The sequence below is a fragment of the Pituophis catenifer genome, unplaced genomic scaffold, assembly GCF_029215685.1.
Source record: "Pituophis catenifer annectens isolate HBS135680 unplaced genomic scaffold, rPitCat1.0.hap2 SCAF_2, whole genome shotgun sequence".
Classification (NCBI taxonomy): Eukaryota; Metazoa; Chordata; class Lepidosauria; order Squamata; family Colubridae; genus Pituophis; species Pituophis catenifer.
In genome coordinates this window covers 38,508,462-38,580,377 of record NW_027256882.1, presented here as the reverse complement: position 1 = coordinate 38,580,377, position 71,916 = coordinate 38,508,462, and the positions used below count along the sequence as shown (strand labels likewise).

Sequence of the window (71,916 nt, the reverse complement as noted above, 5' to 3'; positions counted from 1 at the left end):
GGCTCCTCTTGCTGTCTTACCTGATTTCCAGCTCTGCGTTTAAATATTTTCGGGGAGGGCTTATTTTTGGGGGGAGGCTTATTTTAGTGCATGCGCTCAAAAGCCCATCTAGTCTTATTATCGGGATGCCTTATTTTTGGGGAAACAGGGTACTAACTTATCACTTGCAGTGATTCATTTAATTATTGTGGCAAGAAAAATGGTAAAATGGAGCAAAACTCACTTAAAAAATGTCTCGCTTGGCAACAGAAAACTTGGTCTCAGTTGTGGTCATAAGTTGAGGACCACCTGTATCCATTTCAGGAAAGGAGGAGAAAATGATAACTATATATACATGGGTAATAGAAAATGTACACATGAATATTCACAATTAGCAAACCTCAAATTACTTTCCCATCCACCCACTTTTACTGTTCTCAGGAAAGAGTTATTGTCTTAATAATAAAAAGAAATGTATCAGTTGTCATAGAAGTTTTGATAAGGATATCGAAAAGCAAGGCCTAAATTAACACACTTTCCTCCTATGCTTCTATCTTGCTAAGATGTCCTAAGAATTTGTTTTCCTCAGAACCCTTAGGACTATGGAATTATTCTTCCGATTATCTTTTCATTCATCTGTCGATTCTTGCAAGAGATCCACACCAGACCAAAAACCTGAGCTCTGTGGTTGCTTAGGAAAGAACTGGGGATGCACAATAATTTGAACGATTTAATTCAGAATGATTTCTTTCTTATTTCAAAGTAAAAAAATGTTTCTTTAAAAAAAAGGGGGGGTGGGGCTTCATGGCCACTGAAATATTCTTCAAATGAAGAAGGCTGAAATAAACGTTTTTAAAAAGAGCTTTCCTGAAGATCGTGTCAACTGCCACCTTATGTTTGCTTGTACTTGGGGGACAGACTGCCATGAATTGTGGAGAGGGAGGAGGGAGGAAGGCAAGGGGGAAAGCGAAAGTTAAGTTTCAGAAGCAGGGAGGAAAGTAGGGAAACGAAAGTTAAGTTCTGCATCTCCTGCCTGCATATCTTCCTGTACACAACTGGCCATTACAAAAACATTTTACCTGAACTTGATTGGTCGCACGGGGTGGGTGATGGGAGGGGAAGATTAAATTTAGGGCTTTTGGCATGCGATGCTCAGTTCTGGCTACGCCTTTCCTGCAACGCCCTTCTCATAAAGCCCTGCTGTTCTCAACAGATGGAGCCGAGGATGGTTTTTATTTAGAGGTTTAAGTGGCGGCAGGTCTGACACATTGAGGGGTTTCTCCTTCCTGTAGCGGCCTGTGAGAATCACCTGGAGGAAGAGGAGGAAGAGACGCAGCCCAGACAACGGTGAGATAAGAAATTCCTGTGTGCAAAATAGAAATGCAATTGGAGAAAATGTCTCCAATTTTCTCCTTCCTGGTTTAGTTTAGGATGAAGGCAGGAAGCACCTTCAGACTCTGTTTCTGTAACCCTGTAAGAAAAGTAGTTTTAGTGTTTGTGACTTTGGTGTTCAAGGCGGATCTGTCCGGGATGGCAGACACCCCTTCGCCTCAGACTTCCAGTACTTGAAGGCAGTGGTGGGATTCAAGTAATTGAACAATCGATTCTCTGCACTAATGATTTCTTCCAACAACCAGTTTGCCAAACTGCTCAGAAAGTTAACAACCGGCTCTCCCGAAGTGGTGCGAACTGGCTGAATCCCACCACTGCTTGAGGGGCTGTACAAGAGAGGGTTGACTTATTCTCCAGAGCAGGACAAAAAGTAACAGATGGAAACTTGTCAAAGGAGAGATCCAACCTAGAATTACGGACAAAATTCCCGACAGTGAGAACAACTAACCAGTGTAATGCTTGCCTTTTCAAAAGTTGTGGGTGCTCCATCACTAGAGGTTTTAAAGAAGAAATTGGACAACCATTTGTCTGGAATGGTATAGGGCCGTGATGGCGAACCTGTGGAATGCAGAGCCATATCTGTGGGCGCGCAAGCGTTGCCTTAGCTCAGCTCCAGCATGCATGTGTGTGCTGGTCAGCAAATTTTCAGGGCTTCCGGGCCCACCGAAAATCGGGAAATGGGCTGTTTCCGGCCTCCGTAGGAGATCCTGGGGGTGGGAGAGGCCGTTTTCACCCTCCCCAGGCTCCAAGAAACCCTCTGGAGCCTGGGGAGGATGAAAAATGGGCCTTCCGGGCCAATAGTGAATCCTCCGCAGATCACCACCGGTTTGTTGCCAGCGCATGTGGCTGCATGCCAAACACGCGCTGCACATTCACATACACAATACATGCTAAATGCATGCTTCACACAGAAAAAGAGACTTCACTAGGTAAGTAGAACAGCGAGGGGCGGAACAGCTATGCCGCGCGACTTAGCTTCGCTAGAAAGCAGGATTTTTTTTTATTATTATGATTTTTGCTTTAATTTATATGCCGCCCTTCTCCGGAGACTCAGGGCGGCTTACAATGCGTTAAGCAATAGCCTTCATACTTTTGTATATTTATAAAAAGTCAGCTTATTGCCCCCACAATCTGGGTCCTCATTTCACCTACCTTAGAAAGGATGGAAGGCTGAGTCAACCTTGAGCCTGGTGAGATTCGAACTTGCAGTAATTGCAAGCAGCAGTTGTTAATAACAGTGCTTAGTCCACTGTACTACAGGCTCTTTCCTGCTTTGTAGCAAATATAAGCTGCACGGCACAGCTGATCATTGGAAATACCGGTTTGGCTGAACCCATAGCTTTTTTTAACTACTGGTTCCCCTGAACTGGTAGTTTTAATCACTTGCCTGAACCAGGACGAACTGCTAGCATTTTACCTCTGTTCCGGGCCCACCAGTAACCTTTTTGCCATCATGTGCTAAAAGGGGGGGAGCACTGGGGGGAGTCTCCGGGGGGGCTCACGTGCGCATGCATGGGGGGCAGGGCATGGGGGCATTAATTATGGATGTGGGCACAAGCGCACGTGACACACACACCCCACATTCCTCCCCCTGCGCTTTTGGCACGCAACAACAAAAAGGTTCGCCATCACTGGTATAGGGTCTTCTGTTTGGGCAGGGGGTTGGACTAGAACACCTCGAAGGTCCCTTCCAACCCTATTATACTATGTTCACTTCACAGGCAGAAATAGAAGCTGTTCTAACTTGGGAAACCTGTTAGGCTCTCTTTGATCAACCAACATGGCTTCAGTACGGGAAGTGTCCAATTTCACCGAAGACCTGCTGTGCCCCATTTGCCTCTCTTTCTTTCGCGAGCCCCACATACTGGAGTGCGGCCACAGCTTCTGCGCTCCCTGCCTGGAGCCCTGCATCCCCACAGGGGAAAGTAGCGGGCTCTGCCCCCAGTGCCGGCACCCCTTCACTTTGCGCCACATGAACCGAGCCCTCTGCAGCTTGGCCGATAAGGCCCGGCTTCTGAAGCTGGATGAAAGGGCTCAGCTGAGCGGCTCCGGCGTCTGGTTCTTCTGTGAGGAACACGAGGAGCCTCTCAAGCTCTTCTGCAGCCAAGATGAGGAGTGCGTTTGCGTCATCTGCCGGGACTTGCCTCAGCACCGGGGACACGACTTCCTGCCCATCAAAAATGCGGTTCAGACCTATCAGGTGAGAACTGGACCTGGGAGGAGAAAGAAGGTGGCCTCTGGTTGAAGAACAGTCACTCAGTCTCTCCCTCTCCCTCTCTCTGTCTCTTTTTCTCTCATCTCTCTTTCAATTTATGAAATTTATCTCACCGTGGGGCTACTCGAGACAGCTTATTTTGCATGCCAAGATAAAATACAAGTAGGGTTCATATCATATATGAATCATAATAAGTGTCATAATAAACAAGGACACTGAAACGAAGCTTTTGAAACCTCCCAAATATTTACCAGTAAACATAAGCTAGATTTCTACTCTGAAGCGCATGGAGAAACACTAATGTTATACTGAATCTGTATCTCGCATATATGCAATTCATTTCCCACTTCCTGAAGATTCACTATTTGATCTATGAACTACTAGGAGGCTGGAAAGGGCAAGAGTTTTGGGATCTGCTGCTGGCATCTCCTGTCATCTGGATTTGTTTACCTGCTAGATGACTTCTATTTGGAGGAAGGTTTAGTTCCCTAAGAAAAACATTAAATAAATACCGGGGAACATAAAAATTAATATATTGCTAACTAAATCTATCATTGTATAAAACACTCTTAACTGCTATTAATGCTAATTAGGGCTGGTTGGGGGACAGACGTCTGACGGAACCTGGCTGGAGGTATAAAATTGTCCTGGAGTCAGTCAAATGCTGGTGTTCATTTTATGTGGGATCTAAACTTTCTCTTCCTTCAGGACCGGCTGAAGGCATCTCTGGAGCCTCTTGAGGAAGGTCTCAGGCGGTTGAAAAGGAGCCAGTGCCACCAGCAGGAGAACATTATCGAATTAAAGGTGCAGCTGGGAAGTGGTGAGGGTTGGGACTTCCTGTTTAATGCTAAACCAAGTGTATCTTCTCTCTCTTCATCCCAGCAACTATTGCTTTCGATGCTACCATTTGCGGCTCATTAATTTAATATCAGGTGTTTCATAGTCAGCATTTAATCCAGGCTCCTGCAATTCAGTCCAAGGAAAAGAAAAGCTACCTGCTTATTTGATTTGCATTCAAATCAACAATAAATGAATAAATATGGTGTAGTGTGGCATTCAAGTCACCAAAGTTGTCAACCATGCATTTTTCAGGATATTCCATTCTGTTCCCTTTTCCCCCAGGATTCTCAAGTTAGTTTTAAACATTTAGAAGCACTGTGGTGCTCTAAGGTATGGACAGTCTTACAATTAGAACTTTGTGTACCGATAGAAGGGAATATTTGTAGCTCAAGTTTGAAGGGTGGGGTCCCTGGTGCTTTCTGAACTTGCTTGTTTTCTTGGAGATGTTTCGCTTCGCAACTAGCTAACATTATCTATTCTAGAAGGGAGTGGGATTTGCACTCCATTCTAGCACTGATGATATTACCTACTTTGGTAATGAAATGTCTACAAGAAAAACAATCAAGCTCGGAGAACAGCAGGGACCCCACAGAATTCTCTTTGTGTGCATGTATGTACATCTGTGTGTATATGTGTGCTATCACTACATTATAATAAAAAAGGCCAAAAAAAATGAATTTGCTGGTATTGCTTAGGTAATCATTATAGTGGCATCGATTGATTGATTGATTATGAGTTACCTGACAGTGAAATGGCACACAAGTATAAAAAATACATAAAATAAATTATATGCTATCAAGTAGTTCTCAAATCCGAGCAAAACGGAGTTTCTCCATGACGATTTATCCCTAACCTGGTTTTTCAGATCTTCTAATGGTGCCCCCATTGCCACTATGTCCACCATCTTTGCTTTTGTTCTTCCTCATCTTCTCTTTCTTTCCATCTTTCCTAGTATTAAGAGTCTCCTTCAGAAAGTTAAGTCTTTGCATCACATGCCCGAAGTAGGATGTTTTGAATCATTAGTGCTTCAAATAAGGACTCAAATGAGTTGATTTGTTTGATGGTCCACTTATTTATTTCTTTATCGCTATGCAAGGTATTCTCAGGAGTCTAACCCAAAACCAACACCATTGTGAACAGGTGATCATTTCTGTTTGACCAAAGCACAACCTTTTGCTGTGCCCCGTCTATGTTTTTCCAGACCTGCTCCAAATCCTTGTCTGATCATATCTCTGAAGAGTTTATGAAGATGCACCAGCTGCTGAACGACAGAGAGCTGGCTATAAAACAGGCCTTAGAAAACCAGAGAGAAAAGAACTTGGCTCAGATGGAAACCAAGTTAAAGGAACTGGACTGCAAGTTGGCTTCACATTCAGAAACTGTGTGCCGTGTACAGGCCAGCCTTGAATGCAAAGACCACATTAGTTTCCTTAAGGTAAGGAGGACCGGGGGCTGTGGGGTTTTCTTGGGAAGGAAAAAATTGCTGGGTGCATAGATTGCACCAAAACATTGTCAGAAGAATAATTCGGGGTTCCAACTTGAGCCGGGGCTGCACAAGGATAAATAAAAATGAGGGAAAAAGAAATATTTATTCCTAAAAACAAAACAATTTGCTTTTAGGGGCAGTCTGTAGAGAAATGGGGTACAGCAAACTTTATAGGAGATTATCCGGGATGTAGAAGTGTTTACGTGTTTATGTATGTGTGTGTGTGTATGTGTGAACATACAGTTCTGCTGGGAGACTTACTGTAATTTAATTATCCCTATTTGTGTATGCAGACCTTATCCTTTGATACATGGATTAGGCCTGGGTAATTTATTTCAGGGTTTTAGGAACTTTGCTAATTTAATTAAGTTGGAGACAATGATTCTCAGACCATTGTGGATTCTGTTAATATTTTTAAAGGAAACAGTATAAAGAATAAAATATATTTGAATATAAAACTTCTCGCCCCAAGATTTGTTCAATTAGGGTTTGTCACGACTGACAAAATCTCTGTGTGTTTTTTTTTAAATCTTTATAAACCACCTAGAATCACTGAGAGTAGTTGGGTGGTGGCCAAATCCATTTTCTTAAACAAATAAGTAAGAACTGATTTCCTGTAACAATTGCTAGATTCCACAGTGTTTGTTTATATAAAAGAGAGATCGATCAGTACAGTATATGCGCTTTATATCACCTTGGGTTTTCAGTGGCATCTCAAGCACTCTGACTCTACAATCCTCAATTTTTGTTTCTTCTATATTTGTTGTGATAGCATTTCACCGGGATTTTTTTTCTGATAATTTAAACTAGGACATGATCTACTGAGAGCAAAAATTTGTTGTGCACCATTAAAATGCAGAACGCTTTGGCAGGAAAGTGGGTGATAATCCACGGAAAGAATTATTTTCACTGTTATCTCACGTTTTCTTTCTTTCTTTCTTTCTTTCTTTCTTTCTTTCTTTCTTTCTTTCTTTCTTTCTTTCTTTCTTTCTTTCTTTCTTTCTTTTCCTTCCTTCCTTCCTTCCTTCCTTCCTTCCTTCCTTCCTTCCTTCCTTCCTTCCTTCCTTCCCCCTCCCACAGGAGGCAAAAGAGTTGCTAGAGAGGTAAGTAGTGTTTCTCTTTTCTTATATATCAAATTACAGCCAAAGTTAGGACCAACATTTCCTTTCATAAGCAAGGTGGTTGTTAAATGTTGCCCCCAACCTTTTTTTTGGCCACCGTTGTTAAGTGAATCATTGCAGTCGTTAAGCCAATCCAGCTTCTCCCATTGACTTTGCTTGCTCCAAGCCAGCTTGGAAAGTTGCAAATGGCCGTCACGTGACCCCCCCCCCAATGCGGCAACTATCGTAAATGCAGGCGGCTTGTCAAGCACCTGTATCTTGATCACGACCAACAGCTGTAACTGTGAGGACCGTTTGTAAATCACTCCTTTCAGCGTTGTTCTAACTTCAGTGTCTCATTGAAGTCCAAGACTATCTATATAATAAATACATGAAAGGAAGAAAAACATGAGCCAACAAGGAAGGCATCACGTTACATTAGTTTGCCTCCTCACTGTAGGCATAATGGGCTTGGTTCGTGTCAGGAGCACCTGTGGTGGCCCAGGCAGGGCTGGGGGGGATCCACTTTTGTTAGTAGTTTGTTTTGCTGCCAGCGAAAACGGAGCTTGGGGGGTCCCGCGCAGCCCTACGTGAAACGTATTGGACAATTATCTGAGGAACGACGCTGAGGCGATCTGCAGCTGGGTAGCGTTTAATATGAGGTAAAGTTTAATATGAGGAATCATCGTAACTAACAGGCAACGCTAACTCCAAAAGAACCGTGAACCTCGGCTTGACAGCTCTTATATACTAGCTGTCAAGCGGCTAGCCAATCTGTGAACAGAACATTAGTCTTTACCCGCTAGGGGGCCTGCTCCCTGGAGCAGACTCAATACACTACACCACGGGCTCCATTTTCGGCTGTGATGGCAGCCCCCTGCCAACGAAAAGGGTCACCATGCGCGGCCCTCCCAGTCCTTCGCTGTTTCTAGGGAAGCCCCATGGGCCAGATCTGAGCACCCCGCAGGCCGGTATATTACTTTGCCTCCTCACTATAGGCATGACTTCCTCTTCCACCTTTCAGAAGCTGCTGGATTTGCCAAAATGAGTAGGTGAAGCTCCTCCATGCAGTATACGGAAGGGAAGATGGCTCCTTGTTTACTTCCATTAAAATAAACCTCTGCTACAATTATAAAGTTGGCTCCTCTTCCTTCTTGGGAGTAGAGGCAAAGTAAGGTTGATTTGGCCATGAAAAGAGTTTAATTGGGAGGGGAAATGTTCTTCTGACCCTTTGGCTCCTACCCAAATTACTTCTAAAATCTCTGTAAAACTGCAAAAAGAAAAAGTGGAGATTTTCCTGAGTGAGTCTTCCCTTCTGATGATGAGGTGGGCATTTTCTTGGCAATAGTATGGCCATCGCCACCTCCTGGTTTTTGCAGCTTCCCTGGGAAGTATTCATCAGATCTGAATCTACTTTCCCCCAGTATTTTCCATATTTTTTCCCCTTAGTGCAAAAAATCCATTAAAGAGGCATAATAATAATAATAATAATAATAATAATAATAATAATAATAATAATAATAATAATGCAGCATCATTCTTTTTTGATCAGAAGTGCTCAGATACCTCTCTGTAGAAGGACCCGATCTGATTCCTCTATGCTTGATAGATAGAGCCATGGTGGCGCAGTGGTTAGAATGCAGTATTGCAGTCTACTTCTGCTGACTGCCGGCTGCCTGCAATTTGGAGTTCGAATCTCACCAGGCTCAAGGTTGACTCAGCCTTCCATCCTTTCGCGGTCGGTAAAATGAGGACCCAGATTATTTGGGGGCCATATGCTGACTCTGTAAACTGCTTAGAGAGGGCTGTAAAGCACTGTGAAGCGGTATATAAGTCTTAAGTGCTATTGCTATCGGGGCAGGTTTATTCTAAAATGGCTGATCCTTGGGATGCTCTTCTCCTACAGGGTCCGTAAGGAACAAGGAGCTCCGGATGAACGCGAACTAGATGCTGCACTGGTAGGAGAAGATGGGCTGGAGGCCAGCAGTGAAGACACAGGTGAGTGTGATAATGAGACTGATGAAGCTGTTTATGAGGAAGAAGAACAGGAAGAAGAGAAAAAGGAGGAGGAGGAGGAGGAAGAAGAAGAAGAGACAGCAAAGGAAGAAGAAGAGGAGAAGGAAGAGGAGGAGGAAGAAGAAGAGACAGCAGAGGAAGAAGAGGAGGAGGAAGAAGAAGAGACAGCAGAGGAAGAAGAAGAGGAGAAGGAAGAGGAGGAGGAAGATGGAGTGGTGGCTGTAGACTTGAACCTGGGCGAGTTTAAAGGACCTCTGCAATTCTACGCCTGGAAGGAGCTCCTGGGTGAGCTACATCCAGGTGAGTTGAGGTTTTAGACCAAATGTACAGGTTATTGGTTTATTACTTTTATACCCTATGTTTTGTGCAGAAGTTCAAGGCTATGTACTCCAGCAATAACCCTGTAATGTGATGATGAATATGATGATGATGGTGTTATCCATTCAGTCATGTCCAACCCTTGGTGATTTCTATGGGCCAGTTCTCTCCACACCTTCCAACCTTGCACTGCTTCTCTGAGTTCTTCTATGCTCTGGCTGTTGTCCAGCTTTTATGGTGTCAAGCCACCGTGTTCTTGATGGCCTGGTTTCCATTTACCACTAACTCTTCCAAATATAATTGCTTAACTGCTCTAATTAGTCTCCGGAGAAGGGCGGCATATAAATCAAAATTAAATAAAAAAAAAATTACCCCATTATATATAATGACACCATAATGTAGTTTGGGCTAAAAGAGAGAAAGGAATCTTCAGACATGTTGAGGATGGCTAATATTCACATTCATTTGTGTCTAATTTCTTTCTGGGCCACTTTATACTGGAATAGCCGGCTGCACAAGTCTGTTCTTGTTCATTCTGAATTCTTTCCATCTTCCCTCTCCAGTCCCTGCAAGCATCACTTTGGACTCCAACTCAGCTCATCCCAGCTTGGTCCTTGTGCAAAAAGCCACCGGGGTCGAGTTCAGTCCTGACCAAGAGATCTGGCAAGAAAAGCTGGAGACCTTCACCTCCACACCGTGTGTGGTGGGACGGAAGGGCATTACCACTGGCCGCTTCTACTGGGAGGTCGATGTCAAGGACAGCAACGATTGGATAGTGGGGATGGCCAAAAAGTCTGTGAAGCGTAAGAAGCAGCTGAACTTTCTGCCCAAGGAAGGGGTGTGGGCTATTGAGCTGAAGGCAGGAGAATACCAAGCTCTGAGTGAGCCCCGTACGCCCCTCTCGGTCTGCGGGAAGATGGAGAAAGTTGGGGTCTACCTGGACTTTGAAGGGGGGCAGCTCTCTTTTTACAACAGCAGCAGCATGACCCACCTCTACACCTTCCAAGCGTGCTTCCAACCTGCCCTTTCTAAGCGTGCTTCCATGCTGCCCTTTCTCAGCACTCAAAGCAACTGCACCCTCGGTGTGTGGGGTCTGGAGCTTTGAGATCTTAGCTCAGGGTGTAGCATTGCAGAGAACAGCCTGGTGGAAGTTGAAAACATCGAGGTGCGTTAGGATGGCTGTTTTAAGAGAAAGTCTATGCTATTCCCTCTGTGCAAGCAATCGCTCCAAGATTTGAAACTGGTCTGACCTGACTATTGTGGTCCATGATGGATGTTCTAGGTGCAGAGAGTAAGTGTAGCTTTCAAGTTGACTTTCTATTTCCCACATATTTAACTTCCTTGACCCATTGACCGTAGTGAGGATAGAGGTTGCCTCTGTCCACTGCAAGAATCTCTGCCTCTGCAAGATTTTTTACCTGCTTTCAATGCATTCCACTGCAGGCAAAAACAATGAAGGCAAGCCATATTTCCTGCCCTTGGTTGGGAAGGCCTTAGTAGAGATGTTCCAATATTCCAATACTGAGTTGTGTTTGTATTTGTAACAAATGATGGTTTTCCTCATCGCCCTATAATTCTATAGGGCATTGCACATCAAAACAACTAGAGACAAGGACAATTGTTTTCCTCCAATGCCATCATCATGCTAAACAACTAATTCCCACAACATTGTCTTATGCCCTGGGATGTCAAACCACCCAGTAGGACTGTATTACTATTATCCTTCTCATCTTTCCTATTTTCCTATTCCTTTAGCATCTTATGACTATAACTTTGTTGTTTGTATCTCATGGTTTATATTGACTTCAGGAAAGAAGTCCATGCTGAAAATGAAAATGATGGTTTGTATTGATTGCTTTTATTTAGTATCTTATTATGATTTATGTTGATTGCTTATTTTGTATGCTATGATGATCGCTCAGGGTTGTTATCTTATGATTTATGATGATTGTATTTTATGATTATAATCATGATTTATCACTTGTTGCTTATATGTACACTGAGAACTTATGCACTGGAGACAAATTCCTTGTGTGTCCAATCACACTTGGCCAATAAAGAATTCTATTCTATTCTATTCTATTCTATTCTATTCTATTCTATTCTATTCTATTCTATTCTATTCTAGTCTAGTCTAGTCTAGTCTAGTCTAGTCTAGTCTAGTCTAGTCTAGTCTAGTCTAGTCTAGTCTAGTCTAGTCTAGTCCAGTCCAGTCCAGTCCAGTCCTAGACTAAGCTAGGCTAGACTTATGTATAATTATGTATACATAACCTAGAAAATTGAAGTCAATCTTGGTATAGAATGAAAGATCTGGACAAATGGAAAAATATGGAGTGGGACTGAAAGGAACATAGAATTCCTACCAAGCTAATAACATCCTCTTGATTTTACTGCCTGAATATAAGTTGGTGAAAAACGAGGTCTTTGGGAGCAGAGAAATTAGGTCCTTTGGGTCAAAGCAAATAGCAACGTTGGAGCATCAGGGTTGCCTCCACCATGTGGGCCATCAGACTGATGAAAGCAGAGGTTTCCTGGGCAAGATCCTCCCCTTTTGCACATGCCTGTGATCTCCTGATGCTCGTAGAGAAAAGGACGGAGCTTCCTCACATCCTATCGTGTGTCCCAAGTTACCTCTGGGGGATCCTTCTGACTCTTACCAGTTCAGAATTGAAACATGGCAGCCTCTTGCTCTGCCTGATCTTCTGGATTAATGCTCCAGGCAGAGTCCCTGTTCAGCCTTGGCCCACCCAGCAAATCAATGAAGGCAAAGCCAACTACTCTTCACTCACCATCTCATTACTCTCACCTGCAAGGTAGAAGCTAAAAAGAATTGTGCACGGATGCTAGAAGAGGTGGAGCACTATGAAGGGTTTGAAGGACTTGTCCAGGGGTCTTCAACCTTGGCCACTGTAAGACTCGTGCACTTCAGTTCCCAGAATTCTCCATCCAGCATGGCGGAGCTGGAGGGCAATCAGCAGAGTGGCGGCCACATGGGAGACTAGAGAACAGGGGAATTGACCAGCGGAGCCAAGAGACAAAGAGCTGAGCGGCAGAGCCAAGAGTGGGACAACTAATTGACGGATCCAGAGGGCGTTCAGATTAGTGGCGGGTGGACTGGCAGGTCGCAAAGGCAACATAAGTGAATAGAATAATGAAGTCTGAGGGGTGCCGAACAGACCGGCAGTTAACAGAGGATGGGACTAAGACAGTGGAAGAGCTCAAGTGCTTGGGTGCAGAAGAGACCTGGACACTTGCAGCCCCATTAGGAGAACTCCACAAATTTTACAGTTGCCAGAGTTGGAGGACCCTTAACCAGACAATGCTTAGGTTTTGTTTAAAAAAAACAATTGAGTCTTCCAGTCCTAGAGGGGGTGTTTGAAAGCTGAACTCCATTCACACAAGAGGCCGTAGGGTTAAACTTTTAGGGGTGAAGACACACATAAGGCCTGCAGCTGAAGCTCTTGTTCTTCTTCCTTCCTTCCCTTCCCCTTTACAGTGAATGTAGTTCTGGGTGCAGACACAGTCCATCCTGACTGCCTTAAAATCTCCAAAGATCGAAAAAGCGTCAAAGGACTTAAGCCAGTTAAAGGAATAAACAATGTCCCAGACTGCAAGAGATTTGAATATAATCCTTATGTCCTTGGCTGTCAGAAGTTCTCATCAGGGCGACATTTCTGGGACATTTCTAGGAGATACAACAGGATGGGGTATAGCAGGGGTGAAATCCAGCAGGTTCTAACAGGTTCTGGAGAACCAGTAGCAGAAATATTGAGCAGTTCGGAGAACCTGTAGCAGAAATTTTGAGCAGTTCGGAGAACCGGTAGCGGAAATTTTGAGCAGTTCGGAGAACCGGTAGCGGAAATTTTGAGTAGTTCTAAGAACTGGCAAATACCACCTCTGGCTGGCCCCAGAGTGGGGTGGGAATGGAAATTTTGCAATATCCTTCCCCCAGGAGTGGGGAGAGAATGGGGATTTTGCAGTATCCTTCCCCTGCCACGCCCACCAAGCCACGCCCACAGAACTGATAGTAAAAAAAATTGGATTTCACCACTGGGGTGTAGGGGTTGCCAGCAAGCCAGTGAACTTAACAAATGTTGATGTGCAGACCAGACACAGGCAGATTGGGGAATGGAAAGAGAAATACATGGCCATTTCTCCATCAGAACGTTCTGACCTGGTCCTGATTGAGAGGCCCACGAGGATCTGCCTCTGTCTCAACTGCGAAGAGGGGCAAGTGAATTTTTTTTGATATCAGGACCGCAGCTCTGCTTCATATATTCTTAGATGCTTCCTTGGTTGGAGACACCCTTCTGCGCTATTTCTTTTGGCGTGATGGTGCCTAGATGATGCTCCCCTCAAAGAAGGGACCTCCATAGGCAAAACTTTGGAAAAATCCCTATTTGCCAAGCCTGAAAGCCTTTAAAGCAAAGGTTCCTTAGCTTTTTGCTACTACACCTTGCTTTATTGTGTATTCTATGCCACACCGAGTTGCTTGCAGTTGTGTAGACTTGGAAATAGAAGGAATGGGTCAGTCAATATGAGATTGCCTTTCTACTTTAGAGTGACATTAGTCTTATGCTGTTTGAAAGCAAACAAATCAGTGATTATTCAGTATAATACATAGAAAGAGAGGACGCACAGAAGACAGTAGACAAAAAAAACCCCATACCATTTGTTATCAAGATAGGAGATGTGACAAATTGAAAAAGGAACAAGACAGGGATGTCCGTTGTCCCCACTTTTATTTATTTTAACATTGGAAGTCTTGCTAAATACAATACGGGACTCTAAAATTTTGAAAGGCATAATGATAAGGCAAGAGGATTATAGAATAAAGGCATTTGCAGATGATCTGGTTGTTACCCTATCACAACCAATGGAATCAACAATCCTGATGAACGACATTATACAAGACTATGGTAGAGTTTCAGGTTTTAGACTGAATTCAAAAAAGACTAAAATGATAGTTAAAAATATGACACAAGATCGTAAACATGAGCTTGAAAGGAGGGCAGGTTTTGAAATTGTACCTAAGGTAAAATATCTTGGAGTTCAGGTTGCAGAATCAAACATGAAATTGTTTCAAAATAATTATGAGGTGTTGTGGCGAGAGGTTCAGAAGGATATGGAGACTTGGAAAAAGCTGCAACTGTCTCTACTTGAAAGAATAGCAGCAGTTAAGATGAACATTTTGCCAAGATTTCTGTTTTTGTTTCAAATGATTCCGGTGCTTAAAAGTGATAAACAACTGAAAGTTTGGCAGTCTGGTGTGAATAAGTTTGTCTGGAACGAGAAGAAGCCGAGAGTGAAATTGAAAATTATGCAAGATGTTCCAGAAAGAGGAGGTCTTAAACTCCCAAACCTACAGTTATATTATGATGCAGCAGCTTTAACTTTAACAAGTGATTGGTTTGGAAGTAAAAAGACTGGAATATTGAAAGCAGAAAGTTTTGACCTTGAACTTGGATGGCATGCCTACTTATTCTACGATGACAAAGTTGATAAAGTATTTAAAAGTCATATACTTAGAGACTCTTTGATGAGAGTTTGGAAGAAGCACCGACTCAAATGGGATTACAAAATACCGCTATGGCTGGATCTTGGTCATATTTTGTGGAATACAAATATAATGTCACTCGGGGGGTTTTTATACAAAGAGGTTCTTTTTACAGATGCGGGCAGATGGCAGCTGAAGACATTACAGACACTGTTGGATGAAGGGCTTAATCTAACTTGGTTACAATATAATCAATTACAATTGAGATGGAAAGAGGACCAAAAAACTGGTATTATGTTGCATGAGGAAGAATTGGTTAGACATATAAGAGAGAAAGGTCCAATGCATATCAAAAGGCTTTATAATGTTTTGCTAGAAAGAGATTCAGAAACTGAATTAGTTAAAGACTGTATGATTAAGTGGGCACAGAATTTTGAAGAACCAGTGATGCTGGAAACATGGGAAAAAATTTGGGTTCAGAATGTTAAATTTACACAGTCGCAAAACCTGAGAGAAAATTTTTATAAAATGTTTTATAGATGGCATTTAGATCCCAAAAAGTTGTCATGTATGTACCCTAATGTTCAGCCAAAATGTTGGAGATGTGAATGTTTAGATGCCACGTATTATCATGTTTGGTGGACCTGTAGGAAAGTTAAGGCTTTTTGGATAAAAATTTGGTGGGTCATGCAGAATGTTTTGAGGAAAAAAATTCAATTTTCTCCACAGTTGTTTTTATTGGGTATAGTTAAGGGTTTTACACGGGGTGAGATAAAACTGATATTGTATATGATAACAGCAGCAAGATTGTTGATAGGTAAATATTGGAAGAATGAAGCTTTACCCACTATCGAGGAATGGACTTTGAAGATGGCTAGTTTTGCTGAGATGGCGAAGATTTCAGCATATTTAAAAGACTGTTCACAAGAGACTTATGAATGGGAATGGAAAAGGTGGATAGAATATGTTCAGAACAAATACCAAACTAGAAAGTATCAAATAGCTTTTATTTGAAAATAATGTATTAGAAATATTTTAATGTATTAGAAATATTTTAATGTAAAGAGATAAAGAGGAAAAATTATACAGGGGGAGGGATGGGTTTAAGCTTGTTTACTAGTGTTACTAGTTATGAGTATATAATAGGGAAGTCTGGGGGGGGAGGGTTAGGGAGGGTTAGGGAGGGTTTGGGGAGGGAGGTGGGGGGGGGTGAAAAAAGGGGTGAAAATCTAATTGTAAAACTTTTGCAATTAAAAAAAAAAAGATAGGAGATGTGAGCACCTGTCTCAAGCCAAAAGTCCAATAGAATTGTTAATTGAATTGAAATGATAAAGAAATACATTATTAAATAAATACATTATTTGAGAAGATGCCCAATAACACTCTTTTTCCCTTTTTGCTTTGATCCCCTCTGCCTTTTATTGACTAACTGTAAAAGAAGAAGCCAATCTACTGTGGTGGTTAAGAAATCAAGCTAGAAACTCTGAGTTCTCATCCTGTGTAGGAAGAAATACCCTTCTGGGTTCAGCTCCAAGTGGGGAAAAAGACACTGGAAACATGGAGACTGCTTGGAAAGATGGTTTAATGGTGGACAGGATCACATGGCTTGAGTTCCTGAACAGAAAAGGGGGCAAGACGCAGTGAGTCCCCGGGTTTTATGCTCTCTCTGGCTTTGAACTTCCTGGGGCCTAGAAAGAGTATCCTGATTGGTTGTCAGACTCCCACGGGGTGGGGGTCTTAGCTAGCCTTGCTGGCTGATGTAATCTTCCCAGGTGCCATGTGGTGAGTTTCTGTTGCAAAATGCACTGCATTTTGGGCCTGGAAGCCTGTACCACCCTAGAAGGGAAAATGGGGTGGGGGGGCTGTGCGACATCCCCCGTGTCCCGTTTTGGGTCTGGAAGGCCTTCTGCACCACCGTGGAAGCCACCGGCCAGTTCGCTCTCACAGAGAGGGACTCTTCAGGGTGCCGTCGGTCAAATTATGTTGACTGGCAACTCCCAGGGGAAGAGCCTTCTCTGTGAGGGCTCCCGCCCTTTGGAATTAATTGCCCCCAGAGATACGTAGGATCTCCGACCTCCACACCTTTCGTCGTGCCCTCAAGACCCTGCTATTCCATCAGGCGGGGCTATTTAAATGAATTTTAATTAGGTATTTTAATTTTGGAGTTTTTAACTAAATTGGGCCAAATTGTTTAATATTTTTAAATTTTAAATTTATGGTGTTTTGTGTTTTTACTTAGGCTGTGCACTGCCCTGAGTCCTGCGGGAGAAGGGCGATATAAAAATATGATTAAATAAATAAAATAATAAATAAACGGGGCACGCGGGAGAACTCCTGGGAGTGGGAGGGTGGGGCGGGGCCAGCTAGAGGTGGGATTAGCTGGTTCTCCGAACTGGTAAAAAACTTAACCGGTTTGCCTGAATCGGTGTGAACCAGCTGCAGCCCACCTCTGCACGTGACGTATCATAACTTCCCCCCCTTTGCTAAACCAGGGATGGGCATGGCCAGCACGTTTGGCCTGTGGGCTGTGAGTTTGACACCTCTGTGTTATGGTGTCACATGATGCATGAAAGGAATGGCACTTGTGCGGCAACATCCTGAGGCTATTTTCTTCATTTTGACAAAAATGATGGATCTTGCAGGTGCATAGGCTGGTATTTATTGTGTGCATTTGATTTCCTTTCAATAAGATGTTGCTTGTCCCTCAAAATAAAACCAGCAATCCTAAGCATCTAATGCCCTTGTTGAAATAAAGAAAGCAAATACTGTAGTTTTTTTTTTAAAAAGGCACTATAAAATAGTAAAAAGTAACAAACCAAGATCAGTGAGAGAATAACTGGTCTTACTAAAAGACGCAATAGCCCAAATGTGATGAAACTATTAAACTGTGTTTAATTCTTTAACCGAATAACCAAGTGAGAATATCCATCGATAAATCAAACTACAATCAATGTTTTGTTCACTATTTCATTGAACATAAACATACACAGGTAGTCTTTGACTTATGGCCACAACTAAGCCCAAAATCTATATAGCTATGTGAAATATTTGTTAAGCGAGTTTTGCCCCATTTTATGACCATTCTTGCTACAGTTGTTAAGTGAATCACTGCAGTCACTAAGTTAATAAGATGGCTATTAAGAGAATCTGGCTTCCCCATTAACTTTGCTCGTCAGAAGATCACAAAAGCAGATCACATGAGCCCAGGACACTGTAACCGTCATAACTATGAACCAGTTGGCAAGCATCCAAATTTTGATCACGTGACCATAGGTTTACTACAAAGGTTGAAGTATGGGAAATGGTCATAAATCACTTTTTAAAAAGAAACTAGAAAACATATACAGGTAGTCCACCACTTACAACAGTTCGTTTAGTGACCAAAGTTACAACAACACTGAAAAAAGTGACTTATGATCATTTTTGACACTTACGACCAGGGCTAGGATTCAGCTGGTTCAGACCGGTTTGGGAAAACCGAATGTTAATTTTAATCTGGTTCGCTGAACCGGTTGTTCCAAAGACTGGCTGACCCCACCCACCCTGCCCCACCCCTCCCAGGAGTCTCCACGCAGCCCGTTTTGGATGCCAAGTAAGTGCAGGGTGTGGACAGAGGCTCTGGGAGGGCAAAAAATGGGCCTACCTGAAGTACCGGAAGTCTGGAAATGGGCCTGTTTCTGGCCTCCAGAGCCAAGGGGAGGTCGTTTTGGCCCTCATGGAGGCTCCAGAAAAGCCTCCAGAACCTGGGAAGGGCGAAAAACAGGCGTACCAGAAGTACCGGAAGTCCAGAAACGGGCCCTTTTCCGGCCTCTGTGGGAGACTGTTTTCGCCCTCCTGGAGGCTCAAGGGAAGCCTCCGGAGCTTGGGGAGGGCAAAAATGCCCCCCCTCAATGGTGCAGGAGGCTGAGTAGGCCACGCCCCCATGGCCACACCCACTCAGCAACCGGGCAGAGAACCGGTTGCTGAAATTTTTCAATTCCACCCCTGCTTATGACCATTGCAGCATCCCCAGGGTCACGTGATTTACATACGGATACTTGACAACTGACTCACATTTAGGATGGTTGCAATGTCCCGGAGTCTTGTGCAAAGACATTGAGGACATCAGATTCACTTAACAACATGTTACTATTTTAACAGCTGCAGTGATTCAGTAAACAAATGTGACAAGAAAGGTCGTAAAATGGGGCAAAACTCAAGAAATTTCTCACTTACCAACATAAATTTTGGGCTCAGTTATGATCAGACGTTGAGGATAATAGCCAAGTAATTATAACTCAGTGATCCATTTGTGGGGGTTATAATTGCCAGATTATATCGCCAGATTATAACTCAAATACTTTGGCCACCTAATGAGAAGGAAGGACTCACTGGAGAAGAGCCTAATGCTGGGAACGATTGAGGGCAAAAGAAGAAGGGGACGACAGAGAACGAGGTGGCTGGATGGAGTCACTGAAGCAGTCGGCGTGAGCTTAAATGGACTCCAGGAGATGGTTACAGGACAGGAAGGCCTGGAGGAACATTGTCCATGGGGTTGTGATGGGTCGGACATGACTTCGCAACTAACAACAACAACAACAAATAATTGCTAGAGCTGCCCTGTTCCTCCCTCCAAGATACTGGATTCATATGAACTTGCTTTCTTCTTCTGGGCCGACCGTTCTCAGGTGAGTCTCTGAAGCATCCCTGTTTGCAGGCAGAACGGCTCTCATCTCCTTTTCGATGGTCTCAGCTCTGGCCTCCAAACTTCTCTCAAACTCAGCTTTCTTCTGCAAGACCAGCTCCTTCACGGCGTTCCGCGCTGCGTCGCAGCCTTCAGCCAACGCAGCTCGTTCGGCAGCTAAACTTGGCTCCTCGGCTTCCATGGCAAGCAGGTGCCCTAAGTTGCTCACCCGCTCCATCAGGTACTTCTCCGACACCATGGTGTACGTCTCTGAAATCATGGCGACCAGCTGAGCCACACTGGAGGCATTGAAAATATGTCCGTAAACCAGATCAGCCATGAAAGCTTTGGATGAGTAGCTGGAGACCTTCTGGGCACCATCCACGGTGTCGGCAAATTCTTTCACGCTCCACACCAGGCAGGTCTCGATTAAGTTGGAGATCATTTGGAAAAACCTCACCATTTTTTCCCACTGCTCCTTTACCCGACTGAGGGCCTCTAAGCCCTTTATGAGCATTTTCCTGGCCGTGTCAAAATCCACTTCCTTAACCTGGTACCCTCTCATAGCGCAGAGGATCTCGGTCAATTCTTCATTCTGCTTCTTGAAATTTTCAAAGCTTCTTTGATACTCCTCTCTGGTGGCCTTCAGAGCCTCTCGGCTCTGCTGGACTTTAAGACGGGCATTTTCCACTCCCGGGTTTCTCACTTCCCCCATCTTGGACACGTTGGGGGGTTTGGGTGAAAACGCCGGAGACCGAGTGTATATTTTGCTGTAGGAGTCAAATTCTGAAGCCTTCTTATGGAGTTGATGTATACCATCCAGCAAACTCTTCCCCACTTTCCCAATGCTACCCACGGATACGGCTATTTGCTCCAACTGTTGACAAATATCCAGGGCAGCTTGGCAAATCTCCTGGGCCTTGACTTTGGGGTCACACTCGTCCTCTTTTGCAATAGAGTCTCTCAGCCTTTGCAAGTTCTTCTTCACCCACTCTGTTTTGATCTCCCCACTCTTTTCATCGAGAATCAAGGAGGTCTTAAGGCCTCCGTGGTCATCCAAGAGGTTCCTCAAGCTAGTAGCAAAAGTCAAAAGCTCGGCTGACTTTGAACATATGACGCTGGCTGAGATGAAAGGAATCATCCTTGTCAGTCCTTCACCTCCACCCATCTCGGCTGCTTCTCCGAGACTCTTCTGCTTCCCTGCTAGCATCCGGCTAAACTCAACTGAAAAAGTCCCCAGGGTCTGGGTGAGAGTAGTGACCAGTTCCATTCCTACCGCATCCCACCCTGTAGGGATGGAGTCCATGGCTTCTTTATACTGTTGAAAAGACTCTTCCACTTGCTCCTTCATCTGATGATGGTACCGTTCGGCCATCTCCTTGGCTTCCTTGGCTGACTTTTCTCGGATCTTGGCTTGTTCCAGAGCTATCTGCACTTCCTTCAGCTCCTTCTCGTAGCCCCGCTTGGCATTGAGACAAGCCTCCAGGAGTTCTTGGATGAGGTGGATCACTTCTGTGAATTTGGCCCTGACCGCCTTGGCCAGCCCGCCGCATTTCTCCGTCACTGCCTGGAGGTTTTTGAGCTGATTAGGAAGCAAAGCCGTGACAACCTCCGCCTCCTGGATGAGAGTCCGTACAATTGTTTTCATCTGTTCTGGGATGCTGCTCGCTAACAGTCTAATCTGATCCATGTTGACGTGGGCTTCATTGAAGGCGGTCCAGCCTCGGTTGCTGACTTGGCACAGGGAGGCTTTGAAGGATTCTGGATACTTGAGGTGCTGGAAGCCTCCCTCAGGAGGTAACAAGTTGATGGAGAAATCCCCCTGTCCTGTTGAGATGAAGATCAGCTCCCCTAGGATAGCAATGGAGATGGGTGCTGGCATGAGAAACTCCTCCCAGTTGGCATAAGGCTTCATGAGAAGCTCCGTTTCTCTCCGTACATCTTGCCCTCTGCTAAGGGTCTCTATGGCTTTGACCACCTCATCTGATTGTCCTGCTGACGCCATAGTGGATAGCCTGCAAAGAAAAATGGACACCACTCTTAACAAAGGTGTTTATAGGCAGTCCTCGGCTTACGATCGGTCACTTAACAAGTCTATGTTATGATGGAGCAGTGATCGCTATCCTTTTTGCCATCACATGACAGTAGCGGGGGGGGTCGCATGTGTGCATGCCCACACCCATAATTCTATGCCCCCCCCCGCCCCCACGCATGCACACACGACCTCCCCACTTCCCCCACTCCTGGTACGCAATGCCCTGGTAGGCCCGTTTTTCTCTCTCACCAGGCTCCACAGCCTTTCTAGGAGTCTGGAGAGGGCAGAAACAGCCTTCCTCACCTCCCCAGAGGCCCTCTGGAGGCCAGAAACGGCCTGTTTGCCAACTTCCGGTGGGACGGGAAGGCCTGTTTTTTGCTGTCCTCAGGCTCCAGAGCCTCTCTGGGAGTCTCGGGAGGGTGAAAACGGCCTTCCCCCCCCCGCCCCCCCCGGAGGCCCTCAATCCCACAGTCATTTTGGACACTTGGCAAGCAACCTTTATGGTTGTTTGAAGCTTCCTACAGTCACATGACCACAATTTGTGACGTTTCCCCCCCAGTTTCCAATGTTTACTTCTGGTTTCTGGCGAAAAAATTCTCATTAGGGAAATTTAATTTATTTAACAATCATGGTGTTTGGTTAATGACCGCTGTAAAAATATTTTTTAAAAAACCTGATCCAGTCACATACTGTCTCAATTTATGACCGCAACAACTTACCATTTATTTCCAGGCTTAATTATGGTTGTAAGTCGAGGATTACTTGTAAAAGAATGATCCAATTGCCCCAGGGAGATACACCCTAAATTTTGCAATCTTGAACCAGAATGGGCAATCTGAGGTTAGCAACAATAGGCTTAACAAATAGGGCTTGAAATTTCATATTGGTTTGATCATTCCTCCTAACATTTTGGTGCTATTGGCTGCTATCCCAAATGGTCACAGATGAAAGAGCTGTTCAGAACATTCATTCAAATGATTCTCACTTACTCCAAAGGGCAAAACTAGGAATAATGGGGTGAAACTTCAAGGAGATAGATACAGATCACACATCAGAATAATATCAGAATAACACAGTTGGAAGGGACCTTAGAGGTCTTCTGGTCTAACCTCCTACTCAAGCAGGAGACTCTATATCAGTGATGGCTAACCTTTTTGCCGTCACATGCCAAAAGCGGGGGGAGCGCGGGGGAGGTCGCACACATGTGCCTACACCCATAATTCAATGCGCCTCGCCCACCCACGCATGCGCGCATGACTCCCCAGTGCTCCCTCCACTTTTGGCACGCAATGGTACAGTGGGCCACGTAGGCCCGTTTTTTTCGCCCTCCCCAGGCTCCAGAAGCTTTCTAAGAGCCTGAGGAGGGCGAAAACGGCCTTCCCCACCCCTCCAGAGGGCGGAAATGGCCTGTTTCCTGACTTCCGGTGTGCCCAGAATGCCCGAAAATCAGCTGGCCAGCATGCGCATGCGCGCTGGAGCTGAGCTAGGGCAACGCTCGCGTGCCCACAGATATGGGTCCACGTGCCACCTGTGGCACGCGTGCCATAGGTTCGCCATCACGGCTCTATATCATTCCAGACAAGTGGCTGTCCAGTCTCTTTTTCTTAAGAAGAGAAGTTCAGAAGAAGAAGAGAAGTTTAATAAGCTCAGGAAGAATTACTTGACAGTAAGAGCTATCGATCAGCTCTTGGTTTTTATACAAAGTCTGGAAGTTCTCTCTTAGGGATGGTGTAGTGAATCCTGCAGTGTGCCAGGAGTTGGATCTGATGAATTCTGAAGTCCTTTCCAGTTAGAAGAAATCATTTATTCTCTTCTCACCAGCTCTTTCCCCGCTTTCCAAATTAAGGTTGATAGCACGTATTCTAGTCCCTTCTAACACCTTCTAATACACAACAAGTACTTCCCACATTCCTTGGGGTGGAAAGGTAAATATGGAAGCAGGTAGATGAAGAGAGAGAGAGAGAGAGAGAGAGAGAGAGAGAGAGAGAGAGATCTAGAACCCATTAGAATAGAATATGGTGAGATTCTGCAAAAAAAACAAACAAACTGTACTATTACAATATAATCTAAAGGGTGCAATTACCAAATTCTCTCTTGATGAATGGAACAAAGATAGAATCTAAATCTATATTTACAAGTAAATATAGTAGTAGAGGAAGAGTGGAAAGCCTGGCAATTGGCAGGTTTGGGATTTCTAAGAGATGATCTCCAAATAGCTTGTAGATTATCTGGCTATGTTTCTAAAAGACAGCAGACATAGAAGGAAAAATCCCTAATTTTTCACTGAGCAACTCAATCAGCTTAATCAAGAAGGAGCTGAGAACTAGAATAGCCAAGTTTTGTGAAATGAGAGGAAAATACGGTGATTCTTAAAAACAACTGATCTTTTTAAAACAAGTTCTCCATTTTGCTAGTTCCTAAACCAGGGTTCCCCATGCATGCTGAGGAATTCTGGGAGCTGAAGTCTACAAGTCTTAAGGTTGCAAAAATTTGGAGATCTCTGTCCTAAATCAATATACTGTTCTCTTGAGTTGTTAAGCCTATCTACAATTTGACTAATACAGGAGTCGGCAATTTTAAACACTCAAAGAGCCACAAAGCTCCTAATCGGAAGCCCCCGTTCAATTCTGGAGCTGACCGGAAGTCCGGTTCCCCCACCATAGAGTCTCCTCCTAGAACAGTGTCCTTTTTCCTATGCTGACCGGAAGTCTGGTTCCCACCCCACCATAGAGTCTCCTCCTAGCGTGGCGTCCTTTTTCCTCTACCTGTCCTAACCGAAAGCCCTATCAACTGTGGAGCCGACCAGTGACAAGGAGCTGCAGCAGAGGGATGAAAGAGCCACATGCGGCTCCAGAGCCGCGGGTTGCTGACCCCTGGACTAATGAATGGAAGGGATCAAACAGCCTAGGGCCATTATTACCTCATCATTTGCCATCTGATGTTTTTTTTTCTTTTTTAGTTTACTCTGGATCAAAGATTGACAGTCCTGTGGATTGCAGCAATGCAGGGACAATTACTCATCCTTTCTTGAGATGCATTAGGGCAGTAGATTGGAAAGAGGCCAACCATTAACTTTTTACACCTGGATGGGTTTATTAGTTCTTGCTTAATATGCCCTCATAAAAACTGAGCAAAAGAGGGCTGCTCCCTGTTTCTTAGCTATTAAAATGTTTTATGGTGATAGGGACGGTCATAAGAAGGGAATGCAATCAGTTAAGAACTACTCATACAAGTCGACATTGAGACAACACCTTAGTTAAGTGGTTTTAAATTCAATTGTAACAGTGATATAAAAGCATTGGCTGGGTTTCTCAGCAAATTCATATTGTGTTATAATAGCAATTTTATTTAGCGTGCACTTACAACTACAGTAAGGGCAGTACAAGTGAATGAAAAATATACGCAATACAGTGGTGGGTTTCAAATTTTTTTACTACCGGTTCTGTGGGCGTGGCTTGGTGGGCATGGCAGGGGAAGGATACTGCAAAATCTCCATTCCCTCCCCAATCCAGGGGAAGGTTACTGCAAAATCCCCATTTCCTTCCGATCAGCTGGGACTTGGGAGGCAGAGAATAGACAGGGGCGGGGCAAGTCAGAATTTTTATTACCGTCTCTCCGAACTAATCAAAATTTCCGCTACTGGTTCTCCAGAACTGGTCAGATCCTGCTGAAACCCACCTCTGACTCAATATAAGCAAACATCACAAGAAAACAATATAACAATCAATGTAAATAATTTTCTGACTGTAAAATTACTCTGATGATTAAAATGTACTTTTAATTTCTGATGTATTTCTGGGATCAATTCATGGAGCTGATTTTGACTGTTAAAAGTTTTAGGTGTAAGGAAATTACGATTAAAATATTGTCAGTTTCTACATGAATTGAAGAAAATCCTCCTAGAAGTGTCTGTAGCAGGAGAAGCATAATAAATAGCTATGAGGAAAGTGAGAAGTGGCCAGGGGTGGGCTTCAAAAATTTTAGCAAGGAGTGCTCTGCCCAGTTGCTGGGTGGGCGTAGCCATGGTGGGCGTGGTCTAGTCGGCCTCCTGCACCACTTTGGGGGAGGGGTGTTTTTGCCCTCCCCAGGCTCCGGAGGTTTTCTTCGAGCCTCCGGGAGGGCGAAAATGGCCTCCCCAGGCTCCGGAGGCCCTCTGGAGGCCTTCCCGAACTTCTGATAGGCCCATTTTTCACCCTCCCTGAGCCTTTGCACATGCCCTGCATTTACCTCCATCCAAAACGGGCCGCGTGGGGATTCCTGGGAGGGGAGGGGAGGGGAGGGGTGGGCGGGGCCAGTCAGGGGATTTGGGGGTTTTCTGAACTGAACAGAATCTTAGCTAGAGGTTCTCCTGAACCCTTGCGAACCCCCAGCAGCCCACCCCTGGAAGTGGTCCTTTAGCTACCAAAATGCCCATTCAAGCTGCAAGCTAAGGCTTTTTCCTCTAATGCTTTCCTGAGCAAAGTGTAGTGGTATGGATTAGATTTTCCAGTTTGCAGATCCATGTCGTCTACAATATAAGGAAGAGGAGGAGGAGGAGGAGAAGAAGGAGGAGGAGGAGGAGGAGGAGGCCACCTATGTGCCATATCACTCCTTTCCAACTAAGCTGTTAATTGTCAAAGAAATATCTAATTTAGGCTTCAAAAATGCTTACAATTTCTTACATGTTAATGGCTGACCAAAGCTTTTTCATGGCTCCAGAGTTTTAACTTTAGATGCTTTGTATTGCTTTTAGCATTTCTCCTCCCCACCCCGTATAATATAAACGCATGAAATGTTACATACTCTCCTCCTAAACTGATTTTCTCTATGAAAAATCATATTAATTGAAGCCACAGGGGGAGGGGAGGGGGAGGGGGGGTTAGGGAGGAGGGGGGGAAAGGGGGAAAAATTTGTATTTGAAAAACTTTTTCAATAAAAAAAATCATATTAATTGTGATGGAACTCAATTTCAAGATAGCTTGAGCTGTTTATGGAGGAATAAGTGGTTTCCTTAGGAAAATAACTAAATAAATAAATAATCAGAATGCCATTACATCTCCCTCCCTTTTTCAATTCCACCCTGTTCTTTTCTTCTTTTCTTTCTTTCTTTCTTTCTTTCTTTCTTTCTTTCTTTCTTTCTTTCTTTCTTTCTCTTTCTTTCTTTCTTTCTTTCTCTCTCTCTCTCTCTCTCTTTCTTTCTTTCTTTCCTTTCTCTCTCTCTCTCTTGTCTTTCTTTTTCTTTCTTTCTTTCTTTCTTTCTTTCTTTCTTTCTTTCTTTCTTTCTTTCTTTCTCCCTCCCCCTCCCTCCCTCCCGCTCTCTTTCTTTCTTTCTTTTTTAATATTTCAAAATTGTTTGTTCTTTTTTGCTTCGGTTTCCTTTAGAATCTTGGGGTCCTCATTCCTAGGTTCCCATAACCTTAGTGCATTCTTCCATCACCTCCCATTTTGCCAATTTTTTCTTCTTTTTGGGTAAGTCTTAGAACACATCATAGATTTGTATCACCCCACCTTGCCCAGCAGTCACTCACCTTTTATTGAAGCAAAAAGATAAGGATAAAATACGCTCAGGTCTCAGTGCAAAAGCCTATATATGCTCCAGGGCGTGTGCACACAAGCTTCCGAAATCTTTCAAAATAACATACATTTTAGTTCCTCCCAGGCTGAGATTTAAAGTATTTGTAAGGCTGGTGGGAGGTGGGAGGGAAAAGTTTCATAGCCAAGGAATTAGCAGAAATACCCAAGTTGTGGGAGATCCGATTGGTTGGTTGTCTCATCAATCACTGATTTTTATCATTATTCCTGGGGGGGGGGGGGAAATGTGGTATTGGAAGCAATAGTGAAATTGCAAGCGAGACGAGGGAACGCACTCAAGATTTTCAATTGGGTAAGTTTTACAGTACAATTCTAAGAGGTAGGTAGGCAATTGCATTTTGCTTCTGATACTAAGAATAAGTCTTAGGTTAAAGTTACTTTGGTTGAAGCAACTTAGTATATACATGAACAGGAGAGGAATCATATCTAGGGCACCCAGGGCCGGATTTAGATGAAAAGAGGCCCTAGGCTATTCCACTTACGAGGCCCTTTCATCTATAGTGAAAGTGTAATTTTAATTTTGCTAACAATTTGAATGTAGGCCCCTCTTGATCTTGAGGCCCTAGGCTGAAGCCTAGTTAGCCTATAGGAAAATCCGGCCCTGAGGGCACCGTACAAGCTTCTCGTGCAGAAAATAGCTTGCCAGGTCTGCTTCCAAAAAATAGCAGACAAGGGGGTGGGGGGGGTGTTTAAGTAGTAAAAAAAAATTTTTTTTCAAATTAAATTATATATTTTCTTACAAACATTTTAACACGTATTAAAATAATCACTTCAAAACTTTACTTAAAATTCAAAACATCAGATATATTATAATAATATGTAAAATATTAAATTACATTTTAATTTCATCATAAAGCTTTTGAATAAAAAAAATGTCCATTATTTTGTGAAAAAAAATAGTGAACATAATGTGAAAAAAACGGACTGTCCGCTCAAATAGTGGACACCTGGCAACATTAATAGCAATTTTTTTCTGATTAAAAAAAAAAAACTGAGAGAGATTAAATAGTAGGGGATGTGAATCTTTTTCCTTGTGTCGCCATCAATTGGTCGTCCAATTGATGAGTAAGAAATCTGACTTGATATAAAGTTTCCCTATGCCATTTTCATAGTTCTCAAGGCAGACTAAACATGCCTCAAATGTCTGTATGGCATGAATGACAAGGGAATTGAAAATTGTGACAGATGGGAAAATAGAAGTAAGTGGATGGAGATAGAGAATACGTTCACCGTTTGAAAAATATATTAAAAAGATGTTGTAAATGTTTGGTGTTTTTTTTTAATTTGGAAAATGCATATTAGGCTATAGAGAATGTGTGAAACACACTAAAAAGTACTCTGGTCATTCTGATTTTAGCACAAGTCCATTCCTAGTGTTTAATCATTCTTTCTGCTGTGTATAATGGAAGACCAAATCGATATGTTCTGCCAGTTTGAATGTTGTCAAATGCTTGCAAGTCACAGGTAATCTTCACGGTTCTTTTCTGCAGTACCAACTGTTAATTCAGGATCCGAGATCTTGCACTTGCTATGAGGCGCGTGTTCAAATATCTTGATAAATCTTTTCCCAAATCATGAAAACAGTCATGCCTGAGATTGTCATACTGTCAAATCATGTATTGTATCCAGTGATGAAATCCAAATTTTTTTACTACTGGTTCTGTGGGCGAGGCTTGGTGGGCGTGGCAGCGAAAGGATACTGCAAAATCTCCATTCCCACCCCACTCCAGGGAAAGGATACTGCAAAATCTCCATTCCCACCCCACTCCAGGGGAAGGATACTACAAAATCCCCATTCCCTCCCCACTCCTGGGGGAAGGATATTGCAAAATCTTCATTCCCACCCCACTCTGGGGCCAGCCAGAGGTGGTATTTGCCGGTTCTTCAAACTACTCAAAATTTCCGCTACCGGTTCTCCAGAACCTGTCAGAACCTGCTGGATTTCACCCCTGATTGTATCTCTTATCTGAATGCAGCATCTGCCTCTGAAAAAAGCAATACTACCCCGTTTCCCACAGATTGAAGAGAAGCAAAAATATTCTCTGGCAGAATCATAATTGTCTACTTTATATTAGTGGACTTATTGCACTTCTATGTATGCAGCATGCTATTATTTATTCACAACAATGGGTATGATGTATTGAAGAGACTGAGCAAGGCGTGATTCATCTTCACAAATCTGGAAAATGGTTTTGATGTTTAAAAATCACAATATTTCTTGTTACCTTTAAGAAGTGCAGAAATGTTTGCAAGACTTGTGTTTTTCATTTGTGTGGACACTGAGTCTGAGGAATATAATCCAAATTTACATAAATTGAATTCATTTTAAAATGTCCCGTGGCCTTCCCCTTTTAAGATTGACTTAGGTGATGCCCTAGAATCTTCTAATTTAATCTATAATCTACAGTTTATATTATAAATGTATAATCTCATTATAAATGAGATTATAATCTATAATCTCAACCACAGCTGAGCCCAAAATTTATGTTGCTAAGCAAGACATTTGTTAAGTGAGTTTTGCCCCATTTTATGACCTTTCTTGCTACAGTTGTTAAGTGAATCATTGCAGTTGTTTAGTGACCTGGTTGTTAAGTGAATCTGGTTTATCCATTGACTTTGCTTGTCAGAAGGTCACAAAAGGTGATCACCTAATCCTGGGATACTGCAACAATCATAAATGTGAGACAGTTTCCAACAGTCTGAGTTTTGATGATGTGACCATGGGGATGCTGCCACGGACATCAGTGTAAAAAGTGATCATAAATCACTTTTTCAGTGATGCTGTAACGTTGAACCGTCACTAAATGTTCTACGGGACTACTTGTACAAGGGGAGAAAGTATCTCACCTTCACACTGAAATAAAACATTTTGCTGGAGCCCTTGGTGCTCTCTGAGCTTGGTTAAGCTATGATAATAGAATAAGAAGAATAAGAGAGTTGGAAGGGACCTTGTAGGTCATCTAGTCCAACCCCCCACCCAAGCAGGAGACCCTACAGCATTTCTGACAAATGGCAGTCCAATCTCTTTTTGAAAGCCTCCAGTGATGAAGCTCCCACAACTTCTGAAGGCAACTTCTGTTCCATTGGTTGATTGTTCCCCCTGTCAGAAAATTTCTCCCTATTTCCAGGTTGAATCTCTCCTTGTTCAGTTTCCATCCATTATTCCTTGTCTGGCCTTCAGGTGATTTGGAAAATAGCTTGACTCCTTCCTCTCTGTGGCAGCCCCTCAGATATTGGAACACTGCTATCATGTCACCTCTAGTCCTTCTCTTCACTAGACTAGAAATACCCAATTCCAGCAATTGTTCTTTATACAGTATGTGTTAGCCTTCAGTACCCTAATCATCTTTGTTGCTCTTCTCTGCACTCTTTCTATTTTTTTATAGTGTGGTGACCAAAACTGGATGCAGTATTCTAGGTATGGTCTTATTAAGGTTTTATGGAGTAGTATTAGTACCTCACATGATCTTGATTGAATCCCTCTGTTAATGCAATTTAGGATTGCATTGGCTTTTTTGGCTGCCGCTGCACACTATTGGCTCATATTTAAACTAATATGTGTGTGTGTGTGTGTGTGTGTATGTGTGTGTGTGTGTGTGTGTGTGTGTGTGTGTGTGTGTGTGTATCAGTGGTGGGTTCCTCCTGGTTCGGCCCGGTTCTGCGGAGCGGGTAGCAGTGACGATATGATGTCACCGAACCGGTTCTCTTTGTTCGGGAGCTGGGCTGTCCCGCCCCCCCGCCCAGCCCCGCGTTATTCTTATCTTTGGCCCCACCCCCAATCTATTGCTGCCTCCTGAGTCCCAGCTGATCGGCTAGAAGGAAAAAAACTGTTTAAACTCTTGCCGCGGGGCTTCAAAGGGCCGCCCTACAGCTGATCAGCATTAAAAGGCAGTGTGGTGATAGACCGGTGCCTCCAAAAACAAATGAGTAGACTGGTGCCTGCAAAAATAAATGGGTAGACCAGTGCTTCCAAAAACAAATGAGTAGATGGGTACAACTCTGCAAGCAGTTAAAAGCCTGGTATACCAGTACCTCTGCTAAATCCTAATGAATTGTCACATGACCGTCAAGCCATGCCCACACAATAAGCCACGCCCACAGAACCGGTAGTAAAAAAATTTAGAACCCACCCCTGATGTATATGTATATGTACACTATAATGTGTGTGTGTGTGTGTGTGTGTGTATATATGTCCCTCCCACTGATGTTTGAGGGGTGATTGAAGGTCTGCAAGCAAACCACGAAGCTCAGAGAGCACCAAGGCCTCTACAATTGAACCCTGAGCTTCAGATATTCTCTTCTATTTGTTTTCTTGCCCTCCCAGAGCTGATTTAAGTTGTTCCTTATCAGTGTTATTACAGTTTTTATCTGTTAGGTGATAACCTCTGCCACAAACCTCTTAAAGTTAAAGGAATGCGAAGGCTGCCTCAGGGATGGAGGGCTGACACGTCTTAAAAACGCTGACCTCAGGGGAAATTCTTGTTCAGAAACCAGTACTTCCTTCCAGATCCTCCCGGAGGGAATTCCCCTCCTGTCAAAGAATAGGAACAGAAACAAGGCTTCTAGGGTTGATAGATTGGTGAGGTCTTCTCATGTGCTGCAGTTCAACTTCTATCATCCCCAGCTTTTTAGACATCACTGGGACTCTTGTGCATATAACCTTGGCCATCACTTTGAAAAGAGAGCCACACAGAACTGGAAACACTGCAGAAAAGGGCTCTGAATCCATCTGAAGTTGGAGCATTGAAGAGGGACTACAGTGGTTTAGGCTTTTCAGCTTGGAACAATGTTTCTCCACCTTGGGAAGACGTGTGGACTTCAACTCCCAGAATTCTCCAGCCAGCATAGGAGTTGAAGTCCACTCATCTGAAAGTTCCTAAGGCTGAAAAACACTGACTTAAGATAGATAGAATTCTTTATTGGCCAAGTGTGATTGGACACACAAGGAATTTATCTTTGGTTCATATGCTCTCAGTGTACATAAAGAAAAAATAAAATATATTTGTCAAGAATCATAAGATACAACACTTAGTGATAGTCATAGGATACTAATAAGCAATCAAATTATACTAGTGTAGGAAGAAATAGCCTTCTGGGTTCAGCTCCAAGTGGGGAAAAAGACACTGGAAACATGGAGACTACTTGGAAAGATGGTTTAATGGTGGACAGGATCACATGGCTTAAATTCCTGAACAGAAAAGGGCGAGATACAGCGACTCCCTGGGTTTTATGCTCTCTCTGGCTTTGAACTTCCTGGAGCCCCGAAAGAGTATCCTGATTGGTTGTCAGACTCCCAGGGGATGGGGGTCTTAGCTAGCCTTGCTGGCTGATGTAATCTTCCCATGTGGTGAGTTTCTGTTGCTAGATGGGCCCCATTGTGTTGCAGCTGTCCTTTGCCAAAGGATTGGGTTTCTGCCTCTGGCCCATTAACAAAGAGTGGGGGACAGGAAGGTGGGAGCTGCTTTGTCTTCAAAACATGCTTCTCCATTTCTCATCCAGGGAAACACAATATTCTGCCTTTTTAATATTTCCCAAAATATTTCATTCTTCTAGGAAAGGGGTGGGTGCTAACTTCCTACAATAGGAAACAATAAAAACAATATAAGTTGTAAAGATACAAACAACATGGTTATAGTCATAAGTGGGAAGAGATAGGTACTAGTAAGAATGAGAATAATAATAATAATAATAATAATAATAATAATAATAATAATACAGTCTTAGTAGTTAATTTGACAGTGTTGTGGGAATTAGTTGTTTAGCAGAGTGATGGCATTTGGGAAAAAATTGTCTTGTGTCTCGTTCTGGTGTGAATGAATGGCTGGACTAGGAATGACAGAAGTGCAGGAAATCTTATTTTAGGAGACCAAATGGGGAAGAGCGGTCTGTTTAAATCTGGTAAATGAAAAAACATTTACATCCCCGATTTACAGATTGAACAGATTAACAGAGTTGGAAGGGAATTTGAAGGTCATTTAGTCCATCTCCCTGCCCCACCCAAGCAGGAGATCCTATACCATTTCTGACAGATGGCAGCCCAGTCTTTTCTTGAAAGCTTCCAGTAATGAAGTTCCCACAACTTCTGAAGGCACAACTGACCTCAACTGAGTTCAAAATGCCTGTTGCTAAGTGAGACAGTTGTTAAGTGAGTTTTGCCTCATTTTATGGCTTTTCTTGCTGCAGCTGTTATGTGAATCACTGCAGTTGTTAAGTTATTAACACGGTTGTTAAGTGAATCTGGCTTCCCCATTGACTTTTTTACTACCTATTCTGTGGGCGTGGTTTATTTTGTGGGCGTGGTTTGATGGTCATGTGACAATTCTTTAGGATTTAGAAGAGATACTAGTCTACCAGGCTTTTAACTACTTGCAGAGCTATACCGGTCTACCCATTTATTTTTGCAGGCACCTGTCTACTCATGTATTTTTGCAGGCACCGGTCTATTGTGTATTTTTGCAGACACCAGTCTACTCATTTGTTTTTGGAGGCACCGGTCTACCACCAAACTGCCTTTTATCACTGATCAGCTGTAGGGCGGCCCTTTGAAGCCCCGCAGCAAGAGTTTAAACAGTTTTTTTCCTTCTAGCCCATCAGCTGGGACTCAGGAGGCAGCAATAGATTGGGGGTGGGGCCAAATAAAAGGTAAGAATAATGTGGGGGGTGAGGGCTGGGGGGGCGGGTACAGGGGGGCCAGAACCGGTTCCGTGATGTCATATCATCACTGCTATGGGCTCTGTGGAACCAGGCCGAACTGGGAGGAACCCACCACTGATGTGACCAAAGGGATGCTGCAGTGGTCATAAGTGTGAAAAACAGTCAGAAGTCACTTTTTCCAGTGCCTCTGGAACTTCGAACAGTCACTAAATGAATAATTGTAAGTCAAGGACTACATGTACTTCAAGAGTTCTAAGTATTGAAGTCTATGAATTCGAAAGTTTCCAAGGTTGAGAATTACTGCTCTGGTGAGAATGCAACAGTACTCAGAACTCAATGAGGGACTTCTAGATGCTGCTACTCACTGCACTACAACCCTTCCAAAGTTCAAACGAATACATTTTGAATACAAATAAACAAGTGTTCTTAATTTTAACCAATCTCTGTTGCTGTATTTTGCCTCCTAGCTCAGAATCCATCTCCACTTCTCATGGCTCCTTTGCAAAATGAGAGTTGTAACGAGTCCACCAAGGAACAGTTGGAGGCAGGAATGCAACAACTTGTGCTCCTTGCTGAGCTTCTACTCCTTCTACGGCCAGATGAAGATACCTGTGTTAAAATCCGTAACTGTGTTGACACGGCCCTTAGCTATTTTTCAGAGGCTGAAGAGAAAGTAGCATCTCAATTGCTGCTGGTTGATTCTCAATCTGAGGCCCTGATAACAGTGAAGAAACTCATGCAAGATGATCTGAGGGAGAAGCAGAAGAAGTTGGTGGATTTGAAAGCTCAGATCTTTGCCCTTCAAGAAGCAGAGAAGAAATCAGTGGGAATGTTGCAAACTGCTGAGCTGCACCTGAAAAACCCAAAGGAGAGGCTCAAATTAGCCCATGAGGAAATGGAGAAAAACCATGCAGGACGAGATATTGGTATGCAATTGATGATCCTTCCAGGACTTGGGACATTCATAGGTAGGTCAGTTAATCCCCAAACCAATAGGTTTTGAATCGGAAGGGATTCCTTCAAGACTGTACCTCTTTCTCTGTAGAGATTTATGGCACATCTGTTATCCCTCAAGTAAAATTGAGGTAATTTAAAGCCTGTCTTCATTACTGTTAGTTGAAGGCAACATTAGTTAGATGATAAAAAATATTGTAAATAATTAATTACTATATCCCATCAATTAAATGTTGATTGACTGGCAGCCTGTGCCCCGGAGATCATAGTTTCTGGAATTTTCTTAAGACCTGGTTTTGTTCCCAAGCCTGGGGTTAGAGTGTTACAGAGTCCCTGATTAATTTTCATGTATCAGGGAGTGTTGTTTTACTCTGGGCAATGATGTGTTGTTTTAAAATGTTTTTTTAATCTATGTACTGGACTTAAACAACACCCAGTCTTCTTGGAGTTGGGCAACCTTAACAAATCCAATACAAAAATTTGCACAGATGATTAAAGATTGATATAAAAAATAATAATATATAATACATATATATAGTATATAATAACAGGCTTTGGTATAGTGGTGAAGGTGCTGGCCTAGAAACCAGGAGACTGTGAGTTCTAGTCCCACTTTAGGTGTGAAAGTCAGCTGAGTATTTCTAAGTCAGTTACTCCCTCTCAGGATTGTTGTTATGGGGAAAATAGAAGGAAGAAGATGTATTGTGTATGTTTGGTTATTTATAAAGTAATACAATAAAGGTTGGATAAAAGCCTAATAATTATGTTATATATAGATGATCCAATTAGAGCAGATGGGGGGAAATCAGTGGTGGGTTTCAAATTTTTTTACTACCGGTTCTGTGGGTGTGGCTTGGTGGGCGTGGTATGGCTTGGTAGGCGTGGCTTCGTGGGTGTGGAAGGGAAAGGGTACTGTAAAATCTCCATTCCTACCCCACTCCAGGGGAAGGTTACTACAAAATCCCCATTTCCGCCCAATCAGCTGGGACTTGGGAGGCAGAGAATAGATGGGGGTGGGGCCAGTCAGAATTTTAACTACCGGTTCTCTGAACTACTCAAAATTTCTGAGTGAAACTTTGATTCAGATTATTTGATTCAGAATACAATTATTTATTTGATTCGGAATACAATTATTTCAGCAAATTCAAAACAATTTTTTAAAAAAACCCTTTTAATTCCTCTAGTAGCATGGCCACCTATAGAGACTTGGACACAACACAATCGCTAAAGCACACTATAAAACAGAGTCCCTAACAATCAATTGATTATTAATGTGATCATTGGTGATTTATTCTAACCAGTTTTAGTACTGACACCATGCCTGCAGTCCTTTCAGACAAAACTCCCTCTAAAATTTAGTTCAGTAGCTGAATTTGGAGGGATTTTTTTATTGTTGTTCTTGCTGTTGGAAAACAATTGGGAGTTAATAGCTATATCACTAATTTATCTTTGCTTCTAGGTGCTAGTGTGTTAATTGGTTATCAAATAGCCCTGGAGTCAGCTGAAAATCTAGTCGCAGAAGCTCAACAAGCAGTAGAAGAATATACAGCAGAAGTGGCTGGTTACCACGATAAGTTCATACACTTCTCCCAAAAGGAACAGGAATTACAAGATGGGATAAATGCCATGAATCAGAAGATCATCCAGACACAAGTTCAATCCGATGAGCTGCTTGCTTTCCAAGGGGATGTTCTAATAAAGCAATCCTGGATCAGAAAATGCCTTGCGCTGCTGGACGTACTGGCAGGCAAGGTTCATGTAGCCGCAGTCATATCTCGCCATGCTTGTTTCCCTGAGCTGCTGGTGGACATCTTAGGGGACATTGCACAAGTGATGGATGAGAAGGGTGGGGAAGCATTTCTTGAGAATCAGAAAATCCAGGATTTAGTTCTGGAAATAAAGAAAGCAGTGAAGACTCTGAAAAGCAGAGTAGGAAAGAGCATGTTGCAAGATTATTAATGTTTCCATGGCCTCCTCCATGTTTCATTAACATGTCTGTGTACTGGTAGTCCTTGATTTATGACCAGTTGCTTAACAGCCAAAGTCATGACCAATCCCCCCAACAGCTAGTTACGACCCAGATTCGAAGTTTTGATGGCTGCCTCTCCCCTCAGTCAAATGATTCCATTTTAAGCGCTCAGCAATCCGCCCACATTTATGGCCATTTGCAACATCCTGCGATCACATGAACATGTTTTACAGCAATTTTACCAGAAACCGGCATTTACTTCTGATTTTCAGCAAAATTGGCCCATAGTAAACCACTGGGCAGGTTCCATTATAGCAATAGCAGTAGCACTTAGACTTATATACCGCCTCACAGTGATTTACAGTCCTCTCTAAGCAGTTTACAGAGTCAGCATATTGCCCCCAACAATCTGGGTCCTCATTTTATCAAACCTGGAAGGATGGAAGGCTGAGTCAACCCTGAGTCCCGTCAGGATCAAACTGCTGTCAGTCGGCAGAATTAACCTTCAATACTGCATTCTAACTGTGCCACCACGGCTCTGATTGGACATAACTCAAGGACTGTGTTCATTCTATTTACCAGTTCCTTATAGGGTGCCAACATGGAATTAAAACACTGAAATGACCTACCAATTTTGTATGCATTCCGCTGGCACAGCTTTTCCCACCTTTTTGCTTTCTTGCCATGTTGAAATACAACTTCCAGATAGGTTATCCAGGTCCTATTGCAGTTCAGAATGTATTTTTCTAACAGATGCTTCTAAGATGAGAGTTTTATTATGCAAGTGTCCTGCCTCTTTGTCCAGAAGGTAGATGCTACAGTCCTCAATTTGGAAAGCTCTTGTTTTTTCTAGCCACTTATGCCTTTTTTTCTTCCAAGAAAAGACTACTTTTCAGGCAAGAAACGTAGAATGAGTGCAGAGTGTTTTTGTAGTCATAACCCAAAGAGCCATCCATGTTCTAATTCACTTTCCCCAGCCTTCTCCTTTCTGAATGAGCACTTTTAGAAACGCAAGTCCAACACTTCTGGACTCCCAGATGGGGAAGCCCATTCTAATAAAAAATATTATAGTGTGTACTTTTGATAACCCAAATGTGACTGAATGCTTGCGTTTACTTGTTTATTTGCATTCCTCTGGACACTGAAAAGCGGTCTTTGTGTATTTGTTGAAGCCTGTTTGTACAACAATAAATGTATTGGTTTTGAAGATGTCAAAGCTACTTGATGGAAATACTGAGGCTTTGAAAAATAACAGATTTTCAGTGACAAGTTCTCTCTTGCTTCATGAACATATATATCCCTCTGCCACACCTGTAACCTATCGACCCAAGTATCTTTACATGCAACTTTAACATTCCTTCAAGAGAGGAACAGTCCCACATTTGGAAAAATTATGATATAAGCAGTAATTTGACACATGACTAAAGGTGCTATCCCAGGCTCCTTTCACTAAGTCCCAACACCCATAAAAGTATTTTCCCCCCTCAGCAGACAAAACAGTACCTGCTAGCAAGGAAGAGAAAAAGAGGTTCTCCATCAATAGCTTTAACTCGGTGTCTTTCAAACTTGGCAACTTTAAAATGTGTAGCCCTCAGCTCGAAGAATTCCCTGGCCTTAAAGCTGCCAAGTTTGAAAAACATTATTTGTCCTTCTCTGAATGAATAGCTTCCAGGAAAGGTGACTGCAGTGGGGCATGGTTTGGAAATAAAGATAATTCAGGTTGTTCATTCAGTTTATTACATAAAGTGCTTGATCGTCCATGCAATGCTAGATGACACAAATCATTTAAGAAAGAAAAAATATATTAAATTTGGCTGGCATACTTCTCTTCTAGCTGAAGGACAGGAGGAAGGTATATAGAATAGAATAGAATTCTTTATTGGCCAAGTGTGATTGGACACACAAGGAATCTGTCTTTGGTGCATATGCTCTCAGTGTACATAAAGACAAGATACATTCATCAAGAATCATAAGATACAACATTTAATGGTAGTCATAGAGTACAAATAAGCAATCAAATACTAGGAAACAATATAAATAGTAAGGATACAAACAAAGTTACAGTCATGCAGTCGTAAGTGGGAGGAGATGGGTGATAGGAACGATGAGAAGATTAATAGTAGTGCAGACTTAGTAACTAATTTGACAGTGTTGAGGGAATTATTTGTTTAGCAGAGTGATAGCGTTCAGGAAAAAACTGTTCTTGTGTCTTGTTGTTCAGGTGTGCAGTGCTCTTTGGCATCGTTTTGAGGGTAGGAGTTGAAACAATTTATGTCCAGGGCAAGGGGTCTGTAAATTTTTTCACAGCCCTCTTTTTGACTCGTGCAGTATACAGGTCCTCAATGGAAGGCAGGTTGGTAATAATTGTTTTTTCTCCAGTTCTTCATATTACAGACACCTGGCTGTATTTAAAGTGAAAAAAGAGGCATTCTAGATTATATGAGTTGTTTGACCTCCTCAAATACCAAAGATGATCTTAGTTACAAAATTATAATGAATCCGTTTTATCAAACTTCACATTGCTTTCATCAAATGATACTGAACAAAACTGAACAAATGTTAAATGCCATAATGGATGAATAACTCAGATTCTTAGCCACAGAACTGTAATATTGCATCACGTGCTGTTTCTTGCAATGCAACAATATGCCCGCTGGACCAATGCATGCCAGGTGATAGGAGGCAGAATTACAACACAAGGTCAAAGAAGAATTACAAAGAAGGTCAAAGAGCCTTGGTAGTACAGTGGTCTAAGGCACCCTGTTATTAAGCTGGTTATTAAGACCAGATGCCTGCAATTACTGCAGGTTCGAATCTCGCCAAGGCTCAAGGTTGACTCAGCCTTCCATCCTTTCTAAGGTAGGTAAATTGAGGACCCAGTTTGTGGGGGCAATAAGCTGACTTTGTATAAATATACAAAAGAATGAAGGCTATTGCTTAGCGCATTGTAAACCGCCCTGAGTCTCCGGAGAAGGGCGGCATATAAATCAAATTAAAAAAAAAAAAGTGATAAAATGCATTTCAGGAATGATATTTTCTCCCTTGGCAAAACTCTTCCACCTACAGCTGAGCTTCTTCCTAACTTAGATTGCAAATAGATTACAGCCAGACAAACTATATTTGGAATCCTCGCATTCCCGGATTAATTTCTGTTTAGTTAAAAAAAAAAGAAAGAGCATTGTTTCTCAAGCTTGGCAACTTTAAGACTTATGGACTTCAACTCCCAGAATTCCCCACAGAGCCAGCTGCCTCAGGGTTTTTGGGAGTTGAAGTCCACACGAATTAAAGTGGCCAAGGATGAGAAATACTGGTTTAAGAGAAGAAGCCCCACTTTCTTTTCTCTTAATTCACCGTTTTGGATCAGAATCATGGAAGCGGTCGGTGGTTTAAATATAAGGTTCTCTTATTGGACGGAATCTGCTCGCTTTACTTTTACAGAAGTCTATCTTAGCGCCCTCATCGCTTATATTGCTCTTCTCCGTTTTCATTGGCTTAGCGGTCGCGGATAGGCGGAGCTAGTGCTTCGTCTCTTGGCAACCGAAGCTTTTTTTCCCCATCCTACATTCCAATCCGGCCCGCGGCGCTACGCGCATGAGCAGTTTGAGATCCTCCTCTTGACCGAACGTTAGGGACCGTTGGCAAAGATTCGAAAGGGGCGGGGGCGGGGGCGGGGGCGGGGGCGGGAGGAATATTGGAACGAGGAACTAGCTAACCAATGAAAAGACGGGAGGATCTGGGGAACCGGGGTTCCAGCACCTCACAGCCAATCAGAAAACTCGCGGATGCTGGGCGAGTTGAAACGTGAGAGAGGTGTGTTAGGGAAACTGCTTTGAAGGGCGGGCGTTGCCTTGAATCGCCAGCTTTTGTTTCTTATTTTGGGTTTGCTGTATCTAGAGCTGGGGGACAAAAATTGGAATTGAACCAAAGGAGGCTTCATGCGCAGGTAGCTATGAAATGTACAGCAACCTAGCCAGGAGAAGTTCTCATTACAACTTAATGTGGGGCATTGGGATTGTCTGAATCGCCAATACTGGTTAAGGGAATCTTCATCACTGGAGGTTTTTAAGAAGAGACTGGACAGATAACTTGTCTGAAATGGTATATAGGGTCTCCTGCTTGAGCCGGGGGCTGGACTAGAAGACCTCCAAGGTCCCTTCCAGCTCGATTGATTGATTAATCCTTGATTTTAGGGTACAGTTTATGCTGGATTTGCCAACCAGGAAACTAGATCAGAAGTATATAAATTTCTCTTGAACCCAAAGCACTCACTGCATGAAATGAAGTGGATGATGTTTCATCAGATTGTTTTAAAACATCTGACACTCATAAGATTCAGAAAGTTTAAAAAGCCAATAAATGAAGGGGGGGGGAACAAGTCCTGGAATTGCCCGTATAGGAACTATAATGGAGAATCATGTGGCTAAAACCATCTTCCCCAATGTGGAGACTGCAGCTTCCAGTCATGCGGAGTCCCAGGTTGGTTGCATAGCCTAAAGGTGTGATGGTAGTGGTGGGCTGCCCCCGGTTCGCACTGGTTCTATAGAACCGGTAGTAAAACTGGCGGGAAGCCCCACCCACTGAAGCTGACATGAAAACGCTTCTGCGCATGTGCAGAAGAGCGTGCACGCTTGCTTCGCTCACACGGCCCCGTTGCAAACCGGTAGTAAAGGTAAGTAGAACCCACCCCTGCGTGATGGTGAACCTATGGCATGTGTGCCAGAGGTGGCATGCAGAGCCCTCTCTGTGGGCAAGCGCGCCGTCCAGAGGTGGGATTCACTTACCTTCCCTACCTGTTCGCAAATGTGAGCGTGCACCCTTTAAGAGACACTGCTTTATGTAATCTATTTATTATTATTATTAGTGTGATTTATATGCCGCCCTTCTCCAGAGACTCAGGGCGGCTTACAATGCTTTTAAGCAATAGCCTTCATACTTTTGTATATACCTGCTTAGTAGGGCTTTTGCCCCCCCCCAAGCGGTGTTCTATTTTATACAAAGTCAGCTTATTGCCCCCACAAACCGGGTCCTCATTTTACCTACCTCGGAAGGATGGAAGGCTGAGTCAACCTTGAGCCTGGTGAGAATTGAACTCGCAGTAATTGCAGGCAGCTGGCAGCTAAATACTACTTTAACAGTAGTTTAGTCCACTGCACCACCAGGCTCCTATTAATCCTTCTCAGATAGTGGAATTATCTGGAAAGATACTCCTGAGTGCCATCAACTCTTTAGATTGTGGCTTGTGATCAGTCTTCTGTCATTGGACAGCCATTTGGTGTAGGGTCTCCTCGAGCAGTGGGTTTGACTAGAAGACCTCCAAGGTCCCTTCCAATTCTGTTATTCTCAGTCATTGCCTTTAGGGTTATGGGGCATTTTCCCGTAATCGGGTCTAGCTTCTTTATAGAGTCCTACAAAAAGGCCTTCAATTGTAATAGATTTAATTTTCACATGTTCTGTTCATTTGTTAGTGAACTTTTGTTTTAATAATGTGTTTAAATTGTCAGTAGCATTGAAATTATTATTATTCAAAGTATTTGTATATTTTGAAGGACCTTGAAGTGAGACCATGGACAAGAAGAAAGATTCAGGCAAGCACCTGGACCCCCCTGCTGTGTTCCAGACTACAAGGCCAACTGGTAAAGAATCAGCAAATTCCTTCTTAGAGATAACCTAGCCATAAAGTTATCGCTACGGTTGCAGCTTCTAAACTAGCCTATTTAATGCATTGTGTGTGTTCTGTAGAAATGTACCTGAAATCCACTAAGAACAAAGTAAATTTTCTGGATTATTTCCTGAGACTAACCACAAAGAGCATAGTTTGCCAAATGTTAAATTATGAGACTGATCCATTTCTGGTTGCAGTTCAAAATGTTGCCTATAAAGCGTTTTACAGAACCAGTTTGATATAGTTGTTGAGGCACTCGGCTAGAAAATAGACTGGGAATTCTAGTCCTCCTTTAGGCTCAAAGCCAGCTGGGTAATCTTGAGCCAGTCACTGCCTCTCAGCCCCAGGAAGCAGGCAATAGCAAACTACTATTGAAATCTTGCTAAGAAAACTGCAGGACGTGTCCAGGTAGTCACCAGAAGTCAATATTGACTTGAAGATGTATGTGTATGCGTGTATACACAGACACACACACCATACCCTTTCAGAAAACAGTCCTGTATCTCACTGTGGTGCTCTCTGACCTCTGAGGATTTCTGATAAAGGTGTGAGAAATTGATCAGGTGGCCAGAAGAGCAAAGAGATATTTGTGTTTTCCATTTCTTTCCTGATCTTTTTTCACCAAATAATTTTCTTTCCTTAGTTTGCAAAGGTAGCATTGGCATACTTAAACTAGCACAACAGCTGTCTGGGTAAAACTTAAGATCCCCGTTCTGTGTTTTCATTAACAACTAATGGTTTTCTATCTGGTGAGAGTCTGGCTTAGCATTATAGATCCAAATAGAAAATCATGAGGTTAGGTGTTTTCTGTGTTTTTCCCCCCTTAGGATTTAAAGAATTGATTCCACCTTCACATTTCCAGAGCCAATCAGCACCTCCTCCAACAGTGTCTACTACTGGGCTCTTGGGGGCCACAGTTTACCCTAACTGGGAGGAAGCTGCTGAACTCCGACGAGAGAATTTGCGTTTGAAAGACGAACTTCAAAAATGGAATACAAAAGTAGATACGACAGAAGACCCAAAAGATAAGACCAGGTGAACATTTCTGTATCTTATTCATTTTCTCTGAACTTTTTAAAATTCTGTGTGAGCTGGGAGAGGAAACTATTAGAAGAACATGCTTTGAACTGTTTCTTAGCTAAGCGATTGAGAGCAGCACCTTTTAGATTCATTTTTCTCTAGTTTTGTTTTGTTTTCTTTGGACATGGTACAGGTAGTCCTCCACTTATGATCACAATAGCGCCCACAATTTCTGTTGCTAGGACAGCTGTTAAGTGGGGCTTGCCCCATTTTATGGCCTTTCTTGTCACAGTTGTTAAGTGAATCATGGCAGTTACCGTATTTTTCGGAGTATAAGACGCACTGGAGTATAAGACGCACCGGAGTATAAGACGCACCTTAGTTTTTGGGGAGGAAAAAAAAAAAGCTGATTGGCAGGTGGATCAGCCTCCCGGAATACCCCCAATCAGCTATTCCCAGAGGTGAATTTTAGCAACAGGTTCCTTGATTGTGAGCTCTGTGCCTTGCTTTTTTTTGCTTTTTTTTCTGCCTCTGAAACTTCTGAAACTGTTTCAGAAAAAACTTTCTTTTCTTGCCTCTGAAGCTCTGTTTGGGGGCTTCTTTTCTGAAGCTCTGTTTTGGGGGCTTTTTTTATGAAGCTTCCTTTCTGGTGCTTTTTTCAGCCTCTGAAAGCTCCATTTGAGAAGCTGGGCGGGGCTACATTCGGAGTATAAGACGCACCCGGATTTTCACCCTCTTTTTTTGGGGAAAAAGGTGTGTCTTATACTCCAAAAAAATACGATAAATTAGTAACATGGTTGATAAGTGAATCTGGCTTCCCCATTGACTGCTTGTCAGAATGACACAAAAGGTGATCACATGACCCCAGGTCACTGCAACCGTCATAAAATACAGGCCAGTTGCCAAGCGTCTGAATTTTAATCACGTGACCAAGGGGATGCTGCAACAGGTGTAAGTCTGAAAAAAACGGTTGTAAGTCACCTTTTTCAGGGCCGTTGTAACTTTGAACGGTCACTGAACGAATGTTTATAAGTTGAGGACTACCTGTATAGCAGATAACCTACTTATGGTCTTCTTGACTCATGGCTTTTAGCAAGGAAATATTATGCATTCCGTTGTTTCTGTTATTAAGTGAGCAGCTCCTAGAATTGTCCTTCCTTATGTAGAGATGCCCTTCAGATTGTATGGACAGGATTTACAGCAATAGCTATGCGGGCTGGGCAATTCTGTGAAGTGAAGCTCACAAATCTGGAAGGTTGCAATCAGGATGCACGCCTAGAGCAGGCGTGTCAAACTCAAGGCCTGTGGGCCGGATCCGGGCCTTAGATCTGGCCCGCGGGACTGCCCTGGAAACAGCAAAGGACTGGCCCACAGGCCTTGAGTAGAGAAGGAAGGAAGGAACGTTATACTGAGAGGGAGGGAGGATCTGAGGAAAGTCCTGCCTTAGCAGTTGACCGCCACAGGTACCCCCAACATGAGTGACGTCGAGCTGGCCATGCTGCCTCCCAGCCATGCCCTCCCCCCTTCCCCCAGCCCCAACACAACTTTGTTGTGGCCCTCAATGAAATCAAATTTGACACTCCTGGCCTAGAGCATTCTCCTTTGAGATAGGAAAACGTCCTGACATCTTCCTCTCTTCTATCTAAGGTCCTTGGATAGGTTGGCTGAGCCTTCAAATGTGACCCTGGCAATGTCTCAACAGGCTGAAATCATCTCCCATCAGCTCCACGAGATCCAGCGGTTGGAGTCAGAGGTTAGCGCCCTCCGAGTTTCCTCTGCCCAACAGGAGGCAACCGTAGCTGCTCGGGAAAGTACCCTGTCCAATCTCCAAGGAGAACTAACCTTCCTCAAAAGCCAGAACCTTACTGAAGTTGCTATCCTGAAGACCCAACTGGAAGAAGTCAGGAAAAGTAGTCAGCAAGAGAAAGAGGCCCTAAGGAATGAATTGGAAGAGCTCAGGAAGCAAAGTCAGTTGAAAGCAGATTTCCTGAGGGAGGAACTGGAGTCAACCAAGGAAAGGAGCAACCATGAAATTGCCCTGGCACAGGGAGAGCTGCAGCAGATGAAGGAAGAGCGAGAGGTGGAGTGGAGGAGGCAAGAGACCATGGTTCAAGAATGCCGACAGTCAGTCCTGAAAGAGTACCAAGCAAAGGTAACTGTAGAATGAAAAATAGCAATAGCATTTAGACTTATATATCGCTTCATAGTGCTTCACAGCTCTCTCTAAGCAGTTTATAGAGTCAGTATATTGCTCCCAACAATCTGGGTCCTCATTTTACCCACCTCGGAAGGAAGGAAGGCTGAGTCAACCTTGAGTCCTTTCAGGATTGAACTGCGGGCAGTGGGCAGAATCAGCCTGCAATACTGCATTCTAATCACAGCTCGGGACGATTTTTTTTTTTTTTTTTTTAGAAAAGGCATAGAATAAAATAAGTTGCAAAGCTCTCTGGAAAAGAAAGCATTGGAGGGCAGTTACAGGTAGTCCTCGACTTACAACAGTTCATTTGTGACCGTGGAAAGTTACAACGGCACTGAAAAAAAAAAGTGATTTAAGACCGTTTTTCCATACTTAACAACTTTTTCAGGTCTCATGATAAAAATTCAGATGGTTGGCAACTGACTCATATTTATGACAGTTGGAGTGTCCCGGGATCATGTGATCACCTTTTGCAACTTTCTGCCAAGCAAAGACATTGAGGAAGTCAGTTCCACTTAATGTCTGTGTTACTAACTTAGCAACTGCAGTGATTCACTTAACCACTGGCAAGACAGGTCGCAAAATGGGACAAAAGTCACTTCACGACTGTCTCGCTTAGCAACAGAAATTTTGGGCTCCATTGTGGCCGTAAATCGAGGACTACCTGTAATTTCAAACAGAGTAATAGAGGTGAGCCTATGTACCAAGTCTCCAGCTTCTCTTTTTCCTCCTACAGCTGAATGAGCTGTCTGAAGTCTACGAAGCTGAAGTGACTTCCTTGAAGCATCAGATATGTGCATTCCAACAGGATTTGGAAGCTCAGCGTAAGGAAGCCAGTCAATTAAGGGAGAAAAAAGATATACTCCAGAACCAACTCAGGTTGATTAATTTTTCTTCACTCTCCCTCTTCACACCTCTCCCTTCCCTGGTACAGAGATCTTATTCAAGGTAGTCCCTGGTTTCTTTCTTCCAGCGTGACTGAGGCAGAACTGGCTACCCAGAATGCTTTGGTGCTGCAGTTTAAGACCTATGTGGGGGAGCAGAAGTCAAGTAAACCTGGTTTTGAACAGGAGCGGCTGATAAATCGAATACAGGTGAGGCTATAAGTGTCAGGCCTGGAAGCCATCTTTTGCATTGAATCTTCAGGCCTGCCACATTTACTACTGTGGGAAACTGGGAGGGGGGATTGTATGGAGCCAGGGTGATATATAGTCATAATAACATTCCTTTCTCAGAGAGTCAAGGACATCTTGCCCTGCACCTGGAGGATTGGAACTGGGAGGCATCTCCAGTTGGGATGGTGCTTTGATTGGACCATGTGATGGACATGTGGGTGCAGGGAATGGATCTTTGACTTTCTTTTGGGTGGGGAAAACTTGGAAGCTTTCAGATGTGCCAATATGACATCTCTAATAAAATGGAACTTTAAGGAACCTCAAGCCTCGGAGTCTTTTTTGTTGGGGGTGTTACTTGGAACCCTGACATTAACCCAAATCTGCTTTAAGACTCAACCAGCTCCCCGGATCCCAGGATGCTGTCCAGGGTCCTAAGCCTTGAGTGTTGACCCGAAACGGGTGGTGTGAAGACTCAGGAAAGATGGAGGAAGATAACAATAAACAGGGCTATTGCTTTGGCCCTCTGACCCATCCAGTCTAGCAGTCTGCTCTTTCGACCAGCTCCATTAGGAAGCCCATTGGTCAACCAGCAGATGGCCTGCGAAGGCAGTCTCACTGCTGTTAAAGCTTATAGTCACAGCTCTCCTTGAATTCCATGCCAGTGGTTGTATGTGAAAATTGGACAAAAGTCACTTTTTTCAGCATCATTGTAACTTTGAACGGCCACTGAACGAAGGCTGGTAGAGTTGAGGATTACCTGGGCACCATTTTTCTTTTTGTTTCAGCAACTTGAGGATGAGAAGGAGGCTCTGAAAATGACAGCTGAGCTTCTGCAAGTTCGTGTGGCTTCGTTAGGTGATATCTTGACTCTGCAGGAGACCGAGCTTGATAAAAAGGTGATTTCATTTGAGCATTTTATAAAGTTCTGATGTCTTATCTAATTGGGGTTTAGAATACAGTATAATGATCCATATAGCATTGCTGTAATACCGGTACTTGTAATGGAATATAAAGCCCTACACAATGTAAGATCTGGATACTGTACTGCAGGATTGTCAAACTGGATTTCTTTGAGGGCCAGATCAGCATTGTAGTTCTCTTCCATGTGCCGGCTGGGGGAAGGAGACGGGACGGACACCTGCAGCACCCTGCCGGCCATGCGTGTACCCCCATGCCACATACGGTCCCTCACACCCTGTTTTGGCCTGTGAAGTGCTGCAGGAGGCCATCCAGGCTGAAAACAAGGTGCGGGCCCCCCCACGCCCTGTTTTGGCTGCCAGAGGCACTGCGGGCCGGTCCTTTGCTATTTTCAGGCCGGTTCCACAGGCCAGATTTAAGCACCCTGCAGGCCTTGAGTTTGACACCTCTGCTGTACTGTATATCAGCATTCCCCAACCTTTCTGGGGCCTGGGGTGGTGGTGGTGAGGGGAAATAGGGGGTGGTTTTCTGTGAGGGGCAGGTGTCCGCTCGCGTGAGTGGGGCTGCCAGCCAGGGTGGATTTGATTTAAATCATGATTTAAATCACTAGTAAAAAGGCTTGATTTAAATCAACTCGATTTAAATCATAATTTTTAAAGAGCAACTGTCATCTCTGCTACTCCTTTGACCCACTGTTGACTCACCAATAGTCCCAGTGTTGCAGAATATACAGCTTCATGCTACATAACTAAGCTCCATTTCATGCTGAATAAACTAAATTATTTATGTATCTTAAATAGAAAACTATCTTACGATAGATTTTTACCCCAAAAGTTTTTTATTAAAATAAATTCAATAAAAATCAAAAAAATCCAATTTAAATCAAAAAAATCTGATTTTTTTAAATTTTTTTAAAAAAATCATTGATTTTTATCCATCCTGCTGCCAGCACTGGCGCCCACCGCTTGTGAGTGGGGCTGCGTGCACACGCTCACATGCTGTTTGCACAGCCCAGTTCCGAATGGGCCGCGACCCAGGGATTGGGGACCCCACTGTAGGGCCCTGTAGAAGGCCCACAAGTGCCTTTTACATATCAGTTAGGGAAAATGGCCTTTTGCAGAGACCTTGTGTGCCAAAGATATGAAATGTAATGAACTGAGAGAGAACACTATCAGTACAATTTGTAATAAATCTGTCCCTAAGCTTTCTGGCTTTGTGGACTGGTGGGGTGGGTGGTGGGTGGGAAAGTGGATGGTTCCGTGTGCTCAGCTCTATTTGCACACGAGCAAATGGAACTTCTCACGCAAATAAGTGCTCGCTACTCAAGTGGAGTTGTGCACATGAGGACGCTCGGCCGCCATTGACATGGCCTGGTTTGGAACGGGCCATGGCCCAGGGGTTGGGGAACCCTGCAATAGATCATAGAATAGGGGTATCAAACTTAATTTCATTGAGGGCTGCATCAGGGTTATGTTTGACTTTGGGGGGCCAGGTTGGCATAGCCAGCTCAATGTCACTCGTGTCGGGGGAGCCTGCGGTGGCCCAAGTGCTCTGCCAGCAAAAACGAGCTCCTGAGCTCCATTTTCAGCTGCGATGGCCTCCTGCAACCCTCTGCCAGAAAAAAATGGAGGCACCGCAAGCCGGTCCTTTGCTGTTTCCAGGATGGCCCCACAGGCCAGATCTAAGCACCCTGCAGGCCGGATCCAGGCCTTGAGTTTGACACCCCTGTCATAGAATGTAAGAACTAGAGGGGACTTTGTCGATTGTCTAGACAAACCCCTGCTCTCTGTAGGAATCCACTGCAACCTCTAACTCTTCTAAGTCTTCTCTAACTCATCTCTAACTGATCAGCTGTTGTCATGCTATTTTATAGTTATGTGTGTAAAGGTTCTATTCTTTATTTTAAATTGGTTTATATTTCTTTTTAATTTTAATAAATTGTATCGTTTTAACATTGGTTTTGATTTCTAAAAAAGCTTAGATTTTTTTAAAAAGCCCATTTTATAAATAAATAATAAATGAGTGTGCAGAAGTAGAGTTACTAATTCTGGAGGAAACTTTGCTGCCAACTAAAGGAAGATAGTACCTTTGGATTAATTTTTGCCCAGTTTTTTGGTACAATGCTCGTGATCATCACAGCTCCTGAACAATGAATAACTAGTAACTGTTGTCAAGAAAGCTCCCCCCTCCCATTTAAAAACATAGCATGAAACAAAGCACAGGGCTTCAGCTGCTTACTATGATTGCTTTTTTTCCCGTTCAGTCATGACTAATTCTCCGAGACTGTCTGGACAAGTCTCTGCAGTATTCTTGTCAGGTTTTTCAGAAATGGTTTGCCATTGCCTTCTTCCTAGGGCTGAGAGAAAATGACTGGCTTTGTGCCTAAAGCTGGACTGGAACTCAAGTCTCCCCCTTTCTAGCAGTAGCACTAGCACTTAGACTAATATACCGCTTCACAGTGATTTACAGCACCCTTTAAGAAGTTTATTGAGTCAGCATATCGCCCCCAACAATCTGGGTCCTCATTGACCTCGAAAGGATGGAAGGCTGAGTCAACCTTGAGCCCGTGAGGTTTGAACTCCTGTCAGTGGGCACAATTAGCCTGCAATACTGCATTCGAACTACTGTGCCACCATGGCTCCTTTTAGCCTGATGCCTTCACCACTGCACCAAACTTGCTCTCCTGTCATGTTCCCTTTCTAAGAAAACATACTGAAACAGCAAGCATTCTTGACAACATAGCTGGAGACAGACTTGCAACTCATTTTTTAATTACACATTTTTTTCAATGAGCCTGGCAGGATCTAAGAGTGATGTCTATTTTCATATTTCTCTTTGGATACCATGTTGTGAATTGTGATCCTAGTTACAGAAACAGGAAAATGTTTGGAGGAAGGGATGTAGGCCCGCTGAAATTGATGGCTTCCCAGGGGCTTTCATATCTTGATAGTTTTATGAGTGGAAGCTTTTTCTTGCATCTGAAAAGTCTAGCATTTTTGAGAACAAGACTTTGTCTTTTTCCATATGCCACCAATGGTGCATTTGTCTTTCCTGGTATCTGCAATCATTCCGAGTAGAAAGGGATGATAAGTATGTTGGAGGTCTGATTTTGTGCTTTATCTTTTCAGGTGCATCTCCAGGACCCTCTCCAGTCTGAGTCATCTCAAAAACTTCAGTGCCTGCTGACCAGATGGCGGGAGAAAGTATTTTCTCTCCTGGTGCAGCTGAAGTCTCAGGAGCTGAGTCATAGGGATGACACTAAACTTTTGGAGAAGAAGGTACGGTTTATCCATGAACAGGGACTGGGGGCCTGAGCGGATTAGAATATACACAGAAAATACCAGAGGTTGTGCATTTTACAAATGGGAACTCCTTAACTTATCAGGCTCTGTGGTGGTGAGAATGCAGTACTGCAGGCTAACTGCCCACTGTCAGCAGTTCGATCCTGACGGGGCTCGAGGTTGACTCAGCCTTCCATCCTTCTGAGGTGGGTAAAATGAGGACCCAGATTATTGGGGCAATATGCTGACTCTGTAAACCTCTTAGAGAGGGCTGTAAAGCACTGTGAAGCAGCAGATAAGTCCAAGTGCTGTTGCTGTTTGGTTGAATTGATTAAATGCATATACTGATCTTCCCAGTGCGTTCATTGGGAAATGGGTACATTCTCTAGAAAACCCCAAATGGAACCTAGTAAACTACGATTTCTAGGTTTGTCAGGAAAGATTGGGAGGGAGTGGGAAGAGAATGCTGAACACCTAGATTTTCTGATGAGATGTGAATGGTGGCTACGAAAAATTCTAATTGCCTAGGGCAGGGGTCAGCAACCTACGGCTCTGGAGCCGCATGTGGCTCTTTCACCCCTCTGCTGCGGTTCCTTGTCACTCAAAATATGCGTCACAACTGCCAATGTGCGACACCCGCCGGCATGCAATTTATTGAGCTTTTCAACCCCTGGTAGGCCAACCATGGATAAATCCAAGAAAAAGAAAAGTTTCAGAAGAAAACAGAATGTTTAATTCAACTACATATGCTAGTTTTGTGGCCGCTCAAGAAATAGTCAGGCACAGGAAGGGTTTTGTGGCTCCCGGTGTTTTCTTTTCTATGGGAAATGGGTCCAAATAGCTCTTTGAGTGTTGTAAGGTTGCAGATGCCTGGCCTAGGGTGATAAAAGTACTTGTCACTGTGTGGAAAGGCTGTTGGGCTTGCTAGTTATTATGAATGAGGTTATATGAAGAATTCATGAGTTGAATCCGGTTAGCGGCCAAGAGCTTGAACCTGAATCAAGAGATGTGTAGATTTTGCCTTTAACCATGATTTACTAGGCAAGTCAAACCATGACTTACTATGCAAGCCAATTTCAGCCTCAGCTCCTACCTCATCTGCGTTAGAATACTTTTAAATCAAGAGTGCACAGCCTCTTGACTCCCAAAACTTCCTAAAATATTCTGAAAAGTAAATACAGAAAAATATTCTGTATTTTTCAATGTTACAGAAGGGGGAAGTTATTAAAAACTAATATGGACTAATCATATTTATATAGTTTGTTTTCTTGTGATTGGTTTTGATCATTGCTGTGCCTTCGGCTTTCACTGGGTCCTATATTATTTGAAGTGGTGCTCACAGTATGCCCCTTAAATTGCTGATCCGACATTTTGGTTTATTGTTTCTTCTGTTATATTGTTTTATCCATCTTTGTTTTTAAAGTCTGGTGGCAGATGTGTGAGGAGTAAAATATATAAGGCATGTAAAGGATTTCACATGCCTTTACATGCTTGGAAGTACATTATAAAACTTAAGTAGCATTGTATCCAGCCTTACGTATTCTTTTAAAAACTGTAAATCCTCCAGAGTCTTTTTGGAGTTGGGCAACCTTGAAACCCAAGAAATAAGAGCCAATTTAGTGTAGTGGTTAAGGTGCTGGGCTAAAAACCAGGAGACTGTGAGTTCTAGCCCTGCCTTAGGCATGAAAGCTAAATGGGTGACTTTGTGCCAATCACTTTCTCTCAGTTCAACTCACAGGGTTATCGTGGGGAAAATGAGGAAGAAGGAGTATTATGTATATTAACTGCCTTGAGGTACTTATAAGTGGATAATTCACTATCCCCAGGTAAAAGACATGGAAGAAGAAGTGGCTTCTAGAGAACAGAAAGTAGCGTTGTTGCTCCACAGTCTTGAGGACAAAACTGCTGAAGCGGATATGGAAAGAGTAAGAAACAAGGTAATATATTCTCACACAACCCCTCTTGAAACAGAAAGATTTGTGACTACAGATCCCTCTGTATTATAGAAATAGAATAACAGAGTTGGAAGGGACCTTGGAGGTCTTCTAGTCCAACCCCCTGCCTAGGCAGGAAACCCTACATCACTTCAGACAAATGGTTATCCAACCTCTTCTTAAAAATCTCTAATGTTGGAGCATTCATAACTTCTGGAGGCAAGTTGTTCCACTGATTAATTGTTCAACTGTCAGGAAATTTCTCCTTAGTTCTAGGTTGCTTCTCTCCTTGATTAGTTTACACCAATTGCTTCTTGTCCTGCCCTCAGGTGCTTTGGAGAATAGCTTGACTCCCTCTTCTTTGTGGCAGCCCCTGAGATATTGCAAGACTGCTATTATGTCTCCCCAGTCCTTCTTTTCATGAAACTAGACATACCCAGTTCCTGCAACCGTTCTTCATATGTTTTAGCCTCCAGTCCCCTAATCATCTTTGTTGCTCTTCTCTGCACTCTTTCTAGAGTCTCCACATCTTTTTTACATCGTGGCGACCAAAACTGAATGCAGTATTCCAAGTGTGGCCTTACCAAGGCATTATAAAGTGGTATTAACACTTCACGTGATCTTGATATTATTTGGAAATGGTTGTCCCCAGAGTGACTGATAGTAGTTGGTAGTTGGTAATTGATGGAAGAAAATGAAAGGAGGAGAATTAGCTGTGTTTTAGGAGAGATTTTCTCAGTGGAAAGTATAACCACTGTAGAGAAGGGGTGTGGCTTTAATTTTGATTAAGGGCACTCTAATATCCTCTTTGTTTAGATAACCAGAGTTTGTGAATTAAATACTGTTTTATATTTTTGATTGAACATTGTCCATTTTCTTACAGAGGAAGGTGTTCCGAAAGCTGAGTTGTTCCTCCCGTTCACTGCAGTATGGCCAAACTAACAAGCTTGTAACAATCCTTAGAATGAGAAAAAGCAGTCTCTCTCTATCCTAGTTACCTCCTGCCTTGCTCTAGAGTTGGAGCTTTTGGGCAAAGCTCTACACATAATTTATTTTCTCCTTGATTTATTAGAGCCATGGTGGCTCAGTGGTTAGAATGCAGCATTGCAGGCTAACTGTTCACTGCCAGGAGTTCAATCCTCACCGGCTCAAGGTTGATTCAGCCTTCCATCCTTCAGAGGTTGGTAAAATGAGGACCCAGATTCTTGGTGGCAAGAGGTTGGTAAAATGAGGACCCAGATTCTTGGTGGCAATAGGTTGGCTCTAAACTGCTTAGAGAGGGCTGTAACGCACTGTGAAGTGGTATATAAGTCTAAGTGCTACTGCTATTTGAGCAACATGCTGATTGGCCTTAGTGCAGCCAACCATCTGCTTTCGTTCTCTGGATGTAAACAAAGAGGTGTCTTCTGTGGATCTGGAGTGACTTATAGGGATCACTTGGGACACCCAAGTTCCCAGAGGATGGCCAGATCTCAAGGCATGATAGTTTGTGCACCATAGATGAAGAATGGTAGGCCTTCTCTTGTTAATCCAAAGTATCAGGGAAGCCAGGAGTTGGTTCCCTTGGCAGCATAAAACTGGAGCAGTTCAATTCTCACATTTTCCTATTATCGATGGCTCGGTACCATTTTGGATCTTCCATTTAAACAAGGAAGAGATTCTAAACGAACATGCAGCTCCTGATCCTAATGCTTTCTGCATTCCCCTGAGAGGTGGCCATTTTCTTCCCTCAGAATTTCACCTCTAATGTCCTTCCCAGACAAAACAGATGACAGCAGTCCCTTCCCCTGAATAAAGAAATTGCTATGCCAAGAGGTAACTTCTGTGTACTTTTTATTGCTATCTGTTTAGGGAAAAAGTGTTAGGAATTCTCGGTAGCCATCCGAAGATGGGAGGTAATTTTTTTAAAAATAGAATTGATCTAGCAATAGCACTTAGACTTATAAACTGCTTCACAGTGCTTTACTGTTGTGGTCCGCCAGCAGCCTGCGGAGCTGGCAGCGGAGTCAGACAGTGAGGAGGCTGGGGAGGAACATGGGCCAGTCCTGGAGTCTGGGGAAGGCCTGGACGAGGGCTCTGCATCAGAGGCAGAGATGGGGCCAGGGCCATCTGGGAGTGATGCGCGGACTCCGGAGCCCCCAGAGTCGGACAACAGAGAGGCAGAGGAACAGGAGTCTGTTCCTAGTGTACACATTCGCAGAGCTGCCAGAAGGCAAGAGCAGCTAAAGCAAAAAGGACGACTCGGGAGTAAGGCCAGGAGATGATTGGCCCCTCCCATAAGGCTTAAAAGAGAAACAAAGGCACTTGGGCCTTTTGCAGGAAAGCAACATTGCTAACTCTGTTTCCAGTCAACATCTCTTGTTTGTTTCTGAACTTTGTGGGGCCTTTGAAGAAGGTTGGTGATTATCCCAAAGGACTTGTTTTGCAACTAATTGGGACTCGGCTGGGAATGAATGTAATTCTCAGCTGTTACAATAAAATAGGTTTGTTTGGGAGCAATTGTGCATTGTAATGACTCAATAAGCCTAGGTCACAACATTTACAGCCCTCTCTTAGCGGTTTACAGAGTCAGCGTTTGCCATCAACAATCTGGGTCCTCATTTTGCCAACCTCGGAAGAATGGAAGGCAGAGTCAACCTTGAGATGGTGAGGCCCCTGTTTCCACTGGCACACCCAGAAACACGGTTAAAATTGGAACTTAGAATGAGAAAGATAGTTATTTAATTCTAAAATAGGGCCTTGCAGTAGCATTAAGAGTTTCTACCTTGTATAGTATATTCTGAAGAGATCACAAGAATTAATTTTCCGGCCTATTCAAAAAAGAACGTTCCTTTTCTTACAGACTCTGCAAGCAGAGATGCTGCACTGCAACAAACAAATGCATAGTTTTCAACAGAGGGCAGAGGCTGGTGAAAAAGCCCTTCGGGAACTGACCGACTTTGTCAGCAGGTAATAGAGAGAATGGATTCTAGGCTTTTCATCAAATATTGTTTCTGTTTGTACAGGTAGTCCTCGACTTACAACAGTTCGTTTAGGGAAACTTAATTCTCATAAAAGAATTCACACAGGGGAGAGACCATATAAATGCCTGGAGTGTGGAAAGTGTTTCCCTCAGAAAAGGTATCTACTGAATATAAAAGGGAGGAGCAGGAGTGAAACCATATAACGCAGGAGTGAAACCATATAAATGCACAGAATGTGGAAAGAGCTTCAATGTTACGATGGCACTGAAAAAAGTGACTTATGACTGTTTTTCCATTTAAGACCATTGCAGCATCTCCATAGTTACGTGATTAAAATTCAGATGCTTGGCCGCTGACTTGTATTTATGACCGTTGCAATGTCCCAGGGTTCGTGTGGTCGCCATTTGCCACCTTCTGACAAGCAAAATAATTGGAGGAGCCAAATTCACTTAACAACCGTTGCTAATTTAACCGCTGCAATGATGCATTTTAACAACTGTGACAAGAAAAGTCATAAAATAGGGCAAAAATTCACTTAACAAATGTCTGTCTCACTTTGCAACATCAATTTTGGCCTCAGTTGTGGTTGTAAACCAAGGACTGCCTATAACTTTTTGCTGGCTTTCTCAGTTACATTGGCCTCTGCCTGATGCTGTAGGTGGTGCCTTGCACAGTCTCTCTCACCTTTATCCTTATAAGATTATTTTGTTATTGCAAATAACAAAAAGGAGACCTTGCATAAGTCACTTGAGATCCTAGAGGAAAGTCACAATATAAATCTAATAACTCTTTGATAGCGCCTCTTTCATTTGTGAGACATTTTGTTGGATAAGAACAAACAGTGCACAATCCACTGTGATTTTTTTAAAAAAAATTATACATTTTTCTTTAACATACATAAGCACTTAGTAAACAGTGTATTGTCTGGGTCAGTTTACTTATACATAATAATAGTGATAATAATATTATTTACTTATACATAATAATCTTTCAACTTCTAATTTCTACCTCTATTATCTAACCATTGATAAAGCAAATCCCATGTTGAAAAGTATTCTGTATCTTCTTTATCTTTAATGTTAACCTATCCATTTCTGCACAATCTGGTATTTTTTAAATTATTATTTCATCTGTAGGAGTTTCCTCATTTTTCCAATGCTATGCAAATACAATTCTCGCTGCTGTCAAGATGTAGTATTAAATATATATTCCCTTTGTCATATTTTTCTGGTAATATACCTAACAAAAATATTTCTGGCTTTAAATCTATATGTTGCTTTGTGCCACTGTGATTTTTACTCCCCTTGTTTTTTGATCCTCCCCCCTCTTAATCATAAGAAAATCCATCTAGGATCACTGCAGCTGACTCATCTACTCTAGTTTTCTGTGCCAATATTGACCAGCCAAGTATATCTGGAATATTTACAAGCACGGACAGGAGAGCCTAGCCCTTTTCTCTTGTTGCATCATAGCAACTGGTATTTAAAGTATGCTTATAATTCTGGAGATGGTATCAGTAGCATAATCGTTCATGAATTTGTCCAGTCTTTTTAAAATAATCCATGTTAGTAAAATAATCCACGTTGACATTCCACAATTTAACTATTTGTTGGGAAAAGAAGTGCTTCTGATCTAGAATGGCCCTGACTGTCTCTGCATTTAGTTTCAGTGGATTATTTAAAAACCTAATATTGTGAGACGGAAGTGTTCCTAACTTACATTTTCTATATCTTGAATGATTTTATGTCTTCAGTCATGTATCCCATTGCTTGCCTTACTCCACGTTAAAAAACTGTAATCATTGTAGTTCTTCATTGGAGTACGATAGTTCTTGACTTACAACCGCAATGGAACCCAAAATGAGTTTTGCCATATTTTAATTACCTTGTTTGCCACAGTTGTTAAGTGAATTACTGCAGTGTTCCAATATTTGAGAGGCTGAAACAGAGAGGAGGGGGACAAGCTGTTTTCCAAAGCACCCAAAGGCCAGACAAGGAATAATGGATGGAAACTGATCAAGGAGCGATTCAATCTGGAAATAAGGACAATTTTTCTGACAGTGAGAACAATCAACCAATGGAACAGCTTTGCCTTTGGAAGTTGTGGGAGCTTCATCACTGGAAGCTTTCAAGAAGAGTCTGGGCTGCCATCTGTCAGGAATGGTGTAGGGTCTCTTGCTTGGGTGGGGGGTTGGACTAGATGACCTACAAGGTTCCTTCCAACTCGGTTAATCTGTTAAATAACATGGTTGTTAAGTGAATCTGGCTTCTGCATTGACTTTGCTTGTCAGAAGGTCACAAAAAGAGGATCACATGACCCTGAGACACTGCAACTGTCATAAATACATGCGAGAAGGGGATCCTGCAATGGCCATGTCAAAACTGGTCATAAGTCACTTTGTCCAGGGCTGTTGAAACTTCTAACAGTCACCAAAAGAATGGTTGTAAGTCAAGGACTACCTGTCCTTGCAACTTTTTTTTGCTTGCCTTTTTTGCATCTTTTCCAGCTCTGCAGTATCCTTTTTGAGGTACTGACAGAATCGATCCAATATCTACAATATGTTCTGTTTATTACCAGCTAATCTGGAGATTCACATTCAGTTTTAGGAGGTTGTAAAAACCTGAAGTGTTGAAGGGCCCAAATTCCCCATCTGGATGATTGTCACCATCTGTGTGATGTCTCCTGCACTCTGAAGTAATTCACTCATTGAATATACTCTAGGGAATATTCGCCATGTTAGAATAAAATGAAAGTGTAAAAAAGAATTCATTACCACATACATCCACATCTGTTACCTGCTGAAGAAGGACAACTGGTTAGGAAATCAGTATAATTAGACTGTTTATTTACAAGACAGTCCCAGTTAATTAGACACTCTGTTTTGCAAGAGTTAATTGATTTATATGTACAGAAAGAATAGAATAGAATAGAATTCTTTATTGGCCAAGTGTGATTGGACACACAAGGAATTTGTCTTGGTGCATATGCTCTCGGTGTACATAAAAGAAAAGATACATTCGTCAAGAATCATAAGGTACAACACTTAATGATAGTCATAGGGAAACAGTCAATATAAATCTTAAGGATAGTACTGGTTTAGAGCCTTGGTGTATATTACGAACCCTCTACTTTCCAAGTTAGAGATTCCAAACATCTTGAAAAGTTTTGAAATTCAAACCAATTGCTTTTTAGGCTAAAGCAGCAGTTGATGGGGCAGGAAGAGAGATGGAAGGCAGCTTTGTCAAGGCTTCTGGGCCTGGGAAATAGGGTCAGTTTTGCAACCAAGAGAGTTGACACCATCCAAGGTAAGCTATGGAGCAATCTGGGCATTAATGATCTTCACTGTAATCTTGTCTGGCATGTTCCCCCCCATTTATTTATTCAATTTCTATAGCCGCCCATCTCGATTCAGTTAATTCTTTATACCAGGGACGGGGAACCATGGCCCTTTTATGACAGGGGGACTTCAACTCCCAGAATTCCTGAGCCAGCCCTGCTGGCTTCCTGTAATATAATGGCTCAAGAATTCTGGGAGTTGAAGTCCCCCTGTCATAAAAGGGCCATGGTTCTCCACCCTTGCTTTATATACCATTAAACCATTACAGGTAGTCCTTGAGTTATGACAATTGAGCCCAAAATTTATGTTGCTGAGTGAAACATCATTTAAGTGAATTCATCCCAGTTTGCAATTTTCATTGCCACAGTGGTTAAGTAAATCATTTGTTAAGTTAGTAACGGTTGTTAATTGAATCTGGATTCCCCACTGACTTTGCTCTTCAGAAGGTTACAAAACGTGACCCCAGGATACTACGACAGTCATAAATATGAACTAGTTGCCAAGCATCCAAATTTTGATCTTGTGACCGTGGGGATGCTGCAGTGGTCGTAAGCGTGAAAACTGGTCATGTCTCTTTTTTTTTTCCAGTGCCCTTGTAACTTTGAATGGTCACTAAATGAACTGTTGTAAGTCGAGAACTACCTGTATGTTACTTCCCGTAGAACAAGAAAAAGCAATTCAGCTGTGGTTTTACAAAACGTTAGTTTTGAATTATTATTTTCAAGTAAGCTTCCTGCTCTTCTGGTGGGTGTTATTTTTAGAAATTTGCCGCTATTGTCTGTTGAAGGCACTGAAATGGAAATTGTAAACATTTCTCTTGGCTTATTGCAATACAAATGCTAATTCAAATAAAGGAAATCCCCTTTGCGCTTTGTTTTGTTACAATAATACCAAGTATTGCAACATGTTTCACAGAGAAATTCAGGGCTTTTTCTCTCACTACAGAGTGCAGGACATGAGATTTTAAAACTGATTCCAGTTGAGTATTATAAAAAGCATCTTAAGCCTGAATATTTAAACAGTGGATCTAATTATCAAGTGAGGTGGTGGGCTCCCATTTGTTTTTCTGGGTTGAGGCAAAAATACTAATTTGGATTCCTGCATACATAGACAATCCTAATATTAAACATTTATTTTTGCTGTCTGGCTGGTAAAGTCAGTAAGGAACAGAAAAACCTGAGTTCTAGTCCTATCTTTACTGGTTATTTTGGATCACTCATTTCCTCTCGGCACCTAGGAAGAAGGCAGCGGCAAACCTCTTCCCAAAATGTAGCCTAGAATATTGCGTGGCCTTATCCTTGCAATTAGCCAAAATCAAGTTTGACTTGCACACATAAATATGTATAAATATACGTGTATCCTGCTCCAATGTGACTGCGATCGGTAACTTATTATACAATACTTGTAAATTGTAAAAACAAAACATTTATGATGTAATATAAAATAACATCAACAATGAAGATAAAGAACAAATAGGGACAAAAATAAGATAATGAAGACAAAAAAAAAACCAAACAGGGACAAAAAATAATAATAATTATGGTGCATTGTGTAAGTTAATGATCTTGGTGGACTCCACCTTAGCAAAGGTGTGAAATAAATGCAAATAGAAGTCTTACCATCTTTACTAAGCTATAGTTTGTGGAAGCCATGATATAAAACTGATATTAAACAGATGATGAACTTGTGGCATGCCAGAAATCATTCTCTTGTTTAAAACCATTACAGCTGCTTGCCTACCACTTCTTATCCTATCATTAGAGTCACCTTTGGTGAGATGGGCAGCATGGATGGATGGATGGATGGATGGATGGATGGATGGATGGATAACTGCAGTCAGTGATCACTGCCAAAACAAAACTTGATTACTGTGATCAACATATTGTGCTTATTTTTTGGAGCTTGTTTTTTTTGGAGGGTTTTTTTTTTTTGCACCTCAGTGGTTAGATGGCCTAGACCAGGGGCCCCAACCTCTGGCCGTGGCCTACTAGTGGGCCATGAGCTATTTACAAGCGGGCCATGGAAACGGCAGGCAAGTTTCTGCCCATGCATCTCCACTTGCGCGAGCAGCCGGCGAGTGTGTGCCCGCACACTCGGTTTGTGTGAGTGGCAGATGTGCGGGCACACCACTTGCACAAGTGGAGCTGTGCACATGCATGCGCTTACCAGCTGCTTAGACACAACCATCCCCTCTCCCTCCCCACCAGTCCACAAAGCCGGAAGGGTTAGGGAACTCTGGGCTAGACACATATTTTATTGTGTTCTACTGATCTAGGTGAAATGTTAATATAGATTACTAGTCCATATATGATATGCCATACGCCAGTGGTGGGTTGCTATCAATTTGTACCGGATCGGGCGAACTGGTGCGCAGAAGCGCCGCACGCTCACAAGCGAACCAGTAGCAACAGGATTTGGAACCCGCCCCTGCCATACGCTAAATAAATAAATAAATGTTTCCCCCTTATTTGGGGTATTTCTTTTGTGGAGGATTGAGCTTATTGTCATTGAAATGTTCACCAACTGTTGTTTCTTTTCATCTTCAAGTAAAAATAACTCAGACTTTTGTGGAGTCAGGAGGGGGGAATAATTTTGTTTTAATTAAGTGTAGTTGTGTATGAAATGGCTTCCTGAACTCTGGTTTTTCTGCATTCATTCAAATAACCTTTATATTTCATACGATACACTCCTTCCCCCGCTGTAATTATATAATTACGTACATCTCGGTTTGAGGAGCTTATTTTTACCGTTCAGTTTCTATTTTGTGTTCTAGGGCTTGTATGTCGGAAAATAGCACTGGCAAAGCTTCAGCGAGAAGAAAAACACGTTGCAGGGACAGACCAAGAGTAAGTTCAAAATTCCAGGTCCCAGAAATAACTACTGTAAAAGGCAGATTGGTTAAACTCTTGATAATTCTGTATGTTTATTTAAAGGGGAAGTGCCAATTACTTTCTCCACTCTTTTCCATATTACAAATTATTGTCACTCGAGTATTATGTATGGATATTGAGGCTGATAAATTACTTCCTATGGCTATTCAGCACATATATGGCTAAAATGGAGTTTTGAATTCCAACCAAGTGCTATACTTTTCTGCAAATAGCCCATCCTTGTGTTAGACCTCCTGTGAGCCCCAGCACCTATTTTGATCCATGTGACCATGGGAATGTCATAATGGTCGCAAGTGTGAAAAACAGTCAGAAGTCACTTTTTTTCAGTGCCATTGTAACTCCAAACAGTCACTAAATTAACTGTTGTAAGTCGAGGATTACCTGTATTTGGGAGGTAGAGCTAGAAACCAGAACTTCTAAGCATCAGTGCAGTTAAGTCACAATATATATTTCATTCATGAACAAGGTGAAAAGAGAAAGTCCCAAGTATGATTCAATACTTACGGCTTCTGCTTGCCCTTTCTTTCCAGGATTCAGCCATCGTATGAAGACCTACAAGCTGAGTTACACATGCTGCATGAGGAACGAGACCGACTCTCTGCGGAGCTTAAACATGGGGCTCAACTGATAGAGAAGAAGGTGGCTGAAGCAAGAGAGAGAGGTGATTTCAGTACTATTGTATTTCAGACAGTTGATGCAGGCTGGCAGGATATTCCACACAGCTCAACATTCTAGAAAATGGGCAAGTCAGAAAAAAAAATCCAGTTTTAGCCCGTTCTTCGCCCAGAGATATAGGAAATCTTTCACATGGAAGAAAATTCATCTGTGTCCACAGCTGGAATCTGAAATAATGTGGCAAGGAGGCCTTGTTCGTTCACTGATGCTTCTCTATTTTTAAGGCTGAATTGAACAACTTTTCCCAACTTCTGGGGAAGGAATATAGCAATATTGGTTTGCTGTCTCCTCTTCTCATTTTGACCCTTTCTTTTCTCTCTTCTCCCAAACAGTGGAGACTGATCTGAGCAAAATGAGGGGAACGTTGCAGCACCTGCAGGAGACGCTAGAGGCAAAGACAGCGGCAGAGCAGGAACTGAGGCAACAGTTGGAGGCTACAGAAAAACAACTGGAAACAACCAACAGTGAGCTCCAGAGGACTGCCGGAGCTGCAGATAGTTTGAGACAGGAGGTGGGACAATTAAGAGCAGAGTATGAGAGAGGTATGTTAAGTTCTTCAGAAATGGGAAGAATTGATTTCTGGAGATAAGTAAGCTCTTGCATTAGAAGGTTCTTTTTTTTTTTCCTATGATGATGAATAGAAACAATTAGAAATTCCTGAGGCTGCAGGAATGCAATTGTAACACCAAAACACAGAGAACTACAGTTCTGTATTAAGATTTGCCTTGTATCTCAGGTATATTATCTGTAAACTGAATTTTCTGTGCTGCATCAGACACTTGTAGACTTAATCCTTCCTAAAATATTGGATCAGCCCCTTTCCTGAATGTGAACAACAATTGTGTTTTTTTAGCTTAATGAGAAAGGCTGAGTTGAAGATACACCTGAGATATGAAGTTCTTTTAAGAAAAGGTCCTCATCTATTTGAAGTCCTCCTTAATGGACATTAAGGGTTTTTCCCCCCCTGCAATTATTTCCTCTGAGATGGTTGTTGTTGTTGTTAGTTGCGAAGTCGTGTCCAATCCATTGCGATCCCATGGACAATGTTCCTCCAGGCCTTCCTGTCCTCTACCATCCTCTGGAGTCCATTTAAGCTCATGCCTACTGGTTCATTGACTCCATCCATCCACCTCATTCTCTGTTGTCCCCTTCTTCTTTTGCCTTCAATCTTTCCCAGCATTAGGTTCTTCTCCAGTGAGTCTTTCCTTCTCATTAGGTGGCCAAAGTATTTGAGTTTCATCTTCAGGATCTGGCCTTCCAAAGAGCAGTCAGGGTTGATCTCCTCTAGGACTGACCGGTTTGATTGTCTTGCAGTCCAAGGGACTCGCAGGAGTCTTCTCCAGCACCATAGTTCAAAGGCCTTAATTCTTTAGCGCTCAGCCTTCCTTATCGTCCAACTTCCACAGCCATACATTGCAACTGGGAAAATCATAGCCTTGACTATATGCAGGGTGATGTCTCTGCTTTTTAGTATGCTGTCTAGATTTGCCATAGCTTTCCTCCCCAGGAGCAAGCATCTTTTAATTTCTTGGCTGCAGTCCCCATCTGCGATGATCTTGGAGCCCAGGAAAATAAAATCTGTCAGTACCTCCATTTCTGCCCCCTCTATTTGCCAGGAATTGAGAGGGCCGGATGCCATGATCTTAGTTTTCTTAATATTGAGTTCCAAGCTAACTTTTGCACTCTCCTTCTTCACCAGCATCAAGAGGCTCTTTAGTTCCTCTTCGTTTTCTGCCATTAGACTGAGATGGGTAGGTAATTTTTTTTCAGACTGACAGAACATGATCAGATTGGAGGACTTCCAACTTTTTTTTTTCCCAGCTCTTTCATTTTATATTATTTATTCTGACTTCCTGGATGCAGCAATATTCTCAAATACGATCATCAATGATAGTATGGCTATTGGTATTTTCATATAATGGGGGCCCCAACAGTTGAATATATATACTAGATGGGCCAGTCATTGCTCAGAGTCCTTACGGGGCACATACAAAATCCCCCAAATCTCCCTATTTAAAATATAAAAATTATATAATTGAGATTGGAGGCTTACAGTTTCAAGAAAAAGTATGTGAACCCCTTGGGAGTACGTGGAGTTTTGCATGAATTGGTCATAAAATGTGCTCTGAACTTCATCTAAGTCACAACAATAGAAAAACACAGTCTGCTTAAAATAATACTACACAAACATTAGATGTTGCCATGGTTTAATTGAACATAACATGTAAACATTCACAGTGCAGGGAGGAAAAAGTATATGAACCTTTGGACTTAATAACTGGTTGACCCTCCTTTGGCAGCAATAACCTCAACCAAACATTTCCTGTAGTTTCAGATCAGACCTGCACAACGATCTGGAGTAATTTTGGACCACTCCTCTTCACAAAACTGTTTCAGTGTAGCAATATTCTTGGGATGTCTGGTGTGAATCCCTCTCTTAAGGTCATGCCACAGCATTTCAATCGGGTTGAGGTAAGGACTCTGACTGGGCCACTCCAGAAGGCGTATTCTGTGCTGTTGAAGCCATTTTTTTGTTGAATTATTTGTATGCTTTGGGTCATTGTCCTGTTGCATCACCCATCCTCTGCGGAGCTTCAGTTGGCAGACAGATGGTCGTACATTTTCCTGCAAAATGTCTTGATAAACTCTGGAATTCATTTTCCCATCAATGACAACAATCCGTCCAGGCCCTGAGGCAGCAAAGCAGCCCCAAACCATGATGCTCCCTCCGCCATGTTTTACAGTGGGGATGAGGTTTTGATGTTGGTGTGCTGTGCCTTTTTTTCTCCACACATAGTGTTGTATGTTCTTCCCAAACAACTCAATTTTGGTTTCATCTGTCCACAGTATATTTTGCCAGTAGTGCTGTGGAACATCCAGGTGCTCTTTTGCAAACTTCAAATGTGCTGCAATATTTTTTTTGGACAGCAATGGGTTCCTCCGTGGTGTCCTCCCATGTACCCCATTCTTGTTTAATGTTTTCCTTATTGTAGATGTGTCAACAAAAATGTTAGCATGTGTCAGAGATTTCTGTAGGTCTTTAGCTGACACTCTAGGATTCTTCTTTACCTCATGAAGCATTCTGCGCTGTGCTCTTGCAGTCATTTTTACAGGACGACCACGCCTAGGGAGAGTAGCAACAGTGCTAAACTTTCTCCATTTGTAGACAGTCTGTCTTACCGTGGACACATGAACATCAAGGCTTTTGGAGATACTTTTGTAACCCTTTCCAGCTTCATGCAAGTCAACAATTCTTGATCGTAGGTCTTCTGAGAGCTCTTTTCTGCGAGGCATGGTTCACATCAGACAGTGCTTCTTGAAACCAGTAAACCCAAAACAGGTGTGTGTTTTTAAAGGGCAGGACAGCTGTCAGCAACACATCCAATATCATCACACTGATGGGAGTCAAGGTTGGCTCACTCCTGGCTCCAATTAGCTCTTGGAGAAGTCATTAGGCTAGGGGCTCACATACTTTTTCCTCCCTGCACTGTGAATGTTTACATGTTATGTTCAATTAAACCATGGCAACATCTAATGTTTGTGTAGTATTATTTTAAGCAGACTGTGTTTTTCTATTGTTGTGACTTAGATGAAGTTCAGAGCACATTTTATGACCAATTCATGCAAAACTCCACGTACTCCCAAGGGGTTCACATACTTTTTCTTGCAACTGTATTACCTATGAGTGATGGATAGGGGTTGGTATAATTAATGAATCTAATGAGCAATTATGCATAACAAGAAGGGGTTTATTTAGGTTTGGTAGTTGCATTTAAACATGGAGAGCTGGCGGTGGCAATGATCAAATGAAAAAGGACCATTCCCCAATAGCAGAAATCACAGCAGAAAGCCCCTGGAATCCAGGGCATTAAATTTAGAAAAATGGGTTACGAGCAGTAGGCATTTAGTTAAGGTCAATGCCATTTCTTCTCAGCCCTGCAGGAGAAGGTAACGGAAGTTGAAAGGCAACTGCGGAAGGATCTTTCTGAAATGGAAAAAGCACTTAATACAGCACGGAGAGAACACGCCAAAGCAGGTAAGAGTTGTCACGCTGTTGTCTATGGAAGAAGGCTGAAGATGTTTTATCTGTGGCAGAAATATTTTAAAAAGCCTTTTGTGGTAAAGGGATAACAGAAGATTTTTACTACAAGGCCAAGCTACGGTTAAGGTTGCAAGATGGACTACTTGGGTCCATGCTAAAAAAATTATATTTATTTATTAAATTTATATGTTGCCCATCTCACTATCAAGTGACTGGACGGCAGGTTGCAATTCAGGAGGGAAACCCATTCTATCCAGAATTTAGCCTGGAATGACCTTTATCTGAACTTCCAAAGAGCTGCTGCCATTCACAGTAGATGGCCTGCATCGTTTGACTGACCTTAGGGCAATCGGATATACGTGGCAAGAGGCTTGTGTTTCTCACTCTCAGCAACATGAATCCCTCTTTAAATGTGCTTACATCCTTAGTGGTTGCCCTTCGGCAAGCTGAGCGACAGGCAGCCAGAGACAAAGCAAGGAGTGAGGAACTGGCAACAATTCAGGAGTCTGCAACACAACAGGAAATGGCCCGTCTAGAAGGACTTCTGAAAGAGCTTGAGAGGGACAAAAACGTGTTAATGGTATGTTCAAGCAGTAAGGGGGGAATTGTTTACCCCATTGCTGGCTTTTCATTAAGATTGTTTCCTTCCTCTTATAGGCCACCTTGAGGCAAGAAGGGCTATTAGCCCAGTATCGAAAGAATCGGCTGCCAGCAGTCCCAGCTAAGTCAATTGGAAAGACAGGAACTAGTCCTCCATCTAAAGGTATAGATTTGTTGCCTGAGAATTCTATTTTTTCCCTTAAAAATATATTGTTTTATCATAAAAAAGAAAACACAAAACAGTAAAAACAAACAAACAAAATGAAACAAAACAAAAGCTGTTATCTAAATAAATTGATTCTATCTATCTATCTACCTCTGTATCTATCTATCTATCTATCTATCTATCTATCTATCTATCTATCTATCTATCTAAAACTCAACAAGTTAAACTAAATATTACACTAATCTCCAAATCCCTCTGTTAACCATCCGTTATTATATTTAACTCATAGAAAGTCCACCGACGGTTTCCAGTTTCTTATAAAGCTGCCTAATCCATTATCTCTAAGCAAAGCAGTTAATTTTAAGTTTGAGGAACAAACTCAGACTCAACCCATCCAAGACCGAGTGGCTGTGGTTTCCGTCGTCCCGATATAGTCAGTTGGCGCCATCTCTGACTATTGGGGGCGAGTCGTTGGCCCCCACAGATGGGGTTCACAACTTGGGCATCCTCCTGGACTCACGGCTGTCTTTTGAAGAGCATATGACGGCCGTAGCCAGGAGGACTTTTTATCAGGTTCGCCTGATTCGCCAGTTGCATCCCTTTCTGGATCGGGACTCGTTACGCACGGTCACTCATGCCCTTGTCACCTCACGCCTGGATTATTGTAATGCTCTCTACATGGGGCTCCCCTTGAGAAGCACCCGAAGGCTCCAACTGGTCCAGAATGCGGCCGCGCGGGTGGTAATGGGAGCAATGTGGCGCTCTCATGTAACCCCCCTCCTGCGCGAGCTGCACTGGCTCCCAGTGGTCTTCCGGGTGCGCTTCAAGGTTTTGGTTACTATCTTTAGAGCGCTCCATGGCTCAGGACCAGGGTACTTACGAGACCGCCTCCTGCCACCAATAACCTCTCACCGACCAGTTCGCTCCCATAGAGAGGGACTCCTCAGGGTGCCGTCGGCCAAACAATGTCGACTGACGGCCCCCAGGGGGAGAGCCTTTTCTGTGGGGGCACCTACCATCTGGAACGGGCTTCCCCCGGAGTTACGAAACATCCAAGACTTACGCATTTTCCGCCGAGCCCTGAAAACATTTCTATTCCAACAAGCTGGTCTGGCCTAACTCTCCCTTTTTAATTGGCTTTTAAACTGTCTTTTAAATTGGGTTTTAAACCTCTTTAGATAAATTTGGATGTTTTTTAATCTTTGATCCTAAATTACTTAATCTGTTTCTTAATAGTTTTTAACTTCTATATGTATTTGTATTTATTATGGCTGTTCACCGCCCTGAGTCCTTCGGGAGTAGGGCGGTATACAAATATGAAAAATAAATAAATAAAATAAATAAATTTTGCCATCTCTGCTAATTCAGTCAATTTCAAAATCCATTCTTCATTTTTTCCCCTGTGCTGTCTCCAGTTAACATAAGTATCACATGTTGCTTCCTGTAATCCTTTGCAATTCTTATTGTTAGTTTATTTGTAAAAGTTTGAGAGTTTTTTCCTAAATTTTAGTGTTTCCTTTTTCTTCTGGTTTAAGGATGTTTGGTCCAGGATTTTGTTGATGACTTCCTGCCCCTAACACATCATATCCTTTAAAGATATTTCTTTTCACAGAATCCCTATTTGCTGTGTTGGATGACTTACAAACTCTGGGTGCTGCTATCTTGGAGGAGGAAAAGCCTGACAAAAATACAAACACCCTTATGGACACTTAAAAATACAGTGGGAAAATATTGGAGAAGCAAGGATGAGAGAGATCATTTTATTTTGTAATAAAAATGATGTAAATAAATTTATATTTGAAATGTTCAGTTTCAAAGTTCTGATTGTCTCATAAAGACTATCACAGATCTCCCACATGTTTGGATGGGGAAAAATAGTTTAGGACCTCTAAAAATCATACCAATTGATATTACATAACACAGTTAGGCCTATTCCTTGCTATATTGTTCTTAACAATAGATTAATCAATTACATTCAGTTTTAAGGCAACTGGGATGATTTCACCACAGCCACATAAGCAATAAGATGGTTAACTTTTTTAGATATCAAATTATAATATCCATTCCATTTTAATTCTATAGCTCCATACTATGGTGATTTTATTATGGTTTTATCTTAATTTATTTTCCATATAGTATTGTTCATATATCTTACACACACGCACACATACTTTCTGAGACTTTAAACTATATTTGTATATCAGTGTGCATGACCTCTGTAAATGCCATACATTAAATAAATAAATAAATAAATAAATAAATAAAAGTATAACATTAGATTCAGTCTGAAACACTCATTTTGCTGGACCAGATAAAAAGGAAGTAAGATATTATGTTCTGAAAGGAATTTATCAACAAAACCAAAGAGAAACAGTTACTCTATAGAAAATACAAATAGCACATACCGGTAGAACCATTTAATTTTTTTAAGACATTCAGCTTTCTATTTTTGCTACCACTGCTTAAGCACCTCTGTTAATACATTAAATAAGCTCACCATGCTTATTTCTCCTCAAAATGCTCACCATTTCTCAAAAAAAAAAAAAAAAAAAAAAAAAGACCCAAAGGTATACTGGCTAATATTTCCATATGAGCAAATTTATTCCACATAACAGCTCCAAATTATAAACCTTCCCTCCTTGACCATGCTTCCCTTGATGATGTTTCCCTCTTTGCTGCTTGTTTTTTCCAATAAAAGTGTGGGAAGAACAGAAGAGGGTGGTTTGTTGACTGGTGACCCCCTTAAATAAAATAACTGAGTTGGAAGGGACCTTGGAGGTCCTCTAGTCCAACCCTCTGCTGAAGCAGAAGACCCTATACATTTCAGTCAGATGCTGGCAATCTCTTAAAAATCTCCAGTGATGGAGCACCACAACTTCTGAAGGCAAGTTTTTCCACTGATTTATTGTTCTAATTTTCAGGAAATTTCTCCTTAGTTCTAAGGGGGGGTTTTCTCCTTGATTAGTTTCCATCCACTCTTTCAAAGCGGCTGCATTCATTTCTTCTTTCAAACAAGGAATCCTTGCGGATTCTCACTGTCACTGTGTTATGTGTTTGTCAGCTGAGCATCCATTCTGAGCCTGCCAGAGAACTTCTATCACGTATCTATAGCAACAGAGATAAGACTAGTCTTGTGAAACTTTAAGCTACTGCGCATGTCTACATTTTTTTCTAACTTCCTGATTTATACTTCCTTTGTTTGTCTGTGTGATAAGCTGCCGGTAAAGATGTAGTTAGTTAGTTTTTTCTATTTTTATAATAAAATATATATTTATATTTATATAAATTATATAATTTATAATAAAATCTTTATTAGAATATATATATTTCGGTTTTTCTTTCTTTAAAGTATACAGCATGGAAAACAAGATCCATCCGTCTCTAATTAGGTGCAATTACCCCAGGGGGAAAACGAGGCTGATTTACACTTTGACACTCACGCCCCATCACCACCTCCTGCCCATCCTTCAAGGGGGTTCTCAGCTTGCCCATACAGGTTGTCTTCAACTTATGACCACAATTGATCCCAAAATTTCTGTTGCTAAACAAGACACTTGTTAAGTGAGTGTTGCCCCATTTAACAACCTTTCTTGCCTCAGTTAAGTGAATCACTGCAGTTGATAAGTTAGTAACCCGGCTGTTAAGTGAATTTGGCTTCCCCATTGGCTTTCTGGCTTGTCAGAAAGTCGCAAATGGTGATCACATGATCCTGAGACACAGCAACATCATAAATATGAACCAGTTGCCAAGCATATAGAATAGAATAGAATAGAATAGAATAGAATAGAATAGAATAGAATAGAATAGCATTTTTTTATTGGCCAAGTGTGATTGGACAAACAAGGAATTTGTCTTGGTGCATACGCTCTCAGTACACATAAAAGAAAAGATACATTCGTCAAGAATCATAAGGTACAACACTTAATGATAGTCATAGGGAAACAGTCAATATAAATCTTAAGGATACCAGCAACAAGGTTACAGTCATACAGTCATAAGTGGGAGGAGATGGGTGATAGGAACGATAAGAAGATTAATGGTAATAGTAATGCAGACTTAGTGAATAGTTTGACAGTGTTGAGGGAATTATTTGTTTAGCAGAGTGATGGCGTTCGAGAAAACTGTTCTTGTGTCTAGTTGTTCTGGTGTGCAGTGCACATGATTATGGGGATGTTGGAAAGGTTGTAACTGAAAAAAACGGGTCATTAGGTCAAATGTCTCAGGAGATTCCCAGTCTTCCAGGTCATGGTTGCCCCAAAGGTGCCTTTTCAAGAGGCAACTGGATTTTCTGCTTTTTCTTATAAGACCCTGAAGAAGCTTCTTGGATAAGAAGCGAAACGTCTTCAAATAAAAACCAGAAGGTCCAGTTGCCTCTTTTAAAAAAAAGCACCTTTGGGTCACAAGTCACTTTTTTCAGTGCCGTTGT

At 42.5% G+C, this 71,916-nt stretch overlaps 2 protein-coding genes across 2 annotated transcripts; both read left to right on the top strand.

Annotated features, from left to right (window-relative positions):
• Positions 1-1,193: 1,193 nt before the first annotated feature.
• LOC139309369 (zinc-binding protein A33-like) lies at positions 1,194-11,360 on the top strand. The gene is made up of 7 exons (XM_070933428.1): positions 1,194-1,326; positions 3,093-3,571; positions 4,295-4,390; positions 5,628-5,861; positions 6,993-7,015; positions 8,919-9,328; positions 9,910-11,360. The coding sequence occupies exons 2-7, from the start codon at positions 3,152-3,154 to the stop codon at positions 10,449-10,451; spliced, it is 1,725 nt and encodes a 574-aa protein (XP_070789529.1). The 5' UTR covers positions 1,194-1,326; positions 3,093-3,151; the 3' UTR covers positions 10,452-11,360.
• Positions 11,361-40,975: 29,615 nt separating this feature from the next.
• Positions 40,976-69,235, top strand: CCHCR1 (coiled-coil alpha-helical rod protein 1). The gene is given in 19 exon segments (XM_070933427.1): positions 40,976-41,067; positions 41,069-41,165; positions 42,236-42,322; positions 43,214-43,386; positions 45,031-45,523; positions 46,305-46,447; positions 46,542-46,662; positions 47,469-47,579; positions 50,730-50,879; positions 52,709-52,819; positions 55,659-55,765; positions 58,972-59,084; positions 61,890-61,962; positions 62,538-62,668; positions 63,015-63,224; positions 66,617-66,718; positions 67,153-67,304; positions 67,382-67,487; positions 69,103-69,235. Coding segments are annotated over 19 exon segments (2,673 nt in total). The 3' UTR covers positions 69,204-69,235.
• The last annotated feature ends 2,681 nt before the right edge of the window (positions 69,236-71,916 follow it).

Coding starts and splice junctions, on each gene's coding strand:
- LOC139309369 (XM_070933428.1), top strand. CDS start 3,152: ATGGCTTCAGTACGGGAAGTGTCCAATTTCACCGAAGACCTGCTGTGC. Junction 3,572..4,294: donor ATGCGGTTCAGACCTATCAG/GTGAGAACTGGA, acceptor CTCTTCCTTCAG/GACCGGCTGAAGGCATCTCT. Junction 4,391..5,627: donor AGAACATTATCGAATTAAAG/GTGCAGCTGGGA, acceptor ATGTTTTTCCAG/ACCTGCTCCAAATCCTTGTC.